Source organism: Hirundo rustica, chromosome 3, assembly GCF_015227805.2.
Source record: "Hirundo rustica isolate bHirRus1 chromosome 3, bHirRus1.pri.v3, whole genome shotgun sequence".
Classification (NCBI taxonomy): Eukaryota; Metazoa; Chordata; class Aves; order Passeriformes; family Hirundinidae; genus Hirundo; species Hirundo rustica.
Genome location: NC_053452.1, coordinates 79973368 through 80045456, shown reverse-complemented (window position 1 = coordinate 80045456; position 72089 = coordinate 79973368). Strand labels below are relative to the sequence as shown.

Genomic DNA, 72089 nt, shown 5'->3' with positions numbered 1-72089 from the left:
CCATCTCACAATAAAGCCCAGGCACATCTCATCCTCCTCTCCTATTCCTTTCTTCTCTTGTCTTCCTTTCTGGAAGGCCAGATGTGTACATGTAGGACAGGCAGCCTCACTGTCAGCAAGGAAGGAGTTGTAGGAGATGAAGGAAAACTTCTCTAGTTTTGGTGGAAGCGAGGAATGGGGAGAATAAATAGGTATGAAATGAGAAATATCAGATGCCAGGATAGGAAGAAGTACTGCCCATTTTTTTCTTCTCAGTGATGATATATACATGCAGACACCAGCCTAGGAATTGAGGGGGAGCGCTAATGAATCTTTCTGAGTTGTGTCTACGGCGCTGATTACCACTGTTCCCTCAGAAGTCTCCAGTATTTATGATTTGGAGATGCTTTCAGCAGGCAATGAAATATTAGTTAGTATTTAAAAAATGCACCACATATTACAGAAGATGGCATGTTCCCATTCCAATTAGAAGTGGATAACTGTAATACCTGAAGGAGCTTTGTGCATCATTTGTAGGTAAATATGGCTCTTTGTAAAGGAATTTTTGCATAGAAAAATGCATAATTTACTTGTGAATAGTAAGGTTTTGACATAAAATACTGCAGTAAAAGAATCACTATTCCATGGAGAAATCTGAGTTTGAGACCTTTTTCCTAAAAGGAGGCTGGAAAATCATGTTCCCCTTATTGCTTGTATATCAATATGGCATCAGAACTTTCTACCTCAGAAAACTTTGTCCTTAGCTTTTCATATTAAATTCGCAAAAACATTTCTATATGCCAATTCTTCATCTTCAACAGATACCCGTCTTCTTACATTGACCATGCTTGTAGCTATTCCCCAGCACTGAGGTCAGCTAGCATGAGCAGCTCATATTGCCTTAAAACAGCATGGCTGTTGCAAATTATATGCTGGGAATGGGACTGTCCCCAGAAAATAGGTAAAGCAGCTCAAAGCAAATGTTGAGGTGTTTAGCCTAAATGTTGGGTTATGTAGGGGAAATGTAGGAGCCTGTATTCAACACATACACAGTCTTTTGATGTGTGGAGCAGCTGGGCAGATTTTTATATCTGCATGTTGAAGGTGGTTGCTGAAAGGGGCAATAAAGTGACTAAATCTGTGCTTTTGTAGATTCAGCCCAAAAGAACTTATGTAAAACTCACACATCATTTCCATCACAGAACTAATACCACCTAAGCAGCTTGAGCAATATGTCACAAAACAGCAAATGAACTTTAAATCAACTGAAAATCCCAGTGATTTGTGAATGGAACTGTATCTGGACCCTCAGGAAAAAATGCAACCAATTCTGCAGCTTCAGTTTGTTCCTGCATTTGGTGAGGGGCTGATAGGACTACAAGGACCAAATTTAGGGCTTTGATCCAGAAAATATGGATCTGCTCTCTAGACAGAACTGCACTTGCTTGCCAGAGGTCTGATTCTGACCCAAGATCTTTGTACATCATGTATATGTTGCTTTTTTTTTTTTTTTTACTTAATTGTACAGTGCTGAAAGATCTTTGAACAAACTTGTTTTATAGAAGCAAATACAAATATATGTGGGATATGACTGCAGGCTTACAAGCAACAGAAATACCTGAAAAACCTTCTGTTCTTCTATTGATCCAAAGGAGTGCTTGAAACATTACTATGGCAACAATTCTTACCCAGTGGAAGGAGCATGCCATTATCTGTGCATAGGAACAAAAAAGAGGAGGTATTTTTCAAAACTAGTGCCCACCTCCCCTTGACCTCTACAGATGTGCTGACCTTCTGGCACAAGCTCCTGCTGCAGGAGCCTTCAATGAAAAATGACTTACAGAATTATTTATTGGTCCACACACAGGGAATAAAGAAATTCTATTGACCAACAGAGTCCTGACACAGAAAACAGCAGTGCATGGAACTACTGTTTTCTAAAAGTACCAAACATCTTTCTTACCTCTTTTACAACCTCAGCTACTGGTGTAAACAACAGAGACAGGGCTGCTCTGGCTCACTCTAAATGTTGTCTATGTCATTTGGCTGCACTCAGCCTTTCACAACTACAGCTATTAAGTCAGAAAACTACTGAGCATCTAATATCACCATGTTCTTACTGACAATAAGTTCAGGCTCAAGTACAAATATGATGGCATTGAGTTCAAGCTAAAGTACAAATCTGCTGGCTTTGTGGTAATGGTGTTATTTGGTCTATTAATTAGCACCTGGGCAAATAAATTCAGCAAGAAACTATTTTGCATCATGTGGCTAAATTGAAAGTCCACATCCCATATGGCCTGAAGGCAGAGTTGACAGTTAATCATGATCCAGATGTTTGTAACACTGGAAAAGCTCTCTCTGCTGCTCCTAACTGCATCTCATCCCCAGCTTCACATATGGGTCATTTTAAGAAGTATGCGACTCTGCCCACCTCTCTTAATTCTGGGGAGGAGAGTGATACTGGCTAAAAGTCCAGGCAGACTGTTCTTCCTGTAAATGGCTGAGAAAAATGATTGTGTGGGAGATGGTGCCAAACGAGGAGAGAAAAGGAGCAGCCTGTAAGAAAGCTTCCAAATCTGCACTCCCACTGAAGAAACACTTTATGGCTGTCCTGAGGCTGGGGAGAGGAACGAGCAGCTGCAAGCTCTTTCCAGGCTGTTTGTTTGCCAGTCTTCTCTCTGGGCAGCCTGTGGAACAACCAGCTGTGAGAGCAACACGAGTAGGTGGAACAGCTCTGCCCACTTGGGAGCTCAGTACTGTTCCACAGGGCCACTTAACAGCACAAGCCAAGTGGGTGTTGCCCATTGCCATTAGTATTTTTATCCCCTTTTTTATAAAAGCAAAAAGGTAAGAAGTGTCAGAAATAAAGAAGGCATAATCCGGGCAGAAAACAGACTGTAGAAAGAGACCAAGACTAACACCAGGTGTGTGAAGTACAAGACAGGAAGGGAAAAGACATTGCTACTAACTAGTAATGGAGAAAAAAAAAAATGCACAAAAAGCCATCCACAAGCCTTTTTCTAGGTCCCAGCCTAAAAAGCTGAGTTCCTACTTTTTCTGTATAAATGGCAAAATCCTATTCCTTCTAAAGGTGTATTTAACCCTGCACTTCCTGGAAATTATTCATCTTTACTTCATAGTAACTGTCTCCTTCATCCCATCACAAGTATCAGAAGAATGTCTGTGTATATGTGTGCAAATACAGTTTTATTTAGCACATACATGCCCACAGACAAGAAAGCATGTAGAAAATGTCTTGATGAAAGTAAAACCATAACACACACTTGGATTTAATCTACTTGATCAGTCTTTTTCTATTCTCTAGACACATTGGTTTTACTCAATATTACCTTTTCTCCCTATTTCGGGGTGACTTTGGATCCTGAAGGTATTGAAATAGGAGCTATTATTAAAGATATAATTATTATTTTGACAAAATCATCTTTGACATGAATGAATGAACTTTATTGAATAAATGATGATTCATTACCCATCAAATAATATTTTCCCACTTATCCAGCTTTCTTTGCCTTCAATGGCTGACAGCCTTGCAAGTATTTTGGAGACGTAACAACCTTTCTTCTTGCTTTTAGGGAAGTAGCTTGATCAGGTCAAGGAATTTCCTTCCATGTTTTCTGTTGCATAAGTGAGAGTAGGTGTGCTGGCAACATACTTTTAAGGAAAGGTTAAATCAAACAGATAAAATACATGAGTAGATTCAAAGGCAGGAAAAGTTCTATTCATTTTCAACCTCCCATGACAGCAAATTTCAGAGCCCAGGCTCAGCTCTGCACTCACAAGCAATCCCATGTTGGCTGTTGGCTGTGTTTCTGTATCCTGGGGAAAGGCAATTGCTGAAGGAAGACATCATGAGGAGAAAGTTCTAGCCCAGCTGGCCTGGTACATCTGCAAGGGCTTTCTGAACACCTCAGTAGAGCCTATCAACATGGATTCTATGTAAAATGTGGGAATATCACTCAGAAAAGCTGGTTTAGGGTAGCAGGGAAGTTTATTGAAAGCAGGCTCTTATATTCTCTCCTGCTGACCCTGCATCCTGTTGTCTGATGAGCCCATCATATGCAAGAGCCAGTTTCCTGAGCGTGGGTGCACTTCTTAGGTCTGCACAGAGCTCTGGTAGATGGGGGGTTGAAAGGCACTGTGGAAATCCTACGGTAGTATTTTAAGAAAATGGAGTCAGCTACACAAGCTTGAATCTAAATCTGCCTTTTCTGGACTTTGGAGAAGAACTGAGATTCCTCTGCTCTAACCAAAATGTTATTATCCTGGACCATCTATAGCAGGAAGGGAGGTCCTTTTGGTGCCACTCAGTTTGGCCCCCATTTTATTCGATGGAACTTGTGCCCCAGCATGAAGGACACAGACCAAGGGGCCACAAGCAGCTCTCACTCTGACTGCCAACATGGACCCACAACCTCACGGTCCCGGGACCTGCCAGCCCACACGGGCATGCAGGCACAGAGGCACAGACTGCCTGCCTCTGGCAGATCCGGCAATCCCCGCTCCCACTGAGGGGAACCTGCCTCTCTGGGGTCAGGGGCGTGGGTGTTCTGTCCTGTCCAGCTGCAATTTGCAGGCTGCCCAGCCTTCTGGCTTCCTGAGCCAGGCTGAATCACCGCCAGGATGCAGCAATATCTCCTTGGTGTCATCTGCTGGCAGTGGGAAGGTGTCAGAGTGTATCATTGAGCCATCACAGGGCACTCCTGAAGGGAGAGGCTGGGGGTTCAGGGAAAGCTCTGGGTCTGGAAAGCTTCAGTCTCATACCCAAAACAGGGCTCTACTGAGAGTTGTATCCCCACAAACCTCCTCTGTCCACCATCAAGCAACAAATTGCACAGGTTTGGAGACGATGTGTTCTCCAGTGCAAAGCAAATTACCCATGGAAAGGTTTCCATCCTGGGAAACCCACATCCCCTTCACTGTCTCTTGTCTTACTGCTTTGAGGCTGGAGTTGGGCTGCTCCCTCTCCCCTCTGCACACTGGGACTTTCAGGACTCCTTAAGTCCTAAAGCCACAATAACTGGTTTAAAAAAAAAAAAAAAAAGCCTAGCTCAGGAGTGCCTGAGCTCCCCTAAGGTTCACAGCCATGCCTTTGAGTGCTCTCAGTGAACATTTTTAGTAGGATTTCTGTGGGCTTTTAAAGTGTTTATCAAAATACTCTGCACGTATGCTGTGATGTGGCTTGTAATTAAAATGGGGTATAATGGAAAAAAAAAAATAAATTCTGTTCTACACAGGTTTTACAAGGCTTCCAAATGTCGAGAGGAATACAGGCTGCCTTTGCTGTGCTGGTACTAATTGCAGCCCCCTGACAGGAATGTAAATGCAGTTTCTTAGCACATTCTTATCACAGCATGTGTGGGATTTACATATATAACTCCTATTAATGCTAATGGAAGCTTATATACATAATTCTTTTTGCATAGGGCTAACACTATATTTTTATCTGAACCTGATGCAACTGGAACCAGATATCTTATATAAGTAGAACTGTAGTTTCTTACCGGAAGCTTTCTTAACATTTTGGTTCAACTAAAATGGATGGAGGAAAAGCAAGTGAAGAAAGCAGTGCAAGACTTTGTGCCAGTATTGTGATATTGGCACTGGAAGTTCATATAAGTCATATAAAAAGCATTATGTTGCCTTCAATGATCCTATTTCCCTCAAAATTTCTTTTAGTGGCTTCTAAAATAAATTTCATTACATCAAAAATCAGGATTGGGTTTTCTTGATTAACTTGTTAATTTTAGAATCAATCTGCTTTTAATTTTAGATGTGTTTAAATGCTTATTTGGAGTAATACTACTTGGAAAATGCAGTGTCTTTTTTTTATTTAGAGCTACAGTCAGTTCTTAATTTAAAATCTCTGGAAAAAGAGCCATGCTGCACCTTGTGGTTCTCCTGCAGCCAGAAGCATCCTGAAAGGATATCATGGTCGGTATCTTCAACTATTATTAGAAGTTGGCTTTCCTTGGTGAGCAAAGTACTTCGACCTCCTATTAGTAATACCTGATGGTTTATGTCTCTTGTTTCTAAAGCTTTGGGGGTTTTTTTTGGTGGTTTTGTTGTTGTTGTTGTTGTTCTGGTTTGGGGTTTTTTTTGTTATTTTTTTTCTGGATGGGAAATGACATCTCCTTTCTGATATGGTGACACCCTGCTGTGGCTACAATCGGCCTGTCACCTCAAAACTGAATTACCATGATGCCTACTTGCAGGGTAGATGTTTGGGGCATACTGTAATCTGATATAAATTCTCAGAAGTTTATTGTGCTGAAAATTTACATCATCTGAAGCTGTCCTAATCCTCTCTCCCATTCATTTTTTGTATGTTTGCTTATTCTGCACAAGGAAACAAGATCACTCCTCATTGTACCAAGCTGAAAACAGATATTTCCAAACAGGAATGTATTTAGACTGTAGGCAGGATCCTTAAGTTCTCCTCCAGCTCTCTGCTGCACTGTGGTAGTGGTCACCAGACAAGAGAGTTCAAAGTCTGCCCCCTCAATTTAAAAGAAACTAAGGGAAACATGATAGTATGTCCATGGTGAGAAGCACTTTCTAAAGTTGTTATTTTTTTACCTAATTAAAGATAGAGGATACACTAGCTGTTTTAAAGGTTGTCTCTGTTTTCATAGGATTTTAATCTTATAGTATTTTTCCTTATGTTTTGGCTAAGGCTGGATATTTTTTTATTCAGCTGGAGGGTTATTGTTTAAGGATTGTAATGCATACACCAGAAGACCGGTCTGACAAGCACAGCCTATATGCTGAAGTAAACGTCAAAACCATAAAGACAGAGATAACAGAAGATTAAGATTTTGATGGCTGATTTATAATGTTGAGAAAAAGAGTCGAGAATACACCATGCTGCTGTAGAGTAAAACCTTTACAATGGAAGAATAAAGAGCTTATATTTGTGTATCACTGACTGAAAGAGAAATGGATCCATTCCTTCTGACCTGAGAAATTTAAACTTTGGGATAGTATGTGAAAACTATAAATGTTACTCAGAGATTTAGTAGCAAGAAGTGATATATAAGCTTGCATTGCTGCACAAAAATAATGTTCTGTAAACATAAATCTTGAATATAAAAAACTGAGAAACAGTGAAAGCAAACTTTACAGTGGTAAGTATTTGTTATCAGAAAAAAATATTCGGAGTAGGCGGGACTGGCAGTGTAGACTTGTAAAAACAGTCATAGTGATTTTCTGTTTGCATTTCGAAGGATTGAAAAGACCTACTGCTTATTTAATTAATATTTTCCAAAGGAGATTCACTAATGTAGTTTCTCTATGGAACAGTTACTGTATCTCAGTATGATTACAATCAGACATTCAAACTCAAATAAATACTATTAGGAATAAATGTATAATTCAGATCTGAACCCCATATGGAGATGAGAATCTTTTGCTTTTGTGCATTTTGGAACCACAAAATACCACTAAAAATGGAAGGAACCCAATCACAATGATTAAAACCCCAGTCCCTAATTAAAATACTGTACCTAGTTGACTCATCTTTGTGCTGTCTGTGTAAACTCGACCTTGAGGAGTGATGGAGGAAAAAATCAAGTGGGAAGGCATATGTTAGCCAGAAGGAACAAGGAAACTAGCTAATTGAATATTGTTTAATGAAAACCTTTCTCAGGTCTTTTCAAAGAAGACCTATAATTTGCATAGAACCTAGGCATGACACTTCCGAGAGCATTCAGAAGGTTAATTTAATGTAACAGACTCATTTATAAGAAAAACATATTTTTTTCTTTTAAAGAATCATCTCAAAGTTTAAATCTGAATGCTCTTCACACTAGATGTTACAATAAATTTCATAAATATCTTGTTTTTCTGGTCTAGTTAGTGAAAGAAAAAGTGTTGGCAAATTTCATATTTTTTACTAGAAGTGGGAAAGATTTCAAGGAGTGAATTTACTGTTAATTGGGTATTTCAACCCCTGAAATTGTATTACATATGTAACGTCAGACTTTGTGTTCAGGTCTGAATGCCACTATGTTCACAGAAGTAGGATTTGGAGAATGCAGTAACATGTGGTAAGTAACAAAGCAGATGAATAAAACATATTGTCATTTGGTTTTGGAAAAAAGAAAAAAAATGCTAACTGAAGCAATTTAGCAGTTGTAATTTGCTTGCCCTCATTCACCTCTCATTGATTTCAATTGCCAATAACTATAATTAACAAAAACAATCAGGCTGATTGTCATTAGGATTTTAGGTCAGATCTGTTGTTTTATTAATTTCACAGCCTGCAAGCTCCTATTTTAAACCAGTTCCCTACGTTTACTGGCACATGAGCTGCCTTCCCCAAAGTAACAATTTTCGCTATTTGTGAACATCTGTGAGATGTTCAGAAGATGAAAGATCTTCTGATGCTTCTCACAGATGTCTTCCCACATACAATATTGCCAAAAAATTGCTTTCCTGCAGTAGCCTGTACAGTATTCCACATATACACAATTTATAAATTGTGCAATGGAGAGGAGAAGTATCATTCTGGAGTAGAAAGGGAGGGAGGAAAAATGAGATGAACCCTAAGGAGACATTTCTGCATTTGGCGTGATGATAGAAACTGCTGTGAGGTGGTAATTATATTACTTAGGAAGCAGTCTTGAATTAGAAATGCTATTTTTTTTTCCCTAAACAAATTCAGCTTCTCCTAAGATCGTGGAAAAAAAGAAAGGCAAGTTTTTGTTCCCATCTATGTGATGGTTTCTAGTTTATACATTTATATTTTATTCTGTCAGTTTTTCATATTTCCATTGATAGAACTTACTTGATTCCATCCTAATTCACATCTTAGGATATTATGGATTTGAGAGATTGTCTTACTTTGAAACAATTTAAAGGAGAACAGTGTGGAATGAGCTGCCTCCCTTTATAGATGCAACCAATCCCTTTCTACCAATAAGGAATGATTATGAGTAGATGATAATGAAAAAGTAACAGTTTGCTAATGATCAGAATAGCAATAGTCAAGAAATAACAGCCAATAACCACCAGATACAAAACCCGCTAAATCTCACAGACTCTCCAGAATAAAGAGAGACCCAAAATACCGGGGGCACTTCCCCCCACTCAACACAGTACTATACAGCCATGCACATGGTTCAAAGGACAAAGAGAAAATGGTGTCAGAGATACATTTTACCTCTACATATTTTAATATTTTTCAATCTTCATCATTTCAATTCTGTTTATGTGTTCCATATACTGATGCAGTATATGTATCCCCATACTCTTAATAACCTCACTTCTCCAATGCATGCATCTTTTGAAAAAAGAGAATCTGCTCCTTTTGTCCTTATGTGACCACACATCTCAAGTGTGCTGTGTTTTAAGGGAATTTTCCTAAATTTTGTCTCATTTTTGTCCCTCAGAGTTAATGATTTGGTGGGTTGACCAGGAAGCCTACAGAGGGTGGAAGCAAGGACAGGTAGCTTGGGAAGAACACAGAGAAGTTATCCAGGGTTCAGGTTATGAAAGCTAAAACCCTGATAGAATTAAATCCGGACAGAGATATCAAGGACAACAAGAAAAACTTCTATAGATTCTTTGGTGATAAAAGGACGACAAGAAAAAATGTGAGAAGGAAAAAGCAGACCTGGTTATGTGGGACATGGAAGAAGCTGTGGTACTCAACAACCCTTTTGCCTTGGTCTTCAACAAGAAGTGCTCCAGCTGCACAACCCAGGTCAGAGAAGGCAAAGTCAGGGACTCTGGGAGTAGATCAGGCTTGAGACCTGAAGGTGCACAAGTCCATGGGACAGGATGAGATGCATCTGTGTGTCCTAAGGGTGGAAGAACTGGCTAAGCCACTGTCCATCATATTTGAGAAGTTATGAATCCAGCAAAGTTCCCATTGTTTGTAAAAGTGGAAAAATAATCCCCATTTTTAGAAAGGGAGATCTGGGGATCTTCAGGCCTGTCAGTGTCACTTCAGTGCCCAGCAAGGTCATGGAGCAGATCTCTCTGGAAACTATGTTAAGGCACATGGAAAATAAGGAGATGAGTAGTGGCATTCACTAAAGGAAAATTGCACCTCACATATATGGTGGCTGATGTCATCTACTTGGACTTATGACACTGTCCCACATGACATCTTTGTCTCTAAATTGGATTTGATGTATGGATCACTCAGCAGATAAAGGATTTGCTGGACAGTCACTCTCAAAGATTTGCAATCAACAGCTCAATGCCCAAGTTGACACCCATGATGAGTTGCCTTCCTCGGGAGTCAGTGGATGCTGTTTAACATCTTTCTCAGTGACATGGACAGGGGGACTGAGAGCACCCCAAGGAAGTTCGCTGATGACACTGAGCTACAAGAGGCAGACAACACACCGGAGGTAAAGGATGTTATCCAGAGGGACCTGGACAGGCTTGAGAGGTGGGTCTGGGTGAACATTATGAAGTTCAACAGAGCCAAGTGCAAGGTCCTGTCCCTGGGTCGGGGCAATCCCAAGCACAAACACAGACTGGGTGGAGAACGGACTGAGAGCAGCCCTGAGGAGAAGGATTTGGGAGTGATGGTTGATAGGACACTCAACATGACCCATAATGTGCCCTCACAGCCCATCCAGCCAGCCATGTCCTGGATTGAATCAAAGGGAGCGTGACCAGCAGATCGAGGGAGGAGATCCTGCCCCTCTGCTCTGCTCTTGTGAGACCCCACCCAGAGTACTGCATCCAGCTCTGGGGCCCCAGCATCAGAAGGATGTGGACCTGCTGGAGCAAGTCCAGAGGAGCACCACGAAGATGATCAGGATAGAGAATCTCTCCTATGAAGGATAGCTAGGGTTGTTCAGCCTGGAGAAGAGAGGCTCTGGGGAAACCTAATAGCACTTTCCAGTACTTACAGGGGGCATACAAGGAAGCTGGAGTGGGACTTTTTACAAGGGGATGTAGTGATGGGACTTATATAAGGTATTAGGAAGAAAATCTTGACTATGAGTGTGGTGAGGGACTGGAACTTTTTGCCCAGAGAAGTGGATACTCCATTCCTGCAAGTGTTCAAAGTCAGGCTAAATAAGGCTTTGAGCAATATGGTTTGTGTGGAAGGTCTACTTACCCACGGCAGAGGGGTTGGAAATAGATGATCTTTAAGGTCACTTCCAACCCAAACCATTCTATGATTCTATGTTTGTCTTTTGAAAGGCTGAAAGGTGGCTTCTTGGTTCCTCCAGTAATACTGTGAACTATTTTTCTCCTTCACAGTCTTTTTTATTCCCTAGATTCATCTATCTAGCCCTTTATATTTCTTGATTTCTGAACTGACTCATTTTTCTCAATTTTTTCACAATAATGCTGAGGCTCAAATCCATTGTTTCTTTAGTCATAATCCAGTTTTCTAGAGGCATTAAAGTATAATTACAGCATATGTTAATGGTGTCTTGTCATAGTTTCCTCAGTTTTGTCTTAGTGTCTTTGTGATCTGATTGTTTTGTGCCCTCTTACCTCTAGATTTGTCTCAGAACTGCTGTTTTGGTATTGCAAATTATTCAGTTCTTTGTGGGTCACGCCTCTTCACCACCCCTCTTGCAGTCTGTTAACTTACATTTCTTCAGGGTGAATTTCATTTAGGAAATTTATTTTAATGCATTGTGGCCACTTTTCTTTTAGGTTAGATTGTATGACTTGTTGAAGTTAAGACTTTATTTGTTAGAGCATCTCCGTTGTTAATTTCCTCAGCATTGGCAGCAGCTAAGAAGAGGTGGGGGAATGAAACATAGGAATGAAAGAAAAAGCTGTATAAAAGTAAGAAGGAGAGAGAAGTACCAAAAGAACTTACAGATCTAATTAAAAGTGGTTTATTCATCAACCCTTTGAGGGTGCTATACTCCTAAAATTTTAATATTTCTGTGGATAACACATGGTGAAACTTCTTCCTGGTGAGTGTGACTACAGTTAGCCCAGCACCCAGACTTTATCAAGCCAGCCTTTTGTCTTCTCATAGATTTCCTGTCTTTTTCTTATCTGGAACAACTCACATGGCACAGAAGAAAGAGAAATGCCTTTAATAAAGGCGTCGGTTCACTGCCATTTACACCTCTGTCTCCACATCTATGAGATATTCTCTGGAATAGGAAATGATTCTCGTTCTGTGTCATTTTCAGTAAGTGGTGGTGTCTCCCTCTGTCACTTGAAGTTCTGTGTCACATGATTTGCATGGCATCTCTGAAACATTCTGAAATCCATTTATTTATATAATACACATTTAAGGAAGGCAGATGTATCATAAGTGCAATATTCAAACCAATTTCCTATTTATTATTCCACTGCAAAGGGGGTTTAACTCTCCTTTTTCCACATCTATTAATAAGCAAAATGCTTCTGGAAAAATGACAAAACCTTCAGTGTTTACTGGGCCTAATCATATTATTCCTGCCTCCCCCACAAGCTGTGTCATTCCAATGAACTGTGTACACAATGTTTGGCAAAAACAATTATACCACTTGTTTTGAATATATGTGTAATTGTTAAAATGAGGATGTTCCCATTGAAATCCTGATAGTGAGAGTGAACGCTTTTTTGCTTCCTTTGATGTTTTGCATTAATTTTCTTTAGCTTCATACACATGTCATAGGTTACCTTCTGTTGTCTTCAGTAAGGCAGACCACATAGTCTAGGTGGTCAATGCTTGATTTCACCTGTTTCTCGTAAGAAACTTTATATTACCAACCACCAGCCTCTGTGCTCTGAGAGACTTCATTTTGGAGGCTCTTGGTGGTATTCCTGTATCATGCACTCTTGGTCACTGTTAGGTAACTTCAGACTCCCCAGTTCCAGTGCCTTCAGGATTTTAGTGCCTTTGTTTTCTGTTGACCTTGGTGGGAGTTGAAGACACTGAGACAGTCACAAGACTGGAGGTAGACTGAGTTGGCAGTCTGTACAGTATTCTCTATGCCATCTGATTTGAGCATTTAAAGGCCAGGAGCCTGAATACTTTGATATTTAAAGTGAATGAACTGTTTTGCAGAATATATATTAGTTTCTTTAAGTGTTTATGCAGTAACAAAAGTTTTGAATTAATTTTCAGTTCCTTTTCTGACACATAATGATTTGAAGAGTCTGTCTCTGTAAGGTGCAGAGTCTGACAGAAGTGGATGTATTGAAATCTTAGCAGCATAGGACAGCTTTAGCAGGCAGTCTGGAGTCTGTTTTGCCTCGTGTTTGGTAGAAACATCATATTAACATCCAGGATAAAGAAATAGAAAGCAAAAACAGAATATGAAGGAAATGAAGAAAGGTTTTTCTTTTCCCCTTAAGGGAATTGGCCTTTGAGAAGTTCTGTTAATTAGTGGATGCCCTGGGACTGAAGAAAAAATTATTGTCCCTGTGGAGGAATGCTGCAGGCCAGGTGACAGTGAATTTAAGTGTAACAGTGTGATACAGTAATGGTGAGCATGTAAGTTGATTTAAAGGAAACATCCTCTGTTAGAGTGGTGGAAGTGGAATGAAGTGATAGCATTTCCCACTTTAATTACACTTTTAAGCAATCCAGTAATGTTTTAGATCTTTCTGTAGTGATATGCTCTTGATTTCAAATCCCTCTTAAATACTGGTTTTCTGCTAGATACTACATTCTAGGCATTAGACCAAGTAAAGTGTATTTTAAGTAATTTTAAGGGAAAGAATAATTTTTTCAAGTAACATTCTGTGGTTCGAAGGATTATGAACTTTATGATCTATACAGAGATGTTTCATATAGTTGATGATATACCTATTAAAATTTCCTGGGTGAAGGTGTCTTGCACTTTTATGCCTCCTGCATATTGATTTAAATATGTTTGGAAGATGTTAATTCCGAACAAGGTCAGTAATTGAATTACACTTAATGCAGAAAAATTTGATACGGCATGTATTTACCACATTCTCCTTATGAATTGTGCAGACTTCTGGGCAGATTATGTCCTTTGCTGTCATAATGCAATTAAGCTTTGATTTCTCACTGGTGAGTTGGTAATTCAAGGACTCACGTGACTTTGCTCCATTATGCAGCTTCAATTTCCTGCTTATGTGAGGGAAACAATTATCTTAGAGAGTAATGTTTACTGTTATTTCAGAAGAATGGGGCATAGTGCCTGATGAACATATGTGCAGCAAGTCACAACCATATTGCCCTTCCTAATTGTTCAAGAAGGAGATGAAGAGATGGGAGAAATTTTCCCAGTCACCAAAAGGTTATGACCTGTTGGGAGCTGTTGGAGTAGAATAAGCACATTTCTGTACACCTGACACAATAAAACTTGTCTTTGCAGCTCCATTAAAAAACCAAACAAAAACAAAACCAAAACAAAACAAAACAAAACAAAACAAAACCAAAAAAAAACCAAAAAACCAAAACCCACACCAAAACAAAACAACAACAAAAAACCCAAAACAAGACTCCTTTTTTTTTTCCCTTTTCTTTTATATATGGCCGTAAAGCACACATTCCTCTCAATGGTTTGGTTATTACAGAATTTTGCAGTGATACCCATTCAGTCACTTTCCAGTGTGAAACTAAGAAAATGGAAATGTTGCCTCTGTAAAATACACAGTCTACACATCAACTGGCAAGCTCATAGAGACGCTTGCAGTGCTGTAGTGATATGGCCTTGTGTTTTTTATGTACTACTCAGTCTTCGTAAGACTGCATGTCAGCAGTACTTTATAGTCAGGGGCTTGTGTGCTGTAATAATGGCAGTCATGAAATGCAGTCCAGTAAAAGAGACGTATAACAGGAAATGACAGAAAAGAGATGAAGACATTCCTAGCAGTAGGAATGAGTCTTTTCTTTATTCTTTGTAAAAATTCAAGCTAAAATGAAGAAGTTTTTCTATTACCTGCTTGTTTTTTACTGCACCAGGGTTGGCTAGCATAGGTTTCTTTTTGTCTCACTGAGTCTGGTGCCACCAGCAGCATTGGCCCTGCAGTTGAATCTTTTACACTTCAATATGGAAGCAAGAAAAAAAACTTTTGAGATTTTCTCTTAGTGGCCATCTGGAATTTGCTCATGCACAATAGATATATTGAAGCTTAACACTAAAAATAATACATCATAAAAGAGTTCAGTGGTACTGTCCTCAGCTCATATGCTAATAGGATTTTGCTGACTTCATGATGAAGGTAGCAGAGTGATTTTCTCAAAACAGGAGAACAGCCACACAGAAATCTTTCCTAATCAGAGAAAGAATGAAAAATGCCTTATTCATCATTTTTTTTTCCCTGAATAATGTAAATTGAGGTCTTATTCAAAATTATGGCAGACTAGAAAGAAAGAAATCCTATGAGATACCCCTCCCCATGTTTCTTCCCTCTGTGTTGTTTACTAGGTAAACTGGCCTGAGTATTATGCTTTATTTCTTATATCTTCAGTGAGATAGCCTATGTCTTCTATCTCTGTGGTGGCCCTTTTTGCTGCTGTACAGTAACATAAAATTTGTTCATTCATTTTCTAAATCCATATGGCAGTCACAAACCACCCAAAGCCTCCCCGCTCCTCTCCCCTGCTTTTCCCACTATTCAGCCTCTACATGCCTTTTTGTATAGTGGAAGCTTTTTTTTTTTTTCTTTTTTTCTTTTTCTTTTTTTTTTTTTTTTTTTTTTTTTTGTGGCCCAAATAAACAGAGCACTTAATCTCTTTTAGGTTTAAGCATGAAAATTGTTCCTTTGACTTGAGTCAGTGGGTCATCAGTAGGACAACTCACTCACTTGTGCTTAAGCTGTGACTGAGTAGACTTGGTGAAAGTGGTCAGATGAAACCACCCAACAGACCCATTGAGAAATTTTCACAAGGACTGAGATTTATTGACATAGAAAATATTTATAATTATACAGGAATCTGAGGAAGACAAGCTCTAATGTGTATTAAGTAGATTAGAACAAACAGATTGTCCTGCTTAGTGCCAGATCAGTATCCTTCGGCTTTGTACAGAGGTGCCCAAAGGAAGTTTCTGGGCTTTGTTTCCCCAAGAGTGACATTATTTGGAATTTAAAAATTATTAACTCCTAATTACTTATGCAGAAGAAGTTATCAGCTCAAGGACTTCTAGTTTTTCTCTCTGTGAATGGTCAGAAGTCTAGCCAGATCAGAAGATTGTATTTCCTTTCCCAACAGGGTCAGGAGGAAATGAGAAAGATCATTCTGACAGCATCAGTGAATGCAACAAGATTCCTTGTGTTTGGGTAGTTCTGTAAAGCTGCTCCCTTGTATTTTTCAGAATTGTTTTGTTCTCTGGAAGCATGACTGTGTTGTTCAGACTGGAAATGTGTAGTGTTTCTGTCCATGGTACAATACTGCCTTTCCCAGTTCGTCATGAAAATCTTTTTGAAATGGGGGTTGGGGAATTTGAGACAAGTTTATCACACCCATAAAGCAAAATCATTTCTGTACCCATTCCAGAAAATCTAAGTCTTTCTGTCAAGATATCATATTTTCCTTTGCCATTTGCCTATCTAGTCTACAAGCTGAAATTGGAAAGAAAGTCATAATCACAAAATTAGTATCAGGAAAAAGGACAAAATTCTCCTCTTTCAGGTAATCTAAAGGACTGAAATAGATTTTTTCCAGCATCCAAAACTGGCTGACTAGATATCTCTAATCAGCACAAACAAGCAGGGCCAGTGAGGGGGGCTGACCTTGGCTGGGTCAGTCAGAGCTGACTCGATCTGTGTCCAGCATGGGCAGCCCCTGACCCTCTTCACAGGACCCTGCCTGGGCCCTGGCAACTGGTACAACACTGTCTGTGAGGAGGGGGTCTCAAACATTTTAGGAGATGTCTTTCAACCACTCAAATGGAAAAATCAGTTTTAGTCAGGAAAAGAATGGGTCCTCTCCATTACCTCCTCTTTTTTTTTTCTTTTTTTCTTTTTTTCTTTTCTTTTCTTTTTTAAATCAAATTGAAGCAATTCTGAACATATCTCTGTCTCACTCAAGTAAATAAGCTTGTGTATTTTGTCTTTCCATCACCTAGATCTCTCCTTTCACTGTTCCACAGAGGTACATTTCTTCATGCCAGAGCTACAGGTTGGGGCAGAAGTGGAAACACATTTGCTCTGCAGCTGACCTTTCTTCCTGGCACTTTCCCAGAGGGAGAGTCCTTAAGTCTTCAACAGAGCTGAAAATCATCAATGCAGCTGATAAAGGGTGAATGTGTTTGCTTTTGTCTCATCCTTAGCCCTCTTATGGGGATCTGATGTTTTGCCACCTGAGCAGCAGTGGCCAGATTCAGCAAGATCATCTGCAAACCTGGCCCCAAAGCCAACACTTGAAAATACACAGTGTGACACTTTGTGCTACAGGTTTTAATGCATGGGAGGTGGGAAGGAGATGGGGAAGAGATATTGCAAAAAATCACGCAAAATCTCACAGGAATTTTGTATGGATTTTCCATGTGTTGAAGCTCTGCATGAGCAAATTTTAAATCTATGCATGAAAAACTTCCATGTGTCCTTTATATACAATCACTGTGCTCCTCAGGGACCTTTGGATAAACAGCATAATGATCTTTTTGCATAAGTGAGTGGTCTTTAATAATTTGTCCCTCCTTTTGTTTTCAGAGCTGTTCAGACCTAAGGTTTCTCGTGTCTTTTATAGCAAGAGAAAAATAAACAGAAAAAGAAAAGTTATCTTCATCAAAAACTATTGGGATCCCTGTGAGGAAAATCTGATTTTTAGTGACTGACATTTCCACATGTCCTTCTTACTAAATCACTACCCTGAAATACTGAAGGGTGTTCCACAGTTCTGCCCATTGTGTTGTTCAGTGTTCTGCAAAGACTTAGAGCTGGAAGGTGGTTTATTCCTATTTGCTAGTAATAGTCCTGTGAGGAGAGAGGACTCTGCAAGTGAAGAATGTGAGAGCAGAGAACAAGCCTCATTAGGATGCCACATGAAGGGTGTCAGCCTACTGAGATCCCAGCTGTGCACCAAGCTCCACACTTCTCATGAGTGTGGTGTGTGTCCAGTGGCACTTCTGTGGAGAAGACAGAGGAAATAGCATTGCTCTGTCACAGAGGCCATTGTAGCCTCCAGTTCTTTTGAGTACCTTCTCTGTGGCTGACCTCAGTGCCAAAGCTTCCTTCAGACAGATGAGGCAGGTTTCTGTAACTGGCTACTGTACCAACATGTAATCAGCCTTGCATTTGCACAGAAATTAAACAGGGAATCCTGGTGCCCAATGTTACCAGCCTGGATCTCCTCTGTGTGTATATAATCTTACTCTCCCATTAGCTTATTTCCACCCATTTAAAAATATATATATAGCCATAGAAAAAGGCTTATAGATAATCTAGAGGGAAAGCAGAAAAGCTAAGAATCATCATTATATTAAGAGTCAAAACCCAACAGTCTGCACAGACAAAATCTTGTTCCATTCTGCCAAAGTGATACATATTTTCTGGATCTGAAAACTGGTGGAGAGACCTCCTCTTGTCTGATGGACCTTATAAACATTTGGTTGAGCATCTACTTGTAGATGGAGCACTACCGTGCAGTCCATGACATGATCTAGGAGGAATTCCAGCTCAGTGAAAAACTTGAGGGAGAGGAGGGTGAAGAGGAATTGCATTTCATTTAAAGGCACTCCCTTTTTAGCAAATATGAATATAAGCAATCAACAGGTAAAGTTAGTAAGCTAAGTTTTGGGCAGAGTTGGAGCCAATCTGCTTGAAACTCTCAGATATGTTGTCAATTTCTTTTTTATTTGTAGAACCTTAGAAAATTTCTAGTGGAGTGAATACAATTTAAGTGTGGGGTTTTTTTATTATATTAATTGTGTAAAATACAGAATAGTGTGTTTTCATCATTCTTTACAGTAAGTAGTACACAGATCTACAGTGGGCAGTAGACTTCAAGCTGAAAGTCATTGAACTAGACTTTGTATGTGTCAAGAAAAGACTTGCTCTTTCTGCTTTTGCTAAGCTAAGTACAGTTCTTTTTTTAAAGTTGGTGTAAATGCATCTTTGTAACCTTACCTGTAAGCTGAAAGTATTTGAAAGGCATGTTCTGGCTGTGGCAAAATCTCACTGGCTAGTGGGGGTGTTGCCTGGACTTCAGGAGTGCAGTCAGGGGCTTAAAAGTGTACCTGATGTCTGTCATAGCTCATTGTGAGCCAGCCAACTGGGAAGTAGCTTTTGTCTGCTTCCTGCTTGTTTGCTTGGAAGGTATCCTTTTGTATTATCACTTTGTGTATTGTGCAGTTCTGGTTTTTGATTATTGGAAGATTTTTTTGCCTAGAAAGAAAACTTGAATAGTTTATCTGTGAACAACAAAACTTGCTTTTTTTCTTGGTTAGGCTCCTCTTACAACCTATAAATAGAAGTGTTCTTAGAGTACCAAACTCACATCTAGCCAAGGGGATTATAAATTACATTAATGAAGTTGTGAAATTCAAACATAATTTTCATTAATGTTCATTCCCCAGAACTACATGTAATTCTTAAAAGACACATTCCAGGCAATGAAAGTAATTAGTCTAAAAGCAGGTAACTCTACAATGTATGAAAGCCCCAATATTCAGACTTACTATTGATGTTATTCTCAGCTAGTTCACCATTCTTACCTGTCCTGTATCTATGCAGAAAAATCACAGGAATTCTATAGATGGGCTGTGGTTATGAATATCTGAATGAGAATTATGTGATGTAGGAGAATAAAACTCAAATGATGTGATGGAAGAGTTGCTTAGAGACTACAGTGATGACAGTGGCACAGGATCTTATCATATAGAAGTAGAAATGAAGCATAAATAGAAATGGTTTTCCAGCAGACATTCTGCTACTCAGAATTCATACCAGGGTGAACATGAGTTTTGCATACCAGTCAGCAACAAAATAGTAGGTTATGATTATAAAGTCTATATAAGGGAAAATAAAAGAGAAATTAGGGTTGGTTTGTGTAAAACTGTCAAAACTGGAGAGATCTGGGAAAATGCCTGACAATCCCCTGATTTGTTTGAATGGTGCTGAATAAATAAGGTCAATTAAATTTCAGAACAAGGTGACTGGTTTTGGATTGCTGACATTTCTTTACTCATGGTCAAAAAGCAGATGGGAGAAGTTGATTGATTGTCTTCAGCATTTTCCACTCTTCCCGGGTGGTTAAATACATCTTCTAACTAGTGAGTATGGTCTTAAAGAAACAGCCAAAGTAATGGCTCTGTTTCCTTAAGTGAATGGTTAAAGAGGCTGCAACATTATAAAAGGTACTCTTACTCGATATCCCAGTTATGGCTTTCACTTCTCAGACTCATGCAGCTGCTCCTCACTACAGTGTTTCTGGGCCATGCAAAACAACTCCTTTCCATGACTTGTTGTGATTTTCTTTAAACAAAGGCTTTGCCGACCTTGATAAAGACAGGGAACTGAAAAGCAGCACTCGAGTCCTTGAATTCAGTGTTTGGTTGGCATGCTCTCTTTTGTCTTCATTATTATTAGTATTATCGCAGCAATTGCCTTTGTTAAAATTCTTCTGCAGCAGGGTAGTCCCTTGGTGCCTCAGCCCTGGGTGACAGAGCACCTGGTACCAGGCACAAAATGAAGAATTCAGCCTGACTCCAGTGGCAGACAACTTCTGGTAATTCTTCTGTAGCATTCATGTGTCTTACATTGACACATCTTCAAATCTTTCATTAAAGAATTGCTTGAAACAAAAATGTTGTTGTATTTGTCATTCTTAATGTGTACCAAAGAGATACTTTCTGTCTCTCTTTAGGAACTGAAGTTCTTGGTGTTTTACAGCTGTTAAAATGACATTTTCCACTCCATATGAGTTGATCTCTTTCTTTGCATCTTCCTTCATCAGATATGTCTTTGCAACAAAAAATTTACTGTTCTAACTTTTGCTGATACAGTAAAGGCCTAAAGGCTGTGGAAGATGTCAGATAGTAAATAATCAAGCCCTGCTCCTTTTCAGTCCTGTTCATCAGATTAAATGCTCAATTTATTTGAAAATTTGGACATGCTAATGATGGCGTACTTCTTTTGTTTGGAAACACAAACAAGAAAAGCAAAGAAAATAGAATCAGGGCTATCAAGAAGAACCAGAACAAATGCCATTCCAGTCTTTTTCCTGGTAACTGGAATAATTGTGACTGTTGGTGTGATCTTTGCTATGATCTTTGTCACTAGAGGATGTGAAGAGAAATGATACACTCTCTGACTTCAAGAAGAAGAAGAAGCTTTATTATGACGACCTCACATATATAGATTCTGGACAATGACCAGGGATTGGAGAACAAGGTTACCACCGCTCCATCCCACTGGCCCGGCCAGAAGTCAATCAGTTGACATTCATCAGAAAGGAATGGAAAAAACAACTCTTGTTTATGTTACAAGCATGAGAAAATTCGACTACAAGAATATAAACATTCAGAGAGCTAACAGAATATGGCAACAGATCTTGATGATTCTTCTGTGGAGAGTACTGATTTATGTCTTAGTTGATCAAAATATGTTTTTACTGTTGACAGATATGACCTAAGATGAACTGTTTAACTTTCTCTGTTGTTTAATATTTGTCTTGCCACTAGAGAAAACACAAAGAAACTTTTAGGGATTGGGAAGAAGTATTTTGTAAAAGCTGTTACTGTGATGATGGATGGGAAGAGAATGACTCAGAGAAATTTATATAAACCTACTTAAAAATATGGTTTTGTTTAATTAATTTTTCTATTTCAGAGGTGTTGTAAATTATTTTTTCTATTTCAGAGGTGTTGTAAATCTACTTGAAAATCAAAATCTTATCAAGACAATGAAGAAGCTGGCCGAGAAAAGATCACTGTGTAACATGGAAGAATACTCTCCTTCTCAGGAGGAAAACTTTGAAGATGACAGGGTCTCCACCTGAAGCTACAGTGTTCTCAACATTTGCATTAGCCAAAATACAAGAAATGAGAGAGCACAAAGTACGTAAGTCCTTCCAGGACCAGCTAAATGAACAGAATCAGGGGAAAAAAATAGAAATTACATAGAAATATGATATAAAGAAGTTTTAAATATGTTTAAATTACTGTTTTTAAGAAGTAATTTTTACAGTTTATTCACTGTCTTGGACTACTGGACTTTCAATGAAATGGGTAAAAGCACTTGTATTTTAAGGTAGACATTATTCCTCAGGTAGTTTAAAAGTCTGAACACCTCTAAACTGTAGAACCAAAGCCAGATTTTAGCAAGGGTATTGAAAATGCTAAATTTCACTTCTCTATATTTTGTGAAACTGTTAATCTAGACTAGATGAAGCTAAGCATATAGTCTAGGCAGAGACTACAAGTGCTCCTAATCTTCTCAATAGTCTTCAAGTACAACATCTATTATGTAATGACTATAATTTATTTTCTTCTTGACACATGGAAGGATGTGTCCCTAATGATAGGGAAGACCATTGAAAGTTTCTTCATAAGTTTCATTAATTTGTCACCAGCACATTTGCACGTGCAACAACTTCTGCCATCAAGGAGACTAAACTATGTGAACAGAAGAACAAGCCCATAGGGACAGACCAAGGATTAATTTATCTCTGTGATAAACATCAGTGGACAAAGCCAGGATGCCTAGAAAGAGTACAAAAACAAGACAAGGCTGTATGTTCTCCACGTGTTCCTCCATCTTCTAGGCATTTGCAGGTTTTCTAAACCAGATGCAATTTCTAAGCAGTAGCAATCTTGAATGGATTTCTCTTCTATGGGTTTATTCAGAGTACCTTTGGACTTGTGTAAGCTTCAGTCACCTGAAACATCTTAAAGCACAGTGATCCACAGCCCAAACACATCCTTGTCCCAGGTGAACCAACTTCCTGCTGGCTTCATTTGTCCCACCTTCCTTCTCGAAAAGACAGTGAGATTCCAGTCCACACTCTCGTCTCCCTGAAAGGGACCACTAACTTGTTCCCTGATTATTTTCTTTATGGACTGAAAAGTGCCAAGACCACATAGTGGTTCCTCATCCTGAAACTTTACGATACCTCTGATCATCCTTCTCTAGCCCTCCTCCATCACATGACTGTTTTGTTTATGAAGGTGCTTTGTGAAAACCAAGATTGTTTGATGCAAATTTAAAAAGCTGAGCTGGTGAAATGTTGAAAAATGCAATATGGACTAAATAAAATGCTTAATAGATTTTATGATTAAGATTTTCTCTTGAGTCCAGTAGAAGCTCTAAAAGGAGGCCAAATACTGAGGACTCTAGGGTAGAGAATACTTCTCAGCAAAGAACATTGCAACAAAATTGTAAAAGCATAAACTGGAGGTAGTAACTCATCCTCTCAAAAAATTCCCTTTCTCTTCAGATCCTCTGATGCTGCAGATGTTCTAACTACACCATCTGCACATCCTTAAAAAAGCATTATCATATTTTTCAGAGATATAATTTTGTTTGCTGTTTCACAAAAAGATCATTTACATTTTTGCAAATAAAACATCATATTCAAAAATGACATGCACTTAATTCTATAAAAATATCTTTTTTAAAAAAAGGAGATTATATTTCTGGTAACACTATTATTAGCTATGTCATTTTATATCATTTGCTGGACAAACTTAAAAGTCTTGAGATGTTAAGAAGAAAATGCATACAGGAAGAAAAAGCAGACAATAACAATTCTGCAGTGTGCAAAACTAGCTTACAGGTTCAAGGTGAGTTTTTGATTCCATGCAATCAGGGAAAGTGTATTGTGGTGAGTCTGGGACTAAATTTTGTATGTTGGTCTTAAAAATATAGCAAAATCAGGTCTCACTACTTGAGAAAAGGTTTTAACTGAATTTGTCTTGAATATGAAACCCTGCTATCAGTTCTGCAATTGACTTTTGAACTGCTCTTCTTATATTGTAATTAGGGTGTAGCATAGCTGAGGGAGAAAGAGATGGAAGTAGAATATTCCATACTGAAGCAAATATATAGTATTATACAACAATTTTGTATTTTAATAACATTTTCAAAGAACATCCAGTCTTATTTGGGTTGATATTTTGAGGATTTTAAATTTCCATGGTCTGCTAACAAATCTGGCAAAAAGTAATAGATACATTAGCAGAGTAGTTCAAGAAATGAAATTCAAAACCAGCTGAACTCATCCATACTAGTTAGTGTGCGGACCTTAGAGTAGAACAAGGAGGTTTTGTTCTTTATTGGCTATGTATATCTTCATGATCTCAGGAGTCCACAAGAGTTTCTGGCCTTTGCAGGTCAGGCAGCCTCCCCATTATGCTCTGTAAATGGTGATCTGTACACAAAACCCAGTGCTTTGGGAGCTCATAGGGAAAATCTATTTATCCTCATTCATACACCTTCCTCCAGCACACCTTGGAAGGCCATCAAGCTCAGATAATCTGACAGGAGACCTTTTCACCTGTTTTTTCTCTACAGAGGATACCCAGTACCTCCTCCCACTACTCCAGATGCTGGACCCAGGATACAGGGACCAGATTGAAGGTGAAAACAGCATCATGATTAAATTTAGTCTTGCACTTACATTCCTACCTGAATTAGGATGTTCTCATACATATGTTAAAGTGATTTTCCAAATCAGGGGCAAAGCCACTGTGTCATCCCTTGGTTTCATCTGCTTCGTATTCTCTCATACTGCAGTATAATCTTGCAGGTTTTGTTGCAATTTAACAGTACTTTAAGCATTTACCCACTGTCTTTTCATCTTCCCTTTCTTATTCCTATTAAAGAAAAATGATTTTGGAATGCATGTCTTGTCTGTATATGACCTATCAAATGTTTCAGTAGATTTAGGATGCATTTACATAGTTATTTAAGTCTAGATGCATGTGCAGTTCAATTTATGTATGGTCTAATAGTATATACTATAGAAATTTTTTTTTTTATTTGACATCTTTACTGTCTCTTCTTGGAAATGAAACTTTTATGGTGGATTTCAAAGATTTTAATATTTTTTCAGTAACTTCATTTAGTCAAACAGCCTTTACAAAATAATCAGTACTTAGGTTTTTTCTTTGTTGTTATGCCTAGGGGAGAGAGATTGATAGGAAAAATATGGTAATTTTTTAACCTGATGTTTTATGAAGTAAAATAAAGAATTGCTAGTTGAAAAACCTGATTCAGTACTCCATGACCAGTGGCAAAAATTCAGCATTGTGCAGCTATTATAGGGAGAAAATAAGGAAAGAATTTGATTTATGATTTTATGAATCAGAAAGGTACAGCTAAATGTTAAGCCAAATGTACAGCATTTTGTATGGGTTTTGGAAATAGAGCTCTGCATTTTCCAGTTGTTTTTCTGTAAAGTATGGAGATAGATTTTTCAGGAGCTGGGCATTCAGCTCCTACTTCATTATAATGAGTCTTGTTATAGTAGGCCAGTGTTGTTCACTTATAATTTACAAAATTTTTTACTTAGCTGTATAGAAAAACTTCGACTTACAACTGGGTCAGAGCGCTTAGACTGGAAAATTAATTATGGTGCATTTTCAGAACACTGCTACTTTTGCAGGAATTTGTTTGTTTGTGGGCTCTGAAAAGTCAGCTAGAGAAAAACTTGTATGTCAGAAGCAATTAAACCCCGCATCCAGCATGGCCATATATGGGTAATTGGATATTTAAAATTACTTAACTTTGTTCTCTTTTGTGTTCTTATAATCAAAAAGTTGCTGGGTGAAACGGGAAGAATTGAGCCAATTAAGTTTTCATTTGGGATGGTAAACCCTTTCCCAGAGAAACGGTTTTGTAGTATATGTTCCTACAAAGTCTTCTGGCACTTTTTACTGATCCTCATTGAAAGTATTACATGTTGTCACAACATCAGAATTAAATAATAATGTGAAGTTGTCGTGCAGATGAAACTGTTACTATTTTGGGATAAAATTAAGTTGAATTACACTTGGAATAAGTCATTAGTTAACAACGCAAGCTATTAGTTAAGAATCCTTCATAATTGCAATGACCTAAATTTTTGCTGTTTTAGTTGGCAAACTTTTAGTATTTAAAGCAGAATTTTTCCATAGTGAATATGTGAACTTCAAGATACTTTTTCTTTCCGAGGATATAGAAAGAGCCACCCAATTTGGTTGGGTTTTTTTTGTTGTTGTTGTTGTTGCTGTTGTTTTTGCTGGTTTTGTTTTGTTTTGTTTTGTTTTGGTTGTTGTTATTGGGTTGGGGGTTTTGGGGGGTTTAGTTTTTGGGGGGGGGAGTTGGTTGTTTTTTCTTTTCTTTTCTTTTCTTTTCTTTTCTTTTCTTTTCTTTTCTTTTCTTTTCTTTTGTTTTCTTTTCTTTTCTTTTGTTTTCTTTTCTTTTGTTTGGTTTTATTTTCTTTCCTTTTCTTTTCTTTCCTTTTCTTTCCTTTTCTTTTCTTTAAAGATGGCTGACTCCATCTTGACCATTTCTCTTGCATTCCTGGTTTCTGATTCCATCCCAGTTTTCCCCTGTCCCACCATACTTTTCCATCAACACAGTCCTACATTCATGCTGGTAATATTAAGATTGAACAGAAAAGTAATGAATGACTTGGAGATGATGGAAGAGAAGTAGAAAAGAGCAAGAAGACTAAAACAGGCTGGGTGAGTATTTTGAGAGGGGCCGGTGAGAGTAGTGTGGGATGGGAGGAAACTGTCAAGGGAGCAGAGACTGGGAATACTAAAGATGGGGTTATGGAAGAAAGATTGAGAAGAATGAAGAAATTAAGCAGCATCTTCATCTTAGTGAGACAAAGAAACTATGCTTAGAAACCTAATGGGAGGGGGAAGTAGGAACGGATACTGTGAAAAGAGAGATGCCTATGAGCATGATCTTCACTGAGGGGAAGAATTGGATGGATAGGCAGCAAGACAGGAATTGTGGGTAACATGGAGCGAGAGACTGAGATTGGGGCACCTTGGGAAGCAGAGAGAGATATCTAGTAGGGAGCCAAACATGTTGAACACGCAGATGGAGAGAATAAAGCAGGATGAAGACACTGAAAATGAGGAAACAGCCTTTACTGCTGGGATGGGAGAGTTGAGGGACTGGAGTGATGAAGAACAAAGCTGGAAGGAAAGCATAGAGCTAAAAGGATGAGAAACATAAAGAATGGAGGCTGGAAGTCACTGGCAAGAATAGACAAAGAATGAGCAAGAGAGATGTAAAACTACAGCAAGCACAGTTTTTGAAGGGATAGGAAAGAAGTCAGAAGAGAGAATGTGTTTGGTGGTACCTGTGAATAGGCTTCTTGAATACTCTTCTATCATGAACCTGGATAAGGAACATTTTTTCTGAGCTTCTTCTCTCTTGCTAGCAAGCATCCAGAAAAACTGCTAGCAAACTGTATCTATTGGCCCCTGCATTTACAGTTAATTTGAAGGGTGAATATTTCATTGCATTAGCCCAAGTATCCAGAGCCCCATTCTGCAGCTGAAAGTCACAACCTTGTGTATGGTTTTTGTTGTTATGAGTATGGTGCTACATGGAAGAACATCTGAATTGTTGGTATGGAGTTTAAGAAATCACAGAAAACTTGAAAGGAATTGCTAGTTTGAGAGTTAAGAAATGTGTGTATGTGGACTGTACAGCACTGGCCCAGCTAATGTCTCTGGCGTGCCCTTGAAGACAGAGTGCAGACTTGTTCCCTCACCACACCCACACAGAAGGGACTAGAGCACCAGCCAAAGCTGTCAGGATAAGCAGCGCTGGTTAGGCAAATCTGGAAATCCAAAAAAGCAAGACTTCCCCCCTTTTCCTGAATTAAGTTTGGCTGTAGACTGAGGTGGGGCTAGGACTTCATCCAAACATCTGAAAAAGGAGAAAGGCCACCAAGGAATTTAATGTGGCAACATGCTGAGAGACAAACCTAATGAAATGGCAGGCTAGTGTATGCATGTACTTCATTGTAATAGATCCTGAAAAGACAGGTTTTAAAAAATATTTTTCAGTTTTAAAGTCTTCAGATGTTTATCTTTGTAGATAAATGGATAAAAGAAAATTTCTTGTCTCATAAAAAGTTCATCAGGTGAATGATGTATTCTTTCAAAATGTCATCAGTCTTCCTGGTCCAAGTGGTATTCACAGCAGGTTCTCAGCCAGTGGAAGAAAAATGTCAATATCCTTTGGACAGTTTAGGGGCAAGTCATGCATAACTGGATCTCTTACTTTTATTGTTAAAGCACTGATTTATCCAAGCTACCCATGTACTGTACTTGCTAATCTGAAGGGAAGGTATTTGTAATTTTCTAAGAAAGCTTTAAAGACATTAAAGTTTGCATGTCCAGAGAAAACACATCCAAAAGGATCCACCAGACCATCTACTCCAACTTTGTGTCTGTGAGGCTCTCTTCCCTGTCTGTCTATCGCTGTCATGCTGAGGCTGGTAACTTAGCTGAAGCCTGTATTTAACAATACCTTACAGAAAAGCATCCAGATTTGCTGTGGGGTCATTGAAAGACTGGAAATCCAGAACCTTCCTTGAAGATTTGTTCCATAGCTTTACTGCCTTCTGTGCTGTACAAGAATTTCTCCTCTTTCAAAATATGAACACATCTGCATTCCTCTTTTAGCCACTGGTTTCTGTTTCTGCTAAAGTCAGCAGATTTTTAGTGCTTTTTGTTTTTTCTTCATGGAAAATTTTTTCTCCACCAACACACCAATCACTTATTTTTTGGTCTTCTTTTATGACTAAGATTCTTAAAGGTCTTCTCAGAATATTTGTCTCATGTTTGGGTATTTTTTTTCTAACTCTTTTTGACAGTTTCTAATTTTCCAGCATTATCTGTTCAACCAAGAGCCATATATGCCCTATGACACTGATGTCTGTGTTCACCTACTTGCTCTGCCTCCATCCTAAATCTTTTGCAGAGTCACATCTTTATTAAACATAGTTTGTCATTCAGCATCATTCAGAATTCAACACAAACTGCATTCCTTGTTCCTGAACCAGCTTCTCATTTGACGCTGGTAAAACCACAGTTGTTCCTGTGTGTTCCTAATTCATTCATATGCTTCTCCCTACTTCATTCATTGCTTCATCCATCTTCATGCCCTCCACCCATTTTGTCTTCACTAGGAGCACTTCACTATTCAGAGAACTGAAGATTTGTTGACCTGGTGTACAAGGGTGCTAGTAAGAACACAACCCTGAATCCTGTTCCGTTTGCAGGGGATACCTGTTGTCTGCATCTTACATTAAACAGCGGTCTGTGCTCTTATTTTACAATAAAATAAGAGCATAGACTGCCGTTTCACCATTCATAGTCCCTTAGCAGTGAGGCTACACGAGGGAAGGTCCCTGATTCCCTTTGTGCTATACCCTAGGAATCTCTCATGTTTCTATACAAATTAGAAGAACTTGAGTAGAAAGGGTGGAGTGTGGGATGCAGGGAGAAATCACGTGCATTAATCCCTAGCCTGGTGGATGAGGTGCTTTCCTGAGAGACGTATCTTTCTTTTCTTCAGATGAGAAAATGGATCTGGCCTTCAGTCACTGCACAGTTGAATGGAATAGGAGGTTAGTTTATAAGAGACAATCCATTAAATTGCATGCAAAAATTCTTTTGGGTGCTTCATCATCACCTCTTCTCATTGCTGGAAACCTCTTTTACTCCCTTGCCCCCTAACTCATCCAAAATATCTCACAATATATGCATCTGGGTGAGTTCTCCTCTGCCTCTGCCCATGGCTGCTACAGATTCTTCATAACTTATTTTGTCCTAAAGAGTGTGAAACTTATGTTCAACATTTTAAATAAGGAAAACTCCAACATTTTCTACTAAGTTTGAGCTCCATCTCTCCCCCTCTCTCTGTATCTCTCTTTTTCTCCCTCCCAGACAAATAAAATGAATAAATGTCCATGACTGTGATCTCCTCCCCCTAATCTTTCTTTGCTTTTCCTTCTCTTTTTGGTTGAGCATTTTTAACTGGAGAGGGGGCAGAGTGGCAAAAGAAAGCTCAGAGACAACTAAAGTTTAAAAAAAAAATACAGACTTAGCATCTCATTTTCATAAGTTTTCTTGATTATGGTTTTCATACAGCATGTCACAGCAGGGCTGTGTTGAGGCATCACTTATAGCAGCACTATGCCACCAACTTTAGAGGGTTTTATTTATAACTTTTAATCCTTGTGATAAAGCTTCCTTGCAAATTCTGGGAAGGACTTACACATTCTTCAGATGTATCTTAAAATTTCTGCTTGTCTTTGGCAAGATTGGTTCATCAAGAAATGAAATGCCAGACCTTAGAAAAGAAAAAAACATATCTATCCCTCTCTGGCAGACGGATTCACAGCGTTGCTTGAAATGCAATCTGTGTTGCTAGACTTCTCCAAGACAAATGAAAAAATATTAAATAGAACTAAAATTGAAGGATCAGAACACAGTATAGAATCCTTCCTTTCAAATGTCACTTGTAAATACAAGTGTAATTCCCCTAACCTTTCTGGCTACAAAGTATATTGTATATTTCCTTCCTTCCTTCCTTCCTTCCTTCTTCCTTCTTCCTTCCTCCTTCCTATCCTTCCTTCCTTCCTTTCTTCCTTCCTTTCTTCCTTCCTTCCTTCCTTCCTTTCTTCATTCCTTCTTCCATTCCTTCCTTCCTTCTTCCTTCCTTCCTTCCCTTCTTCTCCTTCCTTCCTTTCCTTCCTTCCTTCCTTCCTTCCTTCCTATCCTTCCTTCACTTCTCCTTCCTCCTCCTGTTCCTTCCTGCCTGTCCTTCTTCCTTCCTTCCTCTTTCATTCTTTTTCTTTCTTTGTTTTCTTTCTTTGCTTCTTGGTCTTTTGATTTGTCTTTCTTCTTTCATCTCTCCCTTTTCCTTTCCCCCTCCTTTCTTTTTCTTTCTTCCCTCCTTCCCCATTTCATCCCTTCCTGAACTGCTCTGTTCCTCTCTCCCGCTCTTGTTCCTTTCCAGAATTGTTGACTTTGAATGAAAAGGGGCAGTTTTTAAAATTAAAATTGGCATAGGCAAAAGGACAAAGTCATGCCACCTCTTTGTCTCAGTTCTGAGGATTCCAGGATCATAAAAATAATTTCTAAAAGCACAGAATTAGCTCAGAAGTTTGGGTAAGTTTCCGTAGATATCAGTGACAAGTTGGGTCATGATGACTAAATCTGCTCCGTAACGATGATCTCAAAGTAATAATCAAAGTCTAACTCTTTGCTTTGAAAGCCATAGCTGAGCCTTTGGGCTGTGCTTTGGTACCTGCGTGCCTCTGGATGCTGGCACTATGGGCGCTGACTGAGGGCTGAGGTGAAGCTAGCAGGAACCAGGCTTCTGCTACTCCTGTGGGATCTGCAACTCCTCCTGGCTGCTCTTTGCCCTCGGGCCAGTGGTGGACTTCACTCAAAATGAAAAGGAAGGGGGTTGTTTCAGGGTCAGCATTAATGCAGGGAAGCAGCTGAGGAAAGTCTTCAAGTTGGAGGCTGCTGAGCCCCCATAGTCCATGGCTCCTTGTTGTTAATAAGGTCTGAGTCCAAACTATTTCCTGATAACAAGGGAGGTACTGGAAGGTTGTGCTGAGCTTTGGTGGCTAGAAGGACCCTGGCTGCAGAGAGAGGAGTAGGGTAGCATCAGTGCCAGCCTATGACTGGGCACATTACTGCCTGTGCCAAGCTTGTGCCAAGCAGTGTGTTGTAAGCCAGGGGTCTGTAACCCACTTGGTTGCCTTTCAGATCCCTTTTGCCTGGCAAATAAGCTGCACTGGCACTAACTCGCACCCGGTTCTCCTCCATATGCTGCTCTTACTGCTGAGCTTTGCAGGCCACAGCCACAGATCCCACTCCTTGGGCTCTTCACCCCACACTAAGGGTGAGCCTGGGGATGGCCCAGGTTTCCTTGAACCGCTCCGTGGGCTTGTGCATGTCAGCCCCTCCCCTCAAGAGCTCCTACTGCCAGCCAGATCATCTTGTACCCCACATGATCTCTCCCTAAAGCAGGGCAGGTCGAGAGCCTCAAGTAACCAACAGCCTTGGTGAGCTGGTGGGTGCAGGGGAGTGTGGGCTGAATCCATGAAGTTTTCCTCTGGCCTTTCACAGTCAACTCATGGGAATTCCTGCACTTCAGAAAATGGCAGCTGTGCTGCAGCAACACCAGTGAGCTCCATGATTTAAATTCTGGTAGGAAAAACACTTGTCAAATAGCTCACACTAATCAATAAGTGTCATCTAATAACAGAAGAATCTGTAATCAGCTATGACCTGCATGCATGAGACATTCATCTTGGATTTACAAAAAAACTTGTGGGACCAGCAGCTGGGCTTGTTAAGTTTCTTGTGAGCTACAGCTCTGAAATTCTTGTCTTACTTCTCTTTGCATGCCAAGGAAATTTTTTTTTTTTAATTTCGGAGCAGGTCAGTCCACATATGCCTAGCAACAAAAATTATGCCACTAGAGTCATATGGCAGGAAATATAATGTTGACTTGGTCCTGGCTGTGCTTTTTATCCTTAACAAGAGAAAATCAGGAAATAAGGAGAGTGTTGGATTTAATTTGGAATTTCCTGGCTCCTTGCTGTTTGTTGTCTTGAAGATAACACTATCTAAACATCCATGGTCTTAAAAATTTAATTTCCTTTCTCTATTTCCTAGTTTGTATTGCTCAGGCTTTCAAGCTTCTATTGTGGCTCCTCTTCAGGAAGAGACTTTTTATAATTCTGAGTGTGTTTTCACACAGCATTTACATTCCTCTTGTTCTTTTCCACTTTCTCCCAAGTGAAAGCTCTCCATTCCCGCACACTTAGTCAGCCTGTGGTGCTAGAGGGTAGGCACAGAAAGGAGAATTTGTTGATACTGCCAGAGCTTTCCTATTTTCCTTTTCATTCTTCTTTAGATTCTGTCACCAAGGATGGCTATTGCCCAACAGGGCATGTCATGAGACCTTACATAGGGCACCTTTGATCTTGGTGTCCAGTATGCTCCTCAAGAGCAAGGAATTCTCATTCTAGAGGCCAAAAATAAACCCCATCTTGTCATTACATCTGGAAACCAACAGGGACAAGCACAGATGCTTTCCTGTGATGTGATTGAACTCACCTGTGTGAGCTGCTGCCACCTCAGTGGAGGAAGAGTGTCCTGTTAGGATTTTGCACAAAACTGTGTCCTCGCTGCGCTTCTGCTCTGGGAACTGGTGGTCATACGTGGGCCAGGGAGTTCACTTCCATCCCTCAGTGAATTCTCTGCCAAGAAAGACCAGAAAATTCAGAGGTATTCTGGCAAGGGACATGGTTGCCCCATTTAGACCTCTTTGAAGGTTCAGACTCCTTTTGCTTGGTTAAAATACAGGATCCACACATTCCTTTTATTGATGCTAAAAGGACATCACATACTCTTTTAGTATGGTCTGGAAAGTTGCACTCTGCAGACAAGGAAATAAAGTCATGTCTTTACAACAGAGAATCTTTGGCTGATTCTAGGAACTGGGTAGATTAGGCACACTGCTTCCCACTTAAAATCTGAAACAAATTCAAGTAAATGGCTTGGTATATGTGGAAATTATTTTTTAATAATGTGTAGGTATTCTTGTTTATTATTTATTTGCATATAATTCTGGTAGCAATTAACATCTTAATGAAACCTTTGTATAGAATAATTTTTTAATGAAAACGTGATTGTGAATATGATTTGCTGCTCCTAGTAAACCAAGCATAATTAGATCCAGTTTAATGTGGAAACTATTAACATACAAAAAATGTACTCTGAAAACATTCCTTTTATGACACCGGTTCATCAGAAGAAGCTGAACTTGCTTTTCCCAAGGTCCTGCAACACAGATGAGGATGAGATGCTGTTGCAGTTACACCACACTGTCCCACTGGTGAGATTCTCAGGCATTTATTTGCAGAAAGCCTGTGCACTGTGAACCTTTATTTACTTTTTCTCACCAGAGGATTTTACTCCATGAGGAAGGGATGAAACCTCTTTCAGCTTTAGATTTCAGGAAACTCAAAACTCAATGAGAAATTAAGGTTGTGTTTGGTTTGGGGATTTTGCCATATTATACCACTGGTGACAGCCACTGATGGAGCTTTGTCAGCACTGTCCCCAAGCACACACAGGCAGCACTGCTATTTGCACTGGTGGAGATTAGCTGGCCACCAAACAGCAGTAAATTGCACAAATGGAAATCAGAGTTTGCTGTGCCTGGCTGACATATGTCCCTGCCCATGGCAGGGGGTTCGACTAGAGGATCTTTAAGGTCCATTCCGACCCAAATCATTCTGTGATTCTGTGACTTGCATAAAGGGTTTTGCCAATGTCAAAATACTGGTTTTGCAGGTGGAGCATTTTTACAGGGCAACTAAAAGCTAATGGCTAGCATGAGTTTGACTGTGACATATCACACCTCAAGCAAAGCAGTGGAGAGGACAGTCAGGACAGTCAAGCTGTGAAATATGCTTCAGGGGGGCTTGACTCGCACAGGCCAGGTCACTCACAGCCCACAACCTTTTCTCCTAGAGTACACGGAATTCCCTTCAAAACTTCTGATAAGCCCAAAATCTGAGCTCATAGTTTCAAACCTTCTGGGCAGATTTCTGTTTGATTTCTTTGCTCTTTTTTTTTTTTTTTTTTTTTTTTTTTTTTTTTTTTTTTTTTTTTTTTTTTTTTTTTTTCCTTGTACATGTACAATCATCCTGTTATGCTCAAACTCACACTGGACAGACCAGGAAAGGACTGAGAAGGGAACTTTTTCTGGACCCTTAGGAGCTTAGAAGACACATGGGGTACTTTTAGAAGGCTTTGACCAAAATCCGGATGGGCTTTCCCTTGTTGAGACCTATTCTGCCATGGCCTCACAATTATTTATACATCAGGATTCACATTTTCCAGTGTGGTTGTGTACAGCCATTTTTACACACCTAATTAAGCCCAGAAATGCATACTTAGTGTTCTAACGATGACAGAACCACCCAATAATATTTAGCGCTTATGTACATATGAAATGGTGCATACAACATCAAAGCTGTGTACACACATTAAATAATTCATCCTTATAGTAACTGCCAGGGGCAGGGGGGAGAGGCATTAGCTAAAAAGCTCGTGCCCCCTTGTTGCAGCAAGTCATTGGCAGTCAGGGTTAAGCACTGTGAGGGTCCGATGCTGAGCTTTATGCTTCATCTATTAGCTCTCACTTCTCCCCAGTTCATATGTTATTTGGAATGTTTCCTACTTCAAGACATTCTCCTGTGGGAAGCAGCTATGAGTCCGTATGAACAGAATATTCCTTAAAAATAAACCAGCGATGCCCAGGCTGGAGTGACTGGTGCTGTCGAGGAGATACACAGATATAAGTGATGCTGCCTGAGCTGCTCATGACACAAACACCCACAAATGTGTTGTGACGCCGGGAGGCCACGCACCCACACGCTCCAGTGGTGGGCAGAAGCATCCGGGTGTCACAGCATTGGGAGCATGGTGCAGAGGAGGGCTGGGTGCTGGGAGGCGGAGGAAAGCCCAAAACGAGTTGAGCACAGCAGCTGTGTCAGTGGCTTAGTGCTCTGCTGTGCTTAGGACCAAATGAGTACAGCCCTACCTTGGTCACCCTCCTACTCACTTGTCGTGATTAAATTCAATCAGCTACTACCAAAAATTACATAAAAAATGACCGCAAAATCCCTTCCAAAACACGAGGGGTTTGAGATTAGTGGGGGCTCTCTTTCCCCTCCCTCAGCATTTAGCCAAAGTGAGCAAAAGAAACACGACAGGACAATTGAATTTTTCTGCAGAGATCCTGTAGCTTTATCATCAGGATGCATCCTGTTACATGGTATTATTTGCATGGTTCAGCTGTGTGTCACATGCGTTGGCTTTTGTTTGCCTCTTCCCGTGAGCGGTGAGGTGTACGACACCTCTGAAAAAGCCCATCTGCAGAAGGCAGCTTTCCGAGGCTGGTAGAGACGGTAGCCAATGCTCTGGGAAAGTGCCAGCTCAGATGCAATAATAATGTGGAGTTTCACTGGCTGAGGACAGCAGCTCCTGCTCTTCTGGCGACAATTGGCAGGTATATGGCTCTACACATAGTGCATATCTCACAGACATGGCGATTTTTTCCAAGAAGATTTTGGACTTCAAATTTTATAAATGCCTTCTTGTCTTATTTTAATCTATGTCACAATTTGGTGTAGTTGTCTTTGTGCTCAATACAAGTTTACTTGTGAAGTTTATATTGCTGTTTTCAGATGATAGCACTGAGTCCACAAATTCTTTTAAAAGCTACTTCATCTTCAAAGAAAACACTCCCAAAATCCTGTATATATTCCAGAGCTTTGTACAACATGTGAGAGGCTCTGAAAGACCTAAATAATAGGGACCATTTTCTATCTAGATATGTTTGGACATTCCTTTATAGAGCATGTGGAAATATATTCCATTTTCAAATAGATACACCCTCCTCCTGTAACATGAGTCAAGAGGAGAAAGCCCACACAGTTGTTTTGGTTACTTAGGAACTTCCATGCCTGATTAATCAGTTTCTCTTCTCTGCTTCAAGGAACCTAATTGAACTTGTCATTTTATTCCTCTGAAATGTACTCCAAGATTCAAAAAATTCTGGCATTTCTAATATTTATTCTCCACATTTCAGTTGCCAAATGTACCTCCCTTGGGGATACTATGGATTGGCTTCCATATTAGCTGAGATGATCCTGTGCCTTTTCTGGTCTTGCCTATGGGGAATGGAGCTTCTTCTGCTCTTTTGGTGCGGTTTGGCAGGAACTGAGCCCATTCCTATACCATGATGCTTCTGCACCAACAGTGCATCTCTTTCTCTTGCTCCCACAATATCTTTTCCCTCCAGCATCTTCCAATTACAGTATTCCTTCCATTGCCATTAAATTTAATATAATCCATCAAATAGTCCCACAGGGGATATCTTTCACTTTGGATTTATCTGCTAATAGACACATGGTAGCAGATGATCTCTCTTCTCTCTCTTTTTTTCTGTGAGATTATTAATTACTAACGCAATTTTTATCACAGAAACCTGGCAGTCTCCAAACATAGTCTCATATCTTCCTGTTTCATTTGAATTTCTCCAGTGTAAATTACTACCTTTCTATAGGTGTCATTGCATTCCAGCATAATTCATTATAAAATAGAAATAAATTATGTTATTGGCGTGTTTCTTCATCCTTAGCCCCCCCTTCATTGTTTGATCTATTCTCTTTGGTGCATTTATACACTCATTTTTCACCAGTTTATAAATGTTGCAGTTGGAGACTTGGATCAAATTCTCACCTATAGGCACAGGGCTCCCATCTAGATGAATAGCTTCTCTAGGTTTAAGGCCAGAAGGAAACATTAAAGCATCTGTTCTTATTTCCTGTACATCACAGGCCATTACATCTCACACAATTACCCATATATTGAACCTAAGAGCTTCTTTGGCTAAAGTACACCTTCTAAAAAGGCATCCAGCCATGATTTGAAACTCTCCAGAGATAGGAATCCACAACTTCCCTTGAGGATTTGTTCCAGTGGTTAATTAACCCCGCTCTTAAAAATATATGGCTTATTTCTCATTTTAATTTGCCTTGCTTCAGCTTCCAGTCACTGGTTTTTGCTATACATGTTGCTGCTGGTTAAAGAGCCTTACAGTAGCTGGTATTTCCAGGACAGTTATCTTTCAGTTTTCTCTTCAATAAACCCCCAAATGTTACACACTAGGTATCTACAGAAAAATGGATTCCCAAAACATTAAGTCATTCCTATGGTTCTTTTGGAACCTTTTTCAAATTTCCCTCACAAAAAATAACATTCGTATGTCTGGTCATGATCTGCAGAAGGAAACCCTCCTGGCTTCTCCTCAGTCCAGGTACCATCAAGACATGATCATGCATAAAGATACGCTTGGGCCCAGTCCTTGGAGGTGAGTTTTCTCAATTAGTCCAGCACAGCCTGAAAATTAAGTCCCATCCTTCCCAGGACAAGGAAGCTCTGGACAGGAACACAATATTTATCCAGATGCATACCCTCCCTCCTGCCGTCCTGGCCCATCATGAGATTGGAAAGAAGGGCCATGCTGCTTCATGGTCCCTTGGCTGAGGTGGCAGACATCCATCATGGAGAACTTCATTCAGTTTTTTGTGTTGCATTTTTCTCCACCAAGAACTGGCAATGCCTCTGCAAATAATGGTAGTTCCAGGGAAGAAGCTTTTGAGTGGCCATTCCCAGCTGGTGCTTGGGCAAGGCAGAAGCAGCTACTGAACATGTGCACTGATGTACCTAGCCTGTCCAGGCCTAATGTTTATTTTTATTAGTGATAAGTTGCTGTGAGTGTTTCTAAATGTCTCTTCTAGATAATGAAAGCTTTGCTTCAAAAAACAAGCAGCAAATAGCATTAAAGAAGTTTTATGACCGAACCGGGAAGTGCTGTGGGTTTTGCAGCCTGTGGGCCCCAAGGAGAAGCAAGAGCTTGAAGCACTTTGCATCAGAGGCTCAGGCTGCCTCAGTTCCATCTGTGTTTAATTAAATCCTGGCCAGCCAGTGATACCCATCATTGTGCCTGCTGCAGAGCAGAGTGCAGCTGCTGCAAGAGGTGAGACCCGCCTGCAGCCTAAGACAAAGGGTAGGTGACTGGGGCAGCTATCCCTTGTCCACCTATTCAGCCCAGGACCAGGGTGCCACCTCAGAGCTCCTCTTTAGCTGCATATAAGCCTTCATGCTCCATAATGAAGGTGTTAATGGTGGTTGCTGAAGATTTTAAGTGCCTTTAGAAATTAGATGCTGTCAAACCATGCTGAATTAATGAGGCTTAGGATGCCTGGCATATGGTGGGATTTAGATCTGCTTATGGCTCATGGCAGCACAGGACAAGGAAAGCATCACACTGAGTTGTCTGTGCAGGGATGCACAGCCCCAGCCCTGTGCCTGTACCTGCTGTGCAGTGTTTTATGGCATTATCTTCTAGCATGCATGCAGGGATGGTGACTGGCCAGTGTTCTTCCACCTGTGCCAGCACGCATGGACAAAGTGCCTTGACTCTGCTTTCAGCCTCATTAGCAGCAGGCTCCATGTATGCATCCCCAGCCAGGAAATAAAAGGCAGTAAATAAATTCAGATTTTCAAAACAAAGATCCTGTGAGGAGCACTGGAAAATGTTGTTTGCAGGCTGCTGGAGACAGTTGGGAAGGAAGAGGAGATGCTTAGTGCTGTGCAAGGCTCTGATCTGAGCCTGATGACAAGCTATCAGCCTCAAGGTTTGCTTAATCTTTGCTTTAATCTCGTAGCCGCACCAGAGGGGTTGATATTCCAGTTCTGTGACAACAGTCCCCTAGATCCCTGGGCTCAAGGATATTTTAGACATGCCTGTGCTAAGTGATAGTCCTTAGATATTGCTCTTCTGCAGACCTCGTGGCCATGCTGTAAGATTCTCCCTTTGGACATGTGGAGGGGGGAAGATTAGGCAAGGAAGAAGATTTTTTTTTTTTTTTTTTTTAAATGTTGAAACATTTTGTTTTTCAGGGAGGGGGGATAGCTATTTATTTATTTTTGATGGAGTCAGGACAAACCATTTGTTTGATGGATTAGGCAGTTTTAATATGTCAGGTTGCCTAGGGTACAGGCCAGGCAGGTTAGCTGAAGCAATTGTCTCTATACAAATGGAAAGAATAATGTCCTGAAAAGGCAGCATTAAGGGTTCTGCTCTCTCATCTACAGACTATTCCACAATACTTACCCTTTAAATCCCAGTCGAGCCTCTTAAGGAGACCTGAGTTAGCAGTGAGAAGTAAAGGCTTTTGTGGCCTTTTAGCTGCAGACTAAATACTGCTTTAATAATGCAATGCTGTGGTTTTTTTCCCTCATAGGAATTATGTAATAAAGCCTGGTAGTTTTGGTGGAGGGTTTTTTGTTGTTGTTTGTTTGTTTTGGTTTCTGTTGGGGTTTTTTGGGTTTGGTTTTTTTGGTTTTTGTGTTTTTTTCGTGCTGTTACAAATACCTCAAGCTTCTATTACCAGGAGTTGCCTGGTGTAAGTAAAAACCAGACCATTAAGTCAGTGACTTGCAAAGGAGAATATTATGAGTCTAATCCTCTTTGGCTAGAATGCTTACACATTACTGGCAAAGTCTGGCTCAGTTTAGGTTAGGGTGGCTCAAGGGTACACAAGGCACATGTCAATGTGAGGAGAGGTACAGTCTGGACTGCCAAGGATGATGATGATGACTACCAGCTTCCCATATGTGTCTCTGTACCCCAGGGAAAATGTAGGGTGCTCTGCCCTCTTCTGAAAGGGTATGGTTGGAATTACTTTTGGGTAGTAAACACATCCACAGCTCAGCAGTGACTGACTCATGCACGATCTGCCTCTATTGCTCTGCTTGTGAATGTGGTGGTAGAGCTCTTCTAATTTACAGCAGCTTCCCCTCCTGATTTATTTACCAACTCAGCCTTTACAGAAGATTGATTTTTTTGATACAGAACTAGGCAGTTTCTTTTTTAAAAAAAACAATACAGGCCTGTGTAATCAAAGTTTGACTTTTTTTTTTTCTAAGAGTGAACATTTCCCAAGTGCTTGTGTCATTGATAGGGATTCAATTAAATTTGAGAAACGAAAAGGCACCAAGTGCTCATGCTGCTGAAAAGGTTGTGGTGGTTGTCATACCTGAGTGCTGCACATGCACCTGAAGTGTAGTTTGCTTCCACCAGTACCCTCCCATTGGCCAGCAACTCCTGCAAAGCATCTCCGTGCCTCTCTGCAGTGGTGAGAAACACGCTGCTTCGGTTCCCAGTAACTTACTTTGATGCCCCAGAGTGACAGCACAGATCAGATACAGAAGGACACAGAGGGACCCCCTGAAGCAGGCAGCAAGAGGAGTTTGCCCCAGAAGTGGTGCCCACTTGTGCCAAGGGATGCTCACCCTGTGACACGAGGGCTGCTGCAGCACCCCCACGCTGGCCCTGGCTGCCCTGGGACGTGTTCCAGTGTGGAAAGGCATTCACCAGGCCATGCCCAGGGCCAGGTGAGCCCATCAGCCAGGTGGCTGGGAGCTGGACTTGCCTGTTCTGCCCATTCCTCTGAGGAACTTTGCCTATGAAGGACACAGATGCAGTCCCTACAGTTTTGGTGCTCCAATGGGCTCTGAAATTCAAGTTTCCCTCAGAGCTCCTGTTTGGAAGTGCAGAACACTTCTAGATTGTTCTGATAATGAAAAACAAGACCCTGAAAGTCCCATTGCTTTCTTGGCACAGCAGGAACCAGGTTTGATGGAGCTGTTGAGTTGCCAGTGTGACAAATTCTGCTCCAGTTTCCAACTCTGAAACCCAGGTCATGTAGTCTGGACATGATTTGGCAGGCATAGTATGTCCAAAACAGAATTTTTTTTTTTCTTCTTTTTTTTTTTTAGCGGGATCAGTTCAGCTGGATCTGACTCACCAGGCAAGTATGCAAGCACTTGTGTTGGCACTGTGGAGGTGGCAGCATAGAGAGAAGGAACAAACTGCCAGAGGGCATGGGACCACAGAAAATGTACATCAGCCCATGTTCTCATGCCTCGCCATTGTTCACTCTTCGGGGAAAAATGTTTTCCTATTCATTCCCACCTCCACTGTGCTCTCTAGAAGGCAAGAGACATATTCCTTTTTGAGATTGCGGTCCATGCTTTCCTGGTAAGCAGAAGGGTGTAGGCCTCAGCAGGGGCCAGCTGACACAGCAGCTAAGACTAGATCTCAAATAACTATTTAAAAACCTTGTGTAATCAGCAAGAAAGGGCAAAGAGCTAAAGCATGAGCATAGAGCAGCACTGAGTTTGAATGCCCCTCTGTCCTTTCTTACCACAACCAGTAGCTCCATCATGTCTGTGACAATAAAACAAAGGATCTGAAAGGCCCAGTGTTATTTGAATGAGTTTTAAAAAGAAATGAAATTATGGACACTCACTCTAAATCAGGGCTAAATGTTTTGGATGAGAGAAACCAACAGTTCTCAGCTTATATTATCTGTGTAGGAGGTCAGCTGCTGATCCCTGTGTTTTCCCTTTTAGCACCAGATGCAACCACTTGCACTGGCATTGAGAGAGACAACTCAGCCTTTAACTAAGCTAAAGTAGATCCTCAGCTTTCCCAGGGGAAAATGAGATAAATTTTTTACCTGCATATATCACTTGCATAGAAAAGTATTTGGGCTAAAAGACTAATTTACTGGTGGACAATGCGGCCTTCTTTGGGTCTTTAATGACACTTTGCTGTTAAGGTATTCTTCCTGCAATCTATCTGTTAAGATCAGTAGATGTGTAGGGTTTTTTTTTTTTTTTTTTTTATGCACATATCCACATTTCAGTCAGCTTCAGAATCCTGAGTGAGGAACTCTAAAGGTGAAAGTGGAAGATTTCCTTAAACATCAGCTTGAGGTCTAAAGACCAACTTTCAAGAGAGGCACAATTCACACTCAGCACAGCTGGAAGCAGCCAGGTCCCTCTCCAAGTGCCTTGCCACGGGCACTAACCCTGGGGTACAATTTTCGCTGGGCTCCCTGCCAAGGAACCCAGCAACTGCTGCCACGGAGGGAGTAAAGCAGGAGTCTGAATACAGAGCTTTCCTCCCCCTGTGACAGTGTCCACCCAGCATCTCCCGAGCTGTAAGGGGCTGCAGCCCAGAAGGCTTTTTTAATCAACTCCTAGGCTAGCTATGAAGCAGCAAATCCTCTCTCCTGGCCTCCTTGTCCAGATCAGTGCTTCGGATTCCCTGGATGCCCTGAACATGCTGCAGCAGGCAGTTCAGCAACACCAGTGGCCACATGCAGAGAGATCGTCTCTCCTTCTGCCAGAGCTATCGGGTTTTGCAAGTGCTATAATAAGAATAAATAAAACCCCTGAAATAAATAGGAAAAGATAAGGAGGCAGAGAACTATAATTTTCATGACTGATAGTATTACTCAATTTAGACATTAACATTCTAGCTAAAGCTTTAAGCCTTGGGTTTACTGAGCATGCCTGTTACTAATTTTGCCTACTCAGACTGCATTGGTAGCAGGTAGGTGTATAATTTTGAAATGACTTTGAATTATATTGCATGTTAAGCATTGCAGAGACAATGATTGTATTTTTTTTTCCCCTGGCAGCTGATGAAAAGTCTTACAGGATTTATTACTACCCTTCTGAAGGTTTAGGAGGAGTGTTTACTGGATGGGTCCATAGCCTGTTTAACTTCCCATATTCTTCTATTAAAATGATATGCTTAATCCTTCTTCTGTAACTAAGAAATGACACAGAGCAGATCCCCATCCCTGACTCATGACACTGCAAAATCTTAAATCCTCTCTCTTCAGAGTTTCAACCAGAGAAGATTATACTTCACCCATCTTGATGTGGTTTCTGCTGTCAGACAGGTCACAGCAACCACCTTTCTGGAGGGAACAGACAGCGTGGGGAAGTCCCCAGAGACCCCCACAGCATGATGCACACAGCAGCTCCAGGAACAGCCTGGCACAAACAAGGACCAGGAAGGTTCCAGCTCTCTTTCTTTATCCTTCTCTTCAGCTAGACGGAAAGTGGAGTGGCCCTGTTGTGATATTATTATTACATAATTAAATTATTAATAACATTAAAATAAACAAACAAAAAGGTAAGGATACTACTTTATTTTGGGGAAAGATTTTGAATGTGCGTGGCCTGTTTTCACTATGCATGCACATACATGAGAAGGAAAGAAAGCAGCATCAAAACAGTACTAGTGCAAGCAGTCGGGAAGCAACTCTGTCAGCATTACTGAGAGCAGCTTCGTCCCTGATGTTCTCCACCCCATCTGCACACGTATGGATAAATAAATTCTTTCACTCACATGACAAATCCATTGAATTACTGCCAGACTTTACGATTCTACATTGACCCACCAAAACTCAAAATAGATTTTCTTGGAGATAAAAACCCGCAATGAATATAGAGGCTGTTATTTATTCTGTCCCATCATTGTTTTAATGTCAGTGAAAATGCAAATACACTAGAGTATAAAACTGCACTTTCCAAATGCACACTGATAGTTCAAAAACCCGGGGTAAAATATAATTTCTGCTGAAGTCAATAAAAATTCTAAGGGACTTTATTGAGACAGGATTCAATACCTCAAAATGCTTTAGCATTAAAGTGAGTGCTGCTCTAAATACGAAGGATGATTTATTGGAAAGCAATAACCAGGACATGTCATACCACGTCATTAAGATTACCTTGGGCTCACTATCACTGTTTTTCCTAACTGAACTTCAAAGATCAGTATTAAATGGCTGCTCATATTAAAGGAGTTCTGTTAAAGGCAATTGTGCTTCATATTTTGTGCTGCTATTTAAAAAAATTCTTTATATCAATTACCTAAAAAGACCAATGGACAAAAACAGAATGGAGGAAGACATAAATTCTAAACTGCCAGATACACTCCCCACCCTATGCTTTCTTAAATACAGGATTTTTTTTTTTTTTCTCTCGCTTCTATTATGAACTGTTCCTTGGTATGATGGTTTAATTTTACAACCAGCCAAAGCTGGTTTTTCATGAAAGACAAAACATTGAAAAACCCAACCCAATAAACCCAACAAACTGAAGATGTTTTATTGAGGATGTGTGTGCATGATGATATTGTGACAAGAGATGTTAATGTGAAGGGCTGAAACGACGACGGCACTTTTGCCCGCATGCTTCCTTAGCTGGTATAGTGTGGAAAAGCAGTTGCTTGGAAAGTTGTCATGATTTCCTCTTGTGTTGTTCAGAACAGACTTACAAATACAGCCAGATGTTACTGTCAAGAGCTGTTGGTTTGTGGCAGGATAACCCTTGTTCCCCAATGACCATGGAAATACAGAGAGAAGTATCTCCTGGCTGCTTTAAAAGTGACAGCTTTTAGCAGAAGTATTCAGATTAATTTAAATGTAGTATGCAGCTAAAGATTAGATTAAAACCTAATCTTTTATTTCTAGTTGCTTTTGCTTTGCCAAGACTTTCTCAATTCACCAGTGACCCAATTTTTAGAAGTAAAAATATTGTGACACAACCATGATCCCAACCTTGGCAGTGTGAGGTTCATGTTTGGACTTGATGATAGTAGAAGTCTTTTCCAACCTAAACGATTCCACGATTCTGTGACATGCTCACTTTATCCCCTAAGGGATGTTTTCAAACCACAGATGTGAAGAAGGAAAATTGCCCAAGTAAAGTGAATCTGAGATTAAGTCATATGGAAAACTGATCCTCTGAAATAGGCAGGGACCTTTCTACAGCCTTTAGTGGGCTTTTTCAACCCTTCCTTTCATATGTGGACGAGCAGCAGTGGGAGCACTTTAATGTGATTCATAGGCAGCGGCTCGGCTGAGCCTCCTCTCTCTGCACAGCTTCAATGAATCCCTCCTGGACCACTTCATCATTCACTCCCTACACCCATCAACTCTGCCCCCACTGGCACTGGCCAAAACTAGACTTTGTTTGTCTCAAATCTTTGATTAAATTTACCACCCCCAATAACTAATTTAGGTCATCACTGCTGCTGGCAACACTATTTTAATTTGTATTCCTTTCTTCTGTTCTTTAGTATTTTGCTTTTCTGAAGTATATGGCTTTGTCTTAACGTGACGCCTTTGAGCTAACATGCATCTGAGGAAGGCAAAAGGAATTTATTGCATTTTGGCTAATATGGAGGAAAGGGGAAATTGCCTACATAATGAACCAGGAGATGAAGTTTTAACTGTCATTTCTCTCGTCTCCATAGTACTGGCTACACAAATATAAAATATATGATCTACCTCCTCCTTCAAACATATCAATGTACAATTAAAACCCACAAAGCTTGACAACCTGTTGTCAAGTTGTTTAAGCAGTTGTTTCAGAATCTGACAGACAAACTTATAAACAAAACGTAGAGCACCAGATCGTGGGATGAGGCAGCATCATCACGTGGCTTCCTCAGTTATCTCAAAATTTGGAAAACGAAAAAGCAGAGGAATACTTTTTCTCCTTGAATAAATAACAGTTTAATTACATTATAGAAATAAAATATGATATGGTAGGAATACACGGGAAATCTTACAGAATTACTATTCTGCTACTGGTAAGTAAATGGTCAAAGCTACTTTTCATGACAATCTGAACAGTACTTGTATACAAACTATTATACAGGTTGCTAATGAAAAATATTGCAACAGTTGCAAGAATGTTACCAGCTCAAACAAACATCTAATGATACAATATTCTTCTAAGAGGAAGTAATAATGTTAGATTTACAGACAATAAAGAGTTATGTTCTCCACTTTGAAACACTGGAAATAAAAATCTCAGGTAATCTGATTTCTTTACCTCATATTATCACAAGGAAAAATTTTCCTTTCACTGTGAAACAGCATCCCAAGAGACCCTGTAAACAGTTTCAAAGGTAGTATTTGAGATGTCACAGCAACTTCAACAATTTTCCTAGTCCACAAATTACAGACTTTTTAGGCCACTGCTTGTACAGGTGATGATTTTTTTTTTTTTTTTCCACTTATTTACATACATTCAGCCCAATAACAGCAGGTAGAACACACTGTCTATCTCACAGTAGACACACTAAAATTTTCATTGAAAGGCCAGTGCAAGATGTGGATAGTGATTGCACAGCACTGAGGAGATTATATCATACAAATATACAATTAGACTGTCGAGAATCTAACTCTGCACACGTGTAGATACGTGACACTTGGAGTTGTTACATACACAGGTAACTGCAACTAGCAGTGGTGGGTGGATGATGATGATGATGATGATGATGATGATGATGATGATGATGATGATGTGGGTGGTGGTGGAACACAGTTATCATTTGGCTGTGCTATCACTAAGTGAAGGTAGCCAACTGCAAATTAGGAATATTTAAAGCTGAAGTGTTTAAGTACGGCTTATCTTGGAACGGCAGCAGATTTTTCTAATGAAAGAATAGTCCTACTTAGTGTGCAACATGTAAGGAAATTGTTGCCAACCTTGAATAAATGGTTCTAAGTGAACCGATGCAGTTCCCAGAGCTTTAGAAAAACTCATTATGCAAATGAAGATACTGATGATAGAAGATAACATTTCACAGGATGCTATTTCTTATTATATCAGTAAGCACCAAGTTAAGTGCCAAGACAGCCCCATTGTCCCATGATTTATCATAAAATTTAGAACTTGAATGCACAACAAAATTCCACAAAGTTTGCATTTAATTCACAAGAAGACAGTTTCAAAAATGGCTCTTAAAATACCGTTAACATTTCAAACAGGCTTTCCCCGACTCCTCCAAGAGGACTGCTTTAGGATGGACTAGACCTAGGCATAAGATCTTTCAGGAGGACTTGACATCCTCTGGGAATCCTCTGCAATCCACTGTTTTGGCTGACTGCAGTGGACCCCTTGAGAGCGTGGCACCCTGTCCCATCACACAGGTAAGCTGCAGTGGAGGTGGGTGGAGGAGGAAAGTACCCCTGTCTCTTCCAGCTGCTACTCAGCACCTCACCTGGTCCAATCTTATCTTTAAAACATGCCACCCCTCCCCAAGCCTAAACTTGGAGCCACTTGCACCCCCACAGAGCCACTGGCTGAAAGGGGCTGGGCGTTCAGCTGGCTGCTCTGGCGTGCACTAAAGGAGCCAGAGAGCCAGGGCTGTCGGCCTCTCTCTCTCCCTACCTAAGCACAAGGATGGGCGGCAGGGCAGTATGGATTTGGCTCCATTCACCCTGTACCATGGAGAAAGTCACCCCTGTTTGCAGCAAGTGCCAGGCAGCGAAAGGACTAAGCCGCGTTTTCAGTTATTTTGGCAGAAATCAGCCAGAAGGGTGAGGAAACGGTCTGAAAAAGCAAGGCAGCAGAGAAGAGGATCCCAGACCTTATGACTCAGAACAGAATCACAGAATATCCACGCCTCAAAGACTATCTGGTAGCATGTTCCTTGTGACAGTCCCAGGCCACAGAAACCGCACCAGTATGGAACAGTCACTATTCTCCTTCAGTAACTTCTTCCTGGTAGTATCAAACCTTGTCAGTGGTTTCAGAGAGACACATCTCATTGCAAGCTATCAGATTTGAATACTTACAGCCTTAAAACGAGCTACCATTTACTCTTGGCTTTCTCAGTCTTCAGGAGCACCATCAATAGCCACAGCATTTGTCAGTGCGGGCTCATTCCATGCTCTCGGCCTCTCATTTCTCTTTATTCTCAAGTGCAACTGAAAGGTTGCTTCCTCTAGCACATGGATACACATATCAGCGTGGATTGAGATGGTCTTAATACGGTACTTTCACCAGTAATCAATTGGAAGAACTCAACTTTAGAAACAGAATTCGTGTGCAAAGCGTGCAGCAAGAAATACAGTTACATTTGGTCATAGTGTCCTATGTTAGCTATGCTACCATGACTCACACTGGTTAGTATACTTACACACACACACACACACACGTACACACACAGAGATATTTATTTATATGCACACTCACAAAATAAGAAGATGTCTAAGTCTGACAATATTTCCTCCTCCAAGAATTTGGCATCTCAGGCTCTGAATCTGCTTAGACCTGGGACACAGGAATGTGACACACTTCAAGCATACATCGACTGCACAGTGATAACACCACACATTGAGTCTGACACATGCTGTCTTCAGTGGTCCAATACCAGCACATGGCTTAAAACCAGATGGCCATTAAAGAAGCCAATATCCGGGACCTTTGTTTTTCAGTGTTCGTATTCACACAACGCCCAAGATCAGGGCAGTAGTCTGTGCAACCATAAACATCCTTCTGTATAAACGCAGTGGTATTTAAAAGTCTGAACCAGTGCATTCTTTTCTCACATTCCTCCTCTATTCCTCTGTTGCTGTTAGTCTCATAGGCATGTGAAAGTAAAAGGTAGTGGGGAAATAATTTTAGTAGAAGAACACAAAGCCTCTCCTCTAAATCCACAGAAGACCACTAAAAGTGTAAAATTTCCAAAATATCTCATAGGAATTCTTCAAATACAGTAAGTGTTTTCAATGGGGTTTACATATCACGTTTCACGTTATTTCCACGGAATTTTACCTTATCACTTTGTTTAATCAGACAAATATCAATAACACATAATAAAACAGCACACAATTCACAGGACACGACAAGTTTTACAAAACCTCTAAACTCAGCACTGCTGCTTTTGGAAAAAATCAGAAACTCCTATTACTTATAGACATGAAATACATTTCACATTGAAATGAACAGCATGATTACAAGGCGTTTTTTCTTTTTTGATGGTATTGGTTTAGGATGCGTTATTTTTCGATTAGGTTTCACAATTCTTCTTCACACCCCCAAAGGAATGATTGCTAATCTGGTATTTTCTCTGTGCTCTTTCAGGAAACATTATTATTCAGTAAACACCTTTTGCGAAAAACTTGTGAAAATTTAGCTAGAATCCCTAATTGTAAAACCTGAAGAACTGGCTGACGGTAATGCTCTTAACACAATCATCGCTCAGCTTACAATGACAAACCAAAAAATATTACAAACACATTAAGCCATGGGTTTGGTTTTCTTTGTTGCTGATTTTTCTAAATTTTTATTTTTTTTAAACTTAAACTTCTTTTCTCACAACGCTGAGAAGTCTCTGACTTACAACGCTTCAGCAGTTGTGTCTGTGGAGACAGACATGGTAACTTTGGCAATCTTAACTGTGCTCTTAATGCAGCTCTCGGCAGCCCTGTGCACGTTCCCCGCGTTGTTGGCGTGTTTGTGCTGGCAGTCAGACTCCATGCTGTTATCCAGGGGCTGCGCGGTCCCTTCGCAGGTGGGGAACATGCTGCGGAAGGCGTGTCGCAAGTCCTTGCTCCTCAGAGCGTAGATGATGGGATTCACTGTTGAATTCAGCAAACAGAGCATGCTACAGAAGGCAAAGATAGTCTTGATGAGCTTGTTCATTTTCCCAAAGACATCGTACACCATGATGGCAAGGAGAGGGCCCCAGCATATGATTAAAACAACTAGGATAAGGACCAAGGTTTTGGCCAACCTGATGTCCATACGAGTTTGATCAGGCCTAGTGATCTGTACCTTACCATCCTCCGTCGACTGAATGATTATGCTTTTCTGCGTGCCTCGCTGCAACATGCGAACGGCGTGGCTGTGAGCCTTCCACAGAATGTACATGTAGGCATAGACAATGAACAACAAGAGGACGCTGGTGACCCCGATCCAGAACATCAGGTACGTCTCGTCGATGAGAGGGAATATGTCCGAACAAACAGAATTGAGTTTTTTGCAGTTCCAGCCGAGCAGAGGAAGAACGGCTATTACGATGGCGATTGTCCACATCACACAAAATGCTACGACAGCCTTTGGTCGGGTAACAATCCTTTTATAAGCTAGTGGCCTGTGTATAGAGATGTACCGGTCTATTGCCGTGAGGAAAAGGCTACCTACAGAGGCGGTGAAGGAGGCTGTAACTCCACCCAGTTTGAACAAGAAGACGTTGGGGCTATCCTTTCGGTGGAAAACATGGAAATCCACAAAACTGTAGACAAAAATCACGCTGCCCAGGAGGTCAGCCACAGCCAGGCTGCCGATGAAATGGTAGGAGGGTCTACACCGGAGGCTTCGGGAGTGGAGGATGACACACAGGACGAGGAGGTTCTCTAGGACTGTGAATGTGCCCAGGGTGAGCGACAGCACAGCGATGGCCAGCTGCTGGCTGGGGTTCAGGATCATAAAACACTCCATATCCATAAAGTTCTCCCCACACTGTATATTCTCCTCATTATCCTTAAAAGTGGACAGGGACTTGTTGTAAAACTCTGTGATGTTGACCTGCTCTGAGGGAATAATGCTCAGCAGGGAGTCATCTCCCCCAGTCATTTTTTCTTGGAAAGGATCACCCCTGAAGGAAGAAAGAGGGAACTTCTGGGGGTAGTACCCCAGCTTGGATGCCATGTCGCCTTTCATGTCTTCGTACTGGATATCGTTGGAGCCCACGTAAAGGAGATCTGTCGTGATTGTTCGGAAGGTTGTATCTGCGAGGCCATCTAGAATTGACTTCATAACCCCAGTCTTGTTGGTTTCAGAGATACATGGGAGATGAAAAAATGCATCGGAGGAAATCCTATACGGGGAAAAGATCAGACTTCATTAACATAAACAGGGAGACAAACTCCACTGAGAACTTAACTGTGCTGTGTCAAACAAAATCAACCCTTCCCTGATATTCAGTGCAGGTCTAGCTTTGCCACTGTGGGAAATCAGGGTGGGTTGTGCACTTAGAAAGAAATCAGTTGGATTTCACTAAAACTGAATTACACTAAGAAGTGACGTGAAAAACAGAGGCACAGGGAATTGAATGTTTCACAGGAAAGCAATTTTCATTTCTCATCAAAACCTTCTGAGCTGCTCTACCAGAAAGGTATTTTTCTCAGCTTCTGATTGCGAAGTACCTTGCAGACCAATATTCCTTGGGCTTGCTTCATTTAGATAATACCGAGTGCCGCTGCAGGTGCAGCACTAAACTGAGTCACCACCTTCATTGTTTTTCTTTCAAAAGGCACTGAGGGCTTTAAAAAATTGACAACAGAGAGGCAATGGGGACTGAGCCACGCACTCCAAATTTCACAGTTCATCCAGTATGCCTGTATATTTTTATTATCCTGTTATAGCAATCTGAGGTCTATTAACATCCTGAATTTGCTACTGCAAATTTATTAGCAAGGTATTTGATCAATAAATAGAGATTGCTCTACTCCTTCTTTCAGCTAAGCAAACTAAGGTACTGGAATGTTTGAGCAGTATGAGGAAGGTGGGTTACCCAGCTCAGCCCACAGTTTCAGGAAAGATGACCAGCCCTGTTAAGTCAGTGAGACAATCAGTGATCTGCTCTGTACACACCAGAAGCCTCAGTCAGGGCAGTTCAAGTTTGCCTAGATAAACATGGCACCACGTTTAAGCAGTGGCCAAAATTCCAGGCAAAAGGGACCAGGAGCCACTGCTTCTGTGAGAAGCATTGTAATATAAGTAACTTGTACCCCTGGGGACACCCTCAAAAATATTCTGTCCCCTCCAAAACTGGGGGGACCTAGCAGAAGATCCCCAGGTAGCCAGTGGTCTCTGAGATCTGTCAAGTACAGCCTTTGCTCATGGATGGTGACTAGTTGTAGCAAACAACTCCTGGTCAGGGTTCCTTTGGGAGAGGAGGACCTTCCTCAGCACCTAAGCAAGCATCAACATGTAAGATAAGTCTTACAGCTCTTGTTGCTCTGTACTCCTTTATACTACTTTGCCAAGAGAAAATTCATTCAATATGGATTGAACATCTGCTTTAGGGCCCCTTTCCACCACCTTAATGGATGAGAGTGGTCTGAATACAAATAAGAGCCAGAATCACTCCTTTTGTGTGCTACGAATATTCTGCATCTGCTATGGGACATCTCAATGATTAATCAGCAACAGGAGCAAACCAAGTTTCTTCTTGCTTTTAGTTTGGAGGATATTGTTGCACTCAAGAAACCCTAGATGCCTAGAAGCCTATATAGGCTTGTACTGACTTAACCTGTTCACTTCATACAGCTGACAATAAATGGTCAGAAAGGCTACAAGAGTTTATCTGCCAAAATCAGAGTACTGATCACCTCTTCTCTTACAGAGAAGACACGCACAGTAGGTACCACTGTTCTATTTCCCACAAAAACTATAGGAAAGAAGAAAAGAATGCCTCTCTATAACAATAGCATAGCTTAAAAATATGTGAAATCATGAGCATTTTCAAAGAAGCAGAGATCACCTGGCTGATATATTTATACTGCCCTTATAGCATATGAACACTCAAAGACTTTTTTCACAGCTCTTTTAAGTTTTGCCTTTTATTAAGCAGGCCTGGACATTGAGTATTAACGAGAATATGAACTTAGACCTTCAGAACACACCGCAACTCCAGTGCTACAAAAACGTATGACAACAAACAAGCCTTACTGGGATAGTTGCAACACACAAAATATACTGTCTGAGTCAGCTTTTGCACACACAGTTTGCTCAGCAAATAACAATTATTGGACAGACAGATAGTATTAAGGAATTTAATTTTGAGGGCGTGAGCAGTGAGGGAAGGAAATGTCACTGAAGCATACATTAAAAATGAACAGCAATCATCTAATATGGAAGGTACTAGTCTGTTTTCTACCTACTCCTAGAGAATTTGCAGATGTTACACGCTGCAATAATGACTTTGCTGACAAATCTGCTTTGGGTGAAGTGTGGTTAACTTTAGGCTTGGCATTGTAACACCATTTTAAAACCAGAAGTGAAGAATGTGTTATTAATTTGAAAACTACCAAAAAATATTAAATAAAAAAGTAGTTCTATAAATATGTAAAGATTGCTGTGGTATCCTCTGCTATTCAAGCTTATTTTTGACAGAAGGAAGAGAACCATTATAATGAGTAAAGCCATAGCTCCATGTCGAGAAGATTATGTCTGAGGAAAGCTTCATAAATTGTATTCAACTGAACACTTCTGCTAGACAGACAAACAAATTGTTATGAGGTAGCTGGTCGCTGCTGGAGTCATGTCAAGTACAGACTTCCTCAGAATTACGTGCCATGCAACCCCTACCTTTATTTGAAATACAAATGAAAGAACACGAGTTCTTGCGTGCTCTTTTGAAGGTGGCAGTGAGTTATGTGACAATATCACTATGCATGCATATGCTACGCTAACAACATGGTTAATGGGATCAGGAGAGCCAAGCCTTACTTTGAATGTCAATGATTTTTTTTTTCTCTGTATTTTTACATTGAGATTATTACAGTAATTTTTACCTTATTGTCTCTGCAAAGACAGTTTTCTTTGAGAGTACCAGGGAGTTCATTAGTAGTGTAGTTTAGGCTTTGGGGGATGCTGCTAACATTAATTTTGGTTTTGTTTGCTGCTGGGAATATCCTAATTGGAAATTTCTAGCACTATGTGTGCATGCACCTATTCAACCTGCAGTTGATTTTTATTAAAGTTGCAGTAAAACAACCATTTGCCTGATCTGGAATTACACTTTACAGGAAATTCATTTATTTTAATTTAGATACTAGCTTATCCCAGTATAAGCTCACTACTAAAATGCACTGAAGAGATCAGCAAGGTTTTATACAGTTGTCTGGTGAACACAAGACTGGACCTTTGGCACTGCAGATATCAGATCACAGGTGCTGCACGATTTGACATAGAAGGAAAAGACAGTGGCAGAAGCAATGGTCTTGTTCTTGGTCTTTTCGCATGGTCAGGTGCACATGCCAGTGCCACACACATTTTGGCTCTGAGCAATTCTGTCCAAACCTGGAGTGCTGAGCAGACAGCACCCATGAGAACAGACACCCCACACCATGCAGCCACACTGCTCTTTGCAGCTGGCTTCAATACAATCCAAACCCATCCAGCCCAAGAGCCATGGCCATCTCCACATGAAATACTCCGGGAGCCCCTCTGGCTTCTGAGAGCTTCTGCAGAGAAGAAGTGTCCCCCACACAGGTTCATCCTCTCTCCATGGGGCTGGAGTGGCAGCTGTGTGCTGCAGAAAGCTCCCCTCAAGGGCAGAATGGCAGTAAGGGAGAGCCTCCCTGCTCTGCCAAGATCTCTTGCCCGGCCAGAATCCACTCTTTCAACTTCTCTGAGTTTTCAAAGCTCTCAGCTTCATTCCTTCCATAAATGAGATCTACTACCTCACTCATTTTAAAACAGCTTTTAAAAGACTGAAACATTGATTAAATATGAAGGAGTGGTTGTACCAACATCGGCACTCAAAAATTTTGATGTATTTCCACAACTGCATGCAGCAAGTCACAGCAAGTACTGAGTTATGACTGCAGGTAAGAATTAAACAACAGAGAAAAACTTCAGGATCTTTTATCTTGAAGACCAGACCAGAACAATCATAGCTGAGCACCATTTTAGACGTTTCTCCCATCATCTGGCAGCTGTTGATGGGCACTGCCAGACCAGCTGTGCGAAGTGACTGCCACTAGATGGAGTGGCTTTGACAAACTCCCGGTTTAGCTGTCTGCCGTGACATGCCTTCCACTCCCCTCGGCCCTTTTTCCCTGCCGACTTTATCGGGATCAAACACGTGAGGTGTTACACATCACCTGAAGGTTGAAGACACAACTTTGTAAGGCTCTGCCTTTCAAAGTGAAACAATTAGTGAGGAGTTGAGGGGGCAAGCCTTATTAGTACCCTCCACTGTGTGATTACATATAGCCCTAAAAGATGCTTGGATATCAGAATATAAATACACTTCAGGTAAAATACAAAATATATAGTCCATAAGAGGCTGGTTAGTCATCATGAAGGACAACAGGGAGAATTATACCTCCTCCAGACTTCTTGTTGGTCCACAAGACCAGTTCACTTGGGGAACAAGAACGTGACTATTAGCTATCTTCTCCTGCTGTTCTGGGGTAGAAGGAGAGCTGGAAGGTTTTTATCATTGTCTACAAAAATAGCTGAATTCGTTACAATTTTCAAACCAGGATGACTGATAAAGCAATTTTAATACCCTGAATAGAAAGAGTGAGTATTTATGCTGTTCCTCAGAAAGTAATTATGAGCAATACAATGATGATACTGATAGCTGCAAAAGCGTTGACATTGCAAGAAAAGGAATCAAAACAATAAAGGGAAATCCACAATCAAACCTTTTTTGCTTCCATTTTAGAAAATATTTTGATCTCTATGTCTATACATTTCTTCTGTGATAATTTTAGTTAATTAAGAACAGGCTAAAGTACAAGTAGGAAGAATTCAAACAATTTCTGAATGCTTAAAAACAGATAAATGCACTCTCCTTGTTTACACCCTATAAGGTTCTAAGTCATTCAGAGAAGGGCATTATCTTCTGATAAGTTTGCATAGAGCCCATACAACACTGGGACTGTTCCCAAACTGTGTCCACCAAGTGCTGCCACAGGAGCAACAGCAGTAATTTACACTCGTATGCAGCCAGCTGTAAAACTGTGAGAGAAATGAGATCTACCATGGTAACTGTTGGCCTCTAGGAATTAGAACTGTCCTATAAAATGAAAATTTATACGGCTAATAATTACCTTATACCATATGGTGATGGACAATACAGCTTCGAGGACAGAACAAGGTTTCCAAGCCTTAGAGAAAGAAACGTGCAGACTGAGAAATGGCACTCTCAGATTCAGTAACACCAAGTAAGGAAAAAACACATGTTGAGAAGAATGCGAAGGCAATGTTGCCCCTACCCTATTGCCTGGTTTACTACTCCATCTCCAAAACTGTGCTACTCCTAGGCTAAAAACAGCAAATATGCTGTCACTCCTAATTCAGGAAAACTTGCATTCATTTCAGTCAGAATTCACTCTGTGTGAGGGATCAGGAAGGAGCACAGACACTAGGAGAGGAGCAAATGAGGGATGTTATCTTCTGGATACAGCAAGGCACTATCAGCTATGGGGTAAACTAGGGCATGCAAGTAATGAACCCAATTTTGTTCTTATGTAACATGATCATATCTGCGGCAAGTTGAACCGTAATTAGCAAGAAGGCACAGCTACATGGTTATTCGTGTTAATTAACATACCGTTTGCACGCTAGCAGGATAAGGGCTGGACTGTTCCAATTTGTGGGCAAATGGCTCCTATGTGACACCCCCCAGCATCCAGCAGCTGAGAACCTGAACAAAAATAAAAACAAAACAAGGGGGAAAACAGGGTGTTAATCAGTGATGTATGATATCTTTAAAAGGAATAGTATTATTTCCTCCCTCCAAAGCTGGCAAGATGTGTGTACCAGTTTTAGCACAGATGATTTGCAGGTACAGAGAAAAGGAGGCTGCACCTCACGTCCCAAACAGCCAGTGCATGTACATGTGTCTAAGATCACAGAGGTTCAAAAGCAAGGCTGACATCCTGCTCCTTCTGGTGCAGGAGAAGGACCAAAACTTTGCTCTCTGTGAGCCAAGTGAGCATGCTGGCAACCTCTACATCCTGCTGCTGATCTCTAAACTGCTCAAGTTGTTCCATGTTGGATTGAAAGCTAAACATCCAGAAATACAGGCACCACCTGATATTCCAAGAGGCAGGGTGCATGCCTGACGAGAGGCTTAGCTTGAAGCCCTTTCTCTGAATTAAGCAAACCAAGGATGCATCTCCTGCACCCCCACAGATGCAGAGGAGGAATAGCGGGAGCAGCTGCCCTGTCTGCCTGTGAAAAATCTCTAGAACTCCTGAGGTCACCCAAAACTCCTCAGCTTGTAAAACACAACCTATTATACACACATTTCCTACCAAGCTGTAGACAAGATGAACTACTGAAGTCACAAACCAGGAAGGGGACCATGAGGGTCACATTAACAGAAAACTACAGCTAACCTGCCTTGCCCAGGTTTTGGGAGAAGGGACAGAAGGCAGAGGTGGCTATTGTAAAACTGTAGGATTGAAATATCTTTCACTGTTTACTTCATGTTATCTTAATTTCATGTAAAGATAAAATTTTGGAAGAGGATGAGGAGTCCTGCTGAAGTATGAAAGACTCAGGTGAAAGGAAACAGTGAAGCAATCGTGACCAGGCTGCTTGCTCAAAATCAGCTCCAGTTTAGGGACTGGTTTTCGGATAAAGGACCTTCTATTCTTCTTTTCCAATAAAGCAGAATGAACAGTTTGATACAATGCTATGGTACTTACATTTTAAAGAAAATGGAAAAGAACTCATTAAGCTTGTAAATTTTGAACTCTCAAACTTTTTCATTCCTCACAAGAGTTCATCTTGGATTTTAAAATTCCAATAGAAATCTGGTCATTTCCAGCCTCTTCTCTAGCCATTCTCTAATGCCAAAAGGTGCAGGCACTTATTGCTGAGCAGAATTGACATAAGTGTTAAATGGGGACAGAGAAGCCCAGCCAGATGTACAAGAGATAGGGGCTGAACACTCATTCTCCTGGAAGTACCTAGAAGAAATGGCAGCTTATTACACAACGTGTACTTTAAGGGAGAGAAGTCATCTGAAACAACAGAGCAGGACATAAAAGATCAGGCTCCATTGGATGCTAAAGGTCTCCAGAAGAATGTAATGTCTAAGGATCAAACTGGAGGAAAACCACATTTATTAGGAAGAAAAGAGAGAAAGAGGGAGAGAACCACTCCTAGAAAATAGTTTCCATGCAATGGCAGGAGCAGAACACATAAGGTCACAAATTTCTTGCAGCAGAAAATATTAGAGAACTTTATTAAAAGAGTAAGGTTTAGAGACAGGAAGATAGCAAAAACATCAGGCTCCAGGGAGAATTCTCATAAACTGCACACAGTGTATGTCTGCCTTCTCATCCCCCCGCAACAAACTGGCTGTAACGAGTTTTAATTAAAGAAATCATGAGATAGCAAGGAGATGCCGAGAGCAACGGTAATGTGGGTTAAGTTATTGGTGTGGTAAGGACTGGTACAAGAGAACAAAGATATACTCCTCATACTGGGAATAAGACACCTCCAGGTGAGACAGGAGCAAAGCGGAGCAAGGTAAGAAAGGAAGACCCAAGTGGAAGTACCTCAGTGAGGCAGGGGTACAGATTTAAGAGAAAGAGAAGAATTGCCTTTGTGATAGGCTGAAGGAAAGCAGATCAGGTGAGGAGAAAATTCACGAGAGAAAACCTCCCTCCTCTTCTGAGCTGTTCGAACTTCAGAGACACCTCCATAAGCTGAAAGACAAAGCTAGTGGGATTTTTCAGATCTCACCATAAAGAAAGAACAGATCGCTCTGCAGGCAATGACTTGCCCTTTTGAAAGTCCATTTCTGATGTGTATAGAAACGACAAAGGAAGATGCAAAGGGCTTTGAGAAGCCATCCTTGGTAAGGTCAGAGAAAAGGACAGCACTGTATGCACCGACAGTTGGGACCAGGCTGGGGACACTCAGGAGAGGTTAGCTGAGCAAATTCGGCCAGGGACATCAACAAAAACAAAATTGCTTATGGAAAATTACATACGGGATACGGACTTCAAAGGTGGGAAAAAAGAGAGAGCTCAAATGGAGCCATTGAGCGACCCATATGGTGGATAAACACACCAAAAGTGAAAAAGAGGTTCACAGGCAATGACAAAAAGTTAGCACACAGAAGGCCAGGTAGCACATTGCAAAGCAACATTCCTTCTACCTCATTCTTCCAAGAGTCTTCTTCTCCTGCAGACTGTTTTTAGGCTGTCAAATTTTGGCAATGCTCAGAACCTAGGATAAAAATGCTTTTGGCAACTGCAATGTCCCGTGCCACCAGCATTAGCAAAGGACAAAAATACACACTACCAACCAAAAAATGAAAAAATTCTTTCATTTCTGGAGCTGTCTGGCCTTTCCTAAGATTTAAATAAGCTCAGATAACTGTCCTCATGGTTACATTCACCATACAATGATATTCAAATATACTGCCTTCACACACACAAATAACTTGTGAAATTATTTGCCAGCATATTAAGCCACTACACCAGATTGCTTGGCAATGGTGTATGTCTTTGAAATATGCAGATGCTTTTCTTTTTTTAAAAAAAGGAGAGACGGAGGGAAGAGGAGAAGTGGGAAAGAATTACAGTAGAATTTGATATCCAAGTAGCAGAACAATAAATTGTGGAGAGACTCCAACCAATATTACATCAGACTTGGAAAAATAGCTAAAATATACTGAAGGATGAGTTATGACTTTACATATATAGGTGTATATATAGGTGTACTTGTACACATAAACCTACAAATACACATAAACAAAAAACCACGCATCTAGAGGAGGAACTGAAGTCTCACAAACCCTGCAGTTTGTCACGCATAAATTCAAATTTCAAGTGCTACAGGACACGCAGACAAGCTACAAGTGTTAGGTACAAAAAAAATATAGGCAAGATGATTGCTGAACATCCTTTTGAATTCCCTTAAACACAGCCTTTTCGGCTAAAAGGAAGAATCTAAAACTAGTTTATCTATCACTGAGATCCTGTAAAAGTTATTTTGCGTGTATCTATACACATGTCACCTAATATTCCAGACATGTACATAGTCTGGACTTCAGTGCTGGATTCCTTAAAAGAGAGGTACAACTGACTAAGAGCAGTGATTTCTGAGAGCATGTTTCACATACTCAACAGAACAGGAAGGTGGGAGCCCCCCAAGATCCCAAACACAAATATTGAAATGTTTCCTAAAATGCAGAAAGACGGAAACCACTCCAGTGAGGGCTGAACGGGAATTGACAGTACAGACCGTCTCCTGCTCAGTACTTTGTAGTGAGTAAACACACCTTTCTTAAGAATATATATAATTGCCAAAGAGGAGGTGAACACAGGACGAGGTACTATTTGATGCCATCTAGCCTCAATCTACATAAACAATACAACAACTGAATTGTATAAAACATCCACGTTCACCAACAGTCCAGCCAAGGTGTAAGAAGTGAACATCATACTGTAATGAAATACCTATTTTGTCTGTAATTTGGATGTGGCCAGTTTCACCAAGAAAGGACGTTCCTACTGAAGAGAGGCAGAAGCAAGCTCGAGGTGTGCATCACCGTAATGCCCCTGCATGAAGCACAAATTGACAGAACACAATGTGCTCCGACCTTATGTTGCAAACCCAATCATTTTTCACGGGCAACAATGGCACCTTCAGGAAAAAGGGGATTAAAAAAAAAAAAAAAAAAGTTCTTTCTAACAAGAAATTGATTTATAAGTAATTTTAACCATTTCAAAAGGACAGGTCATAGCTGGTTTCAGTAATTATTAACAAAGGCATATACTTTCAAAGGGTGTGAGTTTGGGGGGGGGGAATCCTTACCCCACCAACAGCGATGGGATGTGCACTTCTGGCAGCAGCACAGCGTCAGTCTAGAAACGGAGACACACAGAGCCGTACTGAGAAGACGGCTCTGGTTGTCACATTTTTAACTTTGCATTAATAACAAATTCTCTTGCTGTCTATTCTGGCACATTTGCAAGCTTGCTTTTAGGAACAAGAGACTTGCATGCATTTCCATTGTAGATAAGAAAACAAGAGAAGCCTTGTTATGATTAAAAGGGTCTATTTCCCTCTGCCTTCTGTCTTGTGTGTCCATCTGCATAGCTGCTTTGAACTTGGCCAAATCCCAGTGTTAGGGTCGCCCACAGTAAGAATTTTAAATCATCAGCAGACTGTGAATTTGCTGCTAGAGAAGAGAAAAATCTCAAAATTCTAACCTAAATAGTCGATGAGTGGTTTTATAGAACATTCATCATGTTCCATAGCCTAAACTACTTGGGAAATTGCAGCAAAAAAATAATTTACTGTTTCATGAGGATTGTCAGATAAAGACAAAATAGACATCTGGAAAGAGATGAAGAGTAATCACCATTGAGAAAAATGAATTCTGCAGATGCCTAGGTAGGTGACTGTATGACTAGAGAGGTCACAAAGTTTGCATTTGAGAAGTTACAGCAATTTCTCTTTAAACCAGACAGAATTAGAGAAACTAGGTGAGCAGAAGACGGTGGATGAGACCTGCAGAATCAAGAATGGCAATGTATCCATGAAAATCTTGGGGAATATTAAATTAATATATGAGTTTGGATTTTTAGTCTCCTCAACCCAATAGAAAAGAAAACCATGTCAGCTCCCCCTCTCTAGTGCATAGCATTTTCAGCACCAGAATTCCCAGTGGGATGACAGTCTGCAAGCATTTTGAGACAGACACATTAAAGGCTGAAAGTCAAAAATGGCTTCAAAAAGAAAGAAAAAAAAAGTTATTTCTTTCTAAACTTCTGCTGTCCAATCAAAAACTTGTTATAGGGGAAGTCAAAGAAACGCTTGCATTGGCTAAGACCTGTCAGTCCTTCAACAGAGCATGAAAGCCTTTAACGTGGTCCTTAATGCAACTGAGCTCACATCATCCATCAAAGAACAACAGCCAGGATCAAAGGCATCCATGGGCTCGTCCTCACAATACTACAACCTGCTTCCACCTTCACCTTGAGTTTTATGGGTATTTTGATCCTATTCCTGTGAGTTTTTGTATCACAGAATGGTCAGTGAGCTAAATTCTCAGCAAATAAGCCAGTTTCTTTACCCAGCCAACTTTTTTTTTTTTTTTTTTTTTTTTTTTTTTTTTTTTTTTTTTTTTTTTTTCTCCCTGCTGGCAATAGGTGCCTGCTGGCTCAGTCAAACAATTATTGCTTTTATGAATTCTGCTTTAAAATGGTTTTATTCAAATAGTCCTACCTCTTATTCCAAAGACCAACAGATAATAAAGCAAAGCTGTTACTCGTTGCCACAAAACTAATTTTAACGTCAAGCAAACCAGGAATTACACATTCATCTTCTGAACTGTTTAAAGATGTTACGTTCATTTCTTTTATGACTGATTTAATAAACTCTGCCTGCATAATAAATATTCCTACTATAGTCACAGGGCTTTTTCCTCTTCTTGAGAAGGAAAAACCCATGCTGGTCGTTGATACGAGGTGTAACACTAAAATAATTAAGCACAGCCAAGTAATTTTTGCAATGCTGTACATTTTGTTATTAAACATTACAATCATATCGCTCTGATTCTTTGCCTTAACAGCAGTGCCACCCCCAGCAGAGAATGCCGTATTCCTTTAGGAAAGGGTGAACAATAACAATGAAAACAACATGATACATCTAAGGGAGAAAAAAAAAAAAACAAAAACACTACACCTTGAGCAGGTTAAAAAAGCTACACTGTTTTGTTTTGGTTTTCTTTTAACCCTAGTAGATACTCAAGGAGAATTTTGCTATCTGGCTCTATGTTATATATGTCCCTTTATTTTCTAAAAGAAAAAAAACACATGCCAAAACTGTTATCATTTACTGCCATACAGAGAATAAGAGTGATGACAATTTTAGAGAAAGAAGGAAAACTATGGACTTCATCTTCTGACACCATTTTACTTAATCAAACTGCAATCACAGTAATGAGCTCTCTCCTACCAAAGGCTTGGTACATACCTCATCCAGGGGTGTTCTCAATGGAGATCTGCAGACGTCTTTGAGACAAAAAGATGCCAAATCAGCCCATCTGGTTACTCAAAATTATTTCTCAACACATGAAGATTTCACATGACAAACGCTGCGTGAAGTTTAAAAGGCTCACTCTTTTTCAGCTCTTTCCCTCGCTAGACTTCCAAATTTCAGACAAAAACAAACCACCAACCAACCAACCCTACCGAGATATTCTAAGGATGCTGGACGACTAAGTGACATTTTTTAACGGAACATCGTTGCGCACAAAATTGCGAACCGCCTTTTATTTCGGTTACACCCTCAAAGACAGAGTTTTGAGAGGAAAAGTGCAGCGGGAAGCCGGGCTGAATACCACCCGCTGTAAATCACCAGTGGATCGGGACGAGAGGAAAAACCTCCGATGTCAGATAAGGTCCTGCGGGAGCCCGGGAGGCCACCGGCTCCGCGCACAGAAGAATAGACGCGTGATAACCATAACGCCACCAGCCGCCCGCACCCCGCCCGCCGCGGGCTCCCCTCGGCCGCCGGGTCCCCCCTCCTCCGGCCGGGCTCGCCAAGCCAAACTGCGCTCCCCGGACCACCGGCTTTTCCCGGGTGGCCGCCGGGCTACCTCCTATTCGCCGCGGCCGCCCGAGGCCGTGCCCGGGGCAGAGGCGAGACCCGCGCGGTCCTCGGCCCCCGCCGCAGCGTGGGTCGCGATCGCCGAGGGACGCAGCGGCGGATCACGGGGAAGGATGCTCCGCAGGCAGCCGCCTCCCCTCCGCCCGTTCCGCCGTCGGGGCAGGCGGTGTCATTCCCCCGAAAACCTCCCTCCCACGCACGCCGCCAACAAACTTTGAGGGGGACGACGGGTCCCCGGCCCCCGACCGGGGGAGCACCCGCCGCCCTCCCCTGCCCTCCACCTCCCGCCGCCCCGCGCCGTCCTTACCCTCCGCACGGCACCGGCCGCGTTCCCCGCCCGCTCCGACCCCCGGCAGGGAGCGGGAGCACCGCCCCACCCGGGCACCCCAGCGCTGGGGAGCGCCGAGGAGGCGGTGCCGGTGAGGGGAAGGAGGAGGTGGGAGACTTCTCCCCCCGGCTGCCTCCCCTTCTTCTTCGCTTCCCTCCCCTCGGCGCCTCCTCTCCGACCACCGCCGCCCTCGCTCGCCCGGCTCAGGCGGCGCGCCGGGCTCCGCCGCCCTGCCGCCGCCGCCGCTCCATGTGCCGCCCGCCCGCCACCTCCTCCGCCGCCTCCGCCCGCCGCCGCCTCGGCGCGGGGAGGCAGCGCGGGAGCCGCCGGGCGCCCGGCGTGGCTCCGGCACACGCTGCCGCTGCGTCCCCCCCGCCTTCCGCCCCGCTCCGGTCCCATTTATGAAGCCGGGCGCCCATCACGTGTCAGCGTGTGCCTTTTGTCCCGGCCCTGGCAGCACCGGGGCGGACGGGCGGCGCCGGCCAAACTTCGCCCCGGGGGAGGGACGCGGGAACACCGGGGCACACCGCAGGGGCGGGCGGCGGAGAGCGGGTCCGTTCCGGGCCGCGCCCCACCCCGCGCCCCGCCGGCCGCGGGCGCTGCCCGGCCGTGAGCCCCGTCGTGCCGCCGCTCCGCCGCCGCGCCCCCCGGCCGGGCGCGGGGGAACGGGGCCGGGGGAGGCGGCGCGCCGGCCCCCAGCCAATGTGGAAGGCAGCGCCTCCTCCGGCCCGGGGGGGCGGACGGCGCATCCCCGCCGCGGGGACCCGGCCCGGCCGCGCCACCCGCCCGCACCGCGCGGGGACCGGCTCCGCTCTCGCCCCGGGGCCGGCGCACCCGGGGGGCTGCCGAGGTTGGCGGCTGCGGCTGCCCTCGTGGGGCGTCCTTTCCCCGTCCCGGTATTTCATGTGAAACACCAGGGTTTTGACATAGTTTTATTTCCCTTTTTCTCTCTACCCCTGAGTCCCGCCTTCGGCGTTTTCGGGCTTATACGACAGTCGTCATGGCAGCCCTCAGAAGTGCTGGGGTTTCTCTCATCTCTGAGGGGTGAAATGGCTCCAAAGGTGAGCCGGCAATGGGCATAACTGGGAAGTTGAGCTTTCTTCAACAGCCAGTTCCTAAACACTGTTATATCCAGCTGGCTTTGATCGTGTTTTTCTGCCTCTGCAGTGTCATACATATGTATTTGTCTTCACACGAATTAATACTGAAAGATGATAAATATTTATCATTTGACAGAGTGTCTAAAGACATTAATCGGTCCATCTACCATTTACCTGAACTGGTACATCCACGCTCGGAGGAGGAATACGTGATTTTCCTTGTTTATCAGGTTAAAAAAACACTTCACTCTCCACAAGCGACGGCTAAAGGTTTTGGGTGGCTGTATTTTTAGGAGTGTCCAACTCAAGGTGTGCCTGCCATCTCGCCGTGACTCTTCCTCCTGAAGGCCTCTCCAGCTTTGCCCCCAGGGTCTGAGGCAACCAAACTCTCCAGGCTCCATCCACCAAAGTGCGTCCGTCGAGGAGCACAGCCTCATTCTCACAATCCAATGTTTTCCCTGCACCGAGTTCCAGAGCGAGTCTGCAAGATCATAATTACTGCCTGTAATTTTTCAGCCGCTGGCTCTTTTTGATGGCAATCGTTAAATTAACAAGAAAAGAGATAATTTCAAATGGCACTCCCTGTGAGAAAAGTGGAAGGGAAAAAAAGAGGCCAACTAATTTGTGCCCAGCTTGAGTTTCTGGTATTAGTCTGCCTGTTTGGTCATTTGGAACTGGTGGAATGTACAAAGAACTTTATTTAGGACTGCGTTAAATCAGATCAGACCCCTCTATAGCTGTGCATTTCAGAAAGTACTGACTACTCAGAGGACTAAAACTTTTTCCTTAATTCTTTGAAAGAGTTTAGTTTGCTTTCAATGTGAATCTACCAAGTTAAACTTCTCTTCCGTGTTTATGGAGGGACACATCCCCTCTGCAAGTCACATCAAGTGGACATTGCCAGACCAAAATCAGCCCTCAGGGAGAATTTAAGGGTGTGTGTTACTGTTCATCCTACCTCCACATTCGTGGCTTGCTAAAGAGTCTCGTCCTGATCTGAGCATTACTCCAGTCTTGGGAAAATCCTTCTTTCCAACACTTCTAAGCCGGGGTGATAAAGAATGGCATTGGAGGGTTGAACATGTAGCCATGGCCACATACTGAGGGTTTTTTCCCCCCTTACAATCCTGCACAGTTGCTACTGCCTATTCAGCCTACAAGTTCAACAGGAGACAAAATGTATGGGTAGCCAGAAATTATACAAGCAACAGGTTCTCAACCTTCGTAACCATGGGGCACCCTAAATGCTTGCACACCCCAGCCCCTCTTGCAGGATCCTGCTTGCAATTTATTGCAATATTGCAAAGGGTAGGTTGCTGCAGTCCTATGACACTTGTTCCCAGTGAAGCTGGTCTGAAAACCTTTGAAAAAAAGGCTTTCCACTGGAAAATGCAACCTTGTCAAAACTGAAATGCTTTGCAAACTTGTGTTGCTTGCACTGAAAATGTCATTTAAAAAAGAGTAAATGGTGGAGGGATGTTCCAACAGTGTGGGAATGTCTCATTGTGACATTTCCAAGCTAAACATTTCAATTTATTCATTCAAAATGAGTTTTGGTTTCAAAATATTTCCTTTTATATTATATATTGCAAAATAATACAAAAATTTAGAAAGCTGCGTCACTTATCATAAACCTGAAATTAATGTTCACCACAGCTTTCTTGAGGTAAGAATTCCACTATTCTGATTTGGAGCAAAATTTTAAACTGCAAACACCTAGTGAAACTAGAATATCTGAATTTTGCTGGCCTCTCAACCACATGACGGAATTCTAGAACACCTGCCTTTTAAAGTGCGTGATTGAACACCCCAGCTACTATTGTCTCCCGACTTAGGCTGTGATAAAGTCTATTTTCTTCCTAGTAGCTGATACACTGCTGTGTTTTGGATTTTGTATGAGAACTGTGTTGATAACACGCTGATGTTTTCATTGTTTCTATGCAGTGTTTACCTAAATCAAGGATTTTTTTGCTTCTCACCTGTGTGTCGACCCGGGGCAAAAGAAGCTGGGAGGACACGGAGCCAGGACAGCTGACCTGAACTGGCCAAAGAGATATTCCATACTGTATGATGTCATGCTCATTTTGTAAACTGGGGGGAAAGCTGCCTGGGGGTTACTGCTCAGAGACTGGCTGGGCATCAGTCAGCAGGTGGCCAGCAGTTGAATTGTGTATCACTGGTTTTGCGTACTCTAATTGTATTGTTATTATTACTGCTGTTATTATGCATCACTTGTTTTGTAAATCCATTCCCCGCCCCCCCCCCCCCCCCCCCCCCCCTTCCTTTTCTGTCCTTTTAAACTGTCTGTATCTCAACCCATGAATTTTGCTTTTTTTTTTTCCCCCAACTCTCTTCCCTATCCCTCTGGGGGCAGGGAGTAAGTGAGCAGCTGTGTGGGGCTTAGTTGCTGGCTGGGGTTAAACCACGACATATTGCAACTGGGATTTCCTTCAGTTCTTATTTCAGGAAGAAGAAGCAAGGGGGTAACAGATGAGATAATCCAGCTGATCCTATGCTCTTTCTAAACCACAAATTCTTGCCTTCTCAGTCAGATTTTTTTCCAAATAGTTTAATTTTATATTTTTATGAAAAATTAACTTTGCCACTTCAGGAGTGTTGTCCTTCATCCATTAAGCATTTAATTTATCTATTTAGGTTGATCAGAGGTTGTGAGACTTTGATGATTTACTTTGAAAAAATCTGTACAACGATCAGGTTGAATGCTTTGGTTATCTCAGAAAGATTGCTTGCTTCCTAGTTTTGTACACCCTGCAGCACCATGACTGCTCTCAGGATTTCTCCATCATTTCTAGTTAAGAGTGTTTCCTCCTGCTGCCTCATATAAACTCAGTGGTCTTGCTCACTTTTCTCTCTTCATCCATAGGTAGACCCAACTATCAAACAAGACATAAATGATGCACTTGGAGGTGTGCTCATGGAGGAAGCCAGTACACTGATTTTTAACACTTATCTAGGGTCCTGCCCACAGGCAGATTGATTTTCCCAAGGTTTATGTGGCACTTTTTAAAATCATTTTCAAACAGGAGAGAAGATTTGTTCTTATGTCCAGTTCTTAATTTAGAAGACTGTCTTCTTATCCCAAGGGCTCATCTTTATCTATACATTTTAGGGGGCTTCTCTGCTATGATAGGAGAAAAGAGCCCCATGGGTACACAAAATCCTTTCCACCACTTCCCAGGCATACAGTTTTTGGGGAGAAAGTTGAGGAGGGTCTTCACTGTAAGTACAATTCTGCCCCTGCACATCTTGAGAACCACAACAGAAATTCTTTTGGACAAGGAGAACAAAAGACTGAAAAACAAGACCTTAAACTTTGGCCATTTCCTTTGTTAGCCTTCTCTCCCTAAACCACAGAGCCTGAGGAACTGACAAGTTCAGGTGCTGCTGCAGCACAAACAAGTACTCCTAAAGCAACATGATTTTTCAGCTTTTCTACATTTTTTCTTCAAGCTGTTAAACAAGCAAGGTCAGTTTGGCATCCACAAAGTCCTGGTTCTCCTCCTTACTTGTTATATGATGTTGGCCCCTTTTTTCCGTAATGTTGAACACCTGCAGTTTTCACTGAATTCAGGAAGAGCAACGTGAGCTCAGCCCCTCGGGACATACTGCTGTTTGTCTTTCTGCACAGTTGCTGCCCCACTATGAAATGAGGATAATAATATCTTTTTTCTTCCTTCACTTTCAGGCTTTTCTGTTTAAACTATAAGGTCATTGAAGTGAAAATTGTCTCTTACTGGTGGTTTCTGGGCACCTATCACAACAAAGTCATAATCCTGTCTATGACCTGCAGGCACTAACACATTGCAAATAATAACAATAAAAGCCCAATCAGAAATTTCATTGTCCAGGAGCAGCTTTACTGCCATCCAGCAAATGAAAAAAACAGTCCAGGAAATGACAGAACCCATGAAAGTGAGCGGGTTACCCGGGGGCTTTGTTAATTGTCCGACTCCGTATTTAGTCAGATGTTGGTCATTTTTGAAAGGGTTGAGGTGCCAGGGGACAGTCGCTGTTTGTGTCACTGATGAGGCATGGCAGTGTCCTTGTTATGGGCCGTCCCCACAGCACACTTCAGCCTGTTTCTTGGGTAGGACAGTAGCCCTGCTTCTTCCCCGAGTCTGATCTTGGCTTTTGACTTTGCCAGCTGCTGAGAGTGAGAGATGTGCTGCTGGGTTTTGTAAAGCAGGTGTCCACCAGCTAGCAACAGACTGAGACCACTGCCTCATCTCGCACAAAAACCCCACGAATAGCTCTCATACAGTAATGACTTTGTGTCACTATTGCCCCGAACCAAATTAAGACCAGTGATGCAGGCATTCAAGTCTCTCTATCTCATCATTAACTATCCCCTGAAGCTATGCAGCTCCCCAAATATTATTCTTTTCAGCTTCTTGCTTTGTCCTTTTAAATTGGCGTTGGGAAACGATGAACCAATTTAGCTGCTGTTCTATGTAATTTCGGTTACAAACTCAATGAATTAAGGAAAGAAACATGTAACACAGTTAAGAATGCCTGTTTTTTAAAAAGTCTCTGTTTACTGCTGACAGGTGTTGGGAGCCATACCAGTCATAATGCAGTTGAGCCTGCATTATTATCTTCTGCTCTATTGATATTTTGTGATATTTTACCTTTTCTGTTGAGGGTGGCACTGCAGAGTACTAACAAGGTTTTTTCTTTTGCTCTAATGGCAGTGATACTGTGCTGTGTCACGCTCCTTCCACCAACTTCTGACAAAGATAACAGAAGAGAAGAGCCAGAAGACTGGTGAGCGCTTGCTAAGAGAAACCTCTGTTTTAAAACACAGGCTTTCCCAGATTCAGAGCGGGGGAATTGCTGACCTGACATCTGTTGCCTGTCACACATTTGCTGATGCCTGGGGAAGGAGCCTTAGAAATGTTCCTTTGGGCTGAAGTCCACTGACTCCTCCTCCTTTTTTTTGTCTCTGTAGGATGCTCTAGTCTCAGCTCCGGCACAGAAGCTGCTGTGCTGAGTGTGGAGCCGTGGCATGGTGCTCCCGTTTGGAGCAGCACTTTTGGGCTCCAGCGGCTCTACCTGGCTCTGTGTTTTGAATCATTCGGCGCCGCGTGCTCTGCTCGGTGGCGCTTGGTATTGATTCGCTCTTCATTCCAGGTCTCCGGAGCAAATGGCAGAAATCTCACAAGCATTTTAAAGATCATGAATTTGGAGTCTCTTTCTCTGCAGAGTTTGAATCTGTGTCTGCAGCTCTAGGCAGATGTTCATGAGCTGCTCCACTAAGAGTGCATAGTGCTTCAAGTGGTTTCTGTGGCATTTTTGCATGTTCTTTCAGAACTAAAAGCTGGCTGAGACATATGAGTTTATTTTCTCTCCACTATCTGAAAACTACAAAATGCTGATACAGGTGAAAAAAGGAGGTTGTTGAGGAGGAGAGTAAGTATACTGTGTTAGAGAGGATGGGCTTCTTTGACCTCGGGGATGCTGCTTTTCAACGTTTGCATTGTACTTTTTTAACACAAAGGAAATCACTGCTCTGCTCCTAAGTGATCTTTCAATGCAGAGAAACACCCTTATTAGTGGTTATTTTAATCTTCTCACCTTCTTTCATTAAATCATAGTCTTTTCAGTTCCGGTTCACCTCCATAGAACGTTACGAGCTGACTGAAAATCATTTTCCTTTTGTAATGCTTTTTCATCATTGAGCAATAGAGCAGTAATGAGGACACAAATCATCTTTTCATTATAAATATGCATAACAAAGTGTAAAAAAAAGTGTATGTTTCCTAAAACAAATAAATAAACAAAACTGTGTGTTGAAGGGAAGGAATTGAGAAAAACAAGATGACAAAGCTTTTTCCTCATGCTCTAACTTTGCTAGTGTATGGGCATCAAAGTCAGGAAAGTCTCCAAGTGGTGTTGGGTGCTCTGAATGCTGCGTTTAATGGAAATAGACATAGGATTGTGTCTGCAACTTCTGTGCGATGCAAATCAATATCACTCATCAGTATGGCAAAAGAAACCGACAAATAAACAAACAAAACCCAACTGAAAACACAGCCTAAGATGACTTGAAAATAGATTGGTTCTTTCATGGAAATATACAGATTTGTTTTCTCTCTTGACTTTTGTTCACACTTTCCGTGTTCCTGCTAGATATGAAAACAACCCATTATGTCATTTTTTTTAAATAGGGACAGTATATATCAGTCTGCATGGCATAGATGTTCAGTTCCAGCGATGAGAAACAATTACGAGTTTGGATGAGACCTGCACATTTTCTAGCTCAAGTTTGCTCGAGACGTGGCTGTGCGGAGGAGGCACTTTTTCTGTGCATGTGTTTGTACAGCACTTAATAAAACGAGGCCATTATTGGAGGGTGAGGGAGAGACCTCCGTTGCTGTTGTAGTGGCTATAAACCTCAGCTAGGATAAAACGCACTCATCGCCTACTTCCTCATCCCTCCCCACAGGCTGCAGAGCATTGTGGCAGAGCTCTTCCCTGCTGTAGCACACTCTGCCCTGTGCACAGGTGCAGCTGTACTTAAGGGTCCCCCTCCCTCCCCAGGCTGAGTCCTCCCATCAGTTTGTGCTGCACAGGGAAGCATAGCGAGTCTGGGGATACCGCTTACTCCTGTGTTTCAGGAGAAACATGTAGTCGCTCCAAATGAGAAATACAAACTTCTCTTTCTTCTACCAGTGCCAGTCCTCAGGATGTATCATAATCTAGACCTCAAGAGACAGTCTGGCTATTTCTTTTGCCTCTGCCAGCTTTTTGAGGCCTTTTCTACAAATGTTACAATCATTGTGGCTACATTTGTTCATATGGCCAACGACTGCTGATGCTATCCCTTCCTGCCTCACAAATTTGTTGTAGTGTCATACAGTATTCAGCACAAAATGTATAGTTGCACGCTTTTTTTTACTAATAAAACACTTTGATCACAGAAAGGCTGTCAGTTCAGGTTTTGTAACTTCAGAATATTCATCTGAAATCTTGTGGCACCTGTGTGACACAGAGGTCACTAGCATTTTGTGCTCTGTAAAGCAGGAGGGGTGCATGTGTGTGCTTTACAATTGCTTGTTTAAACAACAAAACCCAAATCACAAAGCTCGAGCCCATTCAACATTGTCTCTACTAGGACAAGGCGGGACTGAACACCATTAGCTGTTCATTTCACAGCCCCACAGTGTCCCTGGATCCACG

General features: G+C 41.5%; 1 protein-coding gene across 6 annotated transcripts; it reads right to left on the bottom strand.

Moving 5' to 3' along the window:
- Positions 1–48261: 48261 nt before the first annotated feature.
- CNR1 (cannabinoid receptor 1) lies at positions 48262–63958 on the bottom strand. Of its 6 annotated transcripts, XM_040058585.2 has the most exons (5): positions 63769–63792; positions 62826–62863; positions 56431–56523; positions 55928–55984; positions 48262–50955 (listed from the first exon to the last, which is right to left on the bottom strand). In XM_040058585.2, exons 2-5 carry the CDS (start codon positions 62828–62830, stop codon positions 49473–49475), a joined length of 1638 nt encoding a protein of 545 aa, XP_039914519.1. In that variant the 5' UTR covers positions 62831–62863; positions 63769–63792; the 3' UTR covers positions 48262–49472. The 6 variants fall into 6 exon arrangements, with proteins under 6 accessions (XP_039914519.1, XP_039914524.1, XP_039914518.1 ...); XM_040058590.2 differs by lacking the exon at positions 62826–62863 and having other exon boundaries at positions 63769–63958; XM_040058584.2 differs by lacking the exon at positions 63769–63792 and having other exon boundaries at positions 62826–63299.
- Between the last annotated feature and the right edge of the window lie 8131 nt (positions 63959–72089).

Coding starts and splice junctions, on each gene's coding strand:
- CNR1 (XM_040058585.2), bottom strand. Junction 55,985..56,430: donor ATCCTGCTAGCGTGCAAACG/GTATGTTAATTA, acceptor TCTTTCTCTAAG/GCTTGGAAACCTTGTTCTGT. Junction 50,956..55,927: donor CCATCACCATATGGTATAAG/GTAATTATTAGC, acceptor TTCCCCGTATAG/GATTTCCTCCGATGCATTTT.